Source organism: Nuphar pumila, chromosome 5 (genome assembly GCF_984573655.1).
Source record: "Nuphar pumila chromosome 5, dmNupPumi1.hap1.1, whole genome shotgun sequence".
Lineage (NCBI taxonomy): Eukaryota > Viridiplantae > Streptophyta > Magnoliopsida > Nymphaeales > Nymphaeaceae > Nuphar > Nuphar pumila.
Genome location: NC_143253.1, coordinates 64,650,135 through 64,722,223, shown reverse-complemented (window position 1 = coordinate 64,722,223; position 72,089 = coordinate 64,650,135). Strand labels below are relative to the sequence as shown.

General features: G+C 37.1%; 2 protein-coding genes and 1 long non-coding RNA gene across 4 annotated transcripts; 2 read left to right on the top strand and 1 right to left on the bottom strand.

Annotated features, from left to right (window-relative positions):
* The first annotated feature begins 29,130 nt into the window (after nt 1-29,130).
* LOC149837723 (protein SPIRAL1-like 2) lies at nt 29,131-35,970 on the top strand. The gene is made up of 3 exons (XM_090006192.1): nt 29,131-29,191; nt 34,524-34,816; nt 35,659-35,970. The coding sequence occupies exons 2-3, from the start codon at nt 34,556-34,558 to the stop codon at nt 35,737-35,739; spliced, it is 342 nt and encodes a 113-aa protein (XP_089862318.1). The 5' UTR covers nt 29,131-29,191; nt 34,524-34,555; the 3' UTR covers nt 35,740-35,970.
* A 1,453-nt stretch (nt 35,971-37,423) lies between these two features.
* On the top strand, nt 37,424-38,354 carry LOC149837722 (uncharacterized). Its single transcript, XR_016432124.1, has 2 exons — nt 37,424-37,763; nt 37,994-38,354. It is a non-coding gene; the product is annotated as an uncharacterized LOC149837722 (long non-coding RNA).
* A 6,172-nt stretch (nt 38,355-44,526) lies between these two features.
* LOC149837721 (uncharacterized) lies at nt 44,527-52,367 on the bottom strand. 2 transcript variants are annotated; one of them, XM_090007474.1, is made up of 4 exons: nt 51,766-52,367; nt 46,345-46,501; nt 45,938-46,056; nt 44,855-44,913 (listed from the first exon to the last, which is right to left on the bottom strand). In XM_090007474.1, exons 1-3 carry the CDS (start codon nt 51,931-51,933, stop codon nt 45,983-45,985), a joined length of 399 nt encoding a protein of 132 aa, XP_089863600.1. In that variant the 5' UTR covers nt 51,934-52,367; the 3' UTR covers nt 44,855-44,913; nt 45,938-45,982. The 2 variants fall into 2 exon arrangements, with proteins under 2 accessions (XP_089863599.1, XP_089863600.1); XM_090007473.1 differs by lacking the exon at nt 45,938-46,056 and having other exon boundaries at nt 44,527-44,913; nt 51,766-52,350.
* Nucleotides 52,368-72,089: the final 19,722 nt, after the last annotated feature.

Genomic DNA, 72,089 nt, shown 5'->3' with positions numbered 1-72,089 from the left:
GGATAGAGTTCAATAGAGCCTCTGTCACTCAAGGGGTTTGAGGTTGTGGTTATCATTAAATATCTAAGGATTGAACCCAACTACTTCAAGTAGAGGATGCATCCGAATTAGCCTGTTAGGGTTCTCCCGGTATGAGAATACCGCCCTAACATGGATGGGGTCATCAGACCTCTAAGGTATCTAAAATATATAAAATAATCAACCCCCAGAACGTCGTGTTGATGCTTGGACAAAGAGTTCTCTCGTGTACCAAGTGGTGAAATGTTAATATCGAAACAACGCATTCTAGGTTCAACGATGTATTGAATGTATGAGTGGATGGACGTTGTTGTGTCAAGTCCTGCATAATCTTATGAAAGGTGTCATGGTCGGTATACTACTAGACCGATTGGGCAAAGACCCATATTGTATCTGCATGACTAAGCGAAGCTCGAGAAGCTTGCCCTTAGATTCGTTAAATCTGGATGTGGCAAGTATGAAAACTTGAGCTTGACATCCCTTCGAGACCCTGAAGAGGTCATTGCTAAGTCTTGGAGACTTGAGCAGGTTATTTCAATCACAGCTCTGAAGTGGATTATGCTAAGTCATGCAGACTTGAGCGACAGATTCAAATCACAACCTCAAAGTTGCTCACGCTAAGTCATGAAGACTTGAGCGAAGTGTTTGACTCATAGCTCTGAGGAGGCTCTCGCGATATACGCTAAGTCATAGAGGCTTGAGCGTCGTTATTGCAAACTGTGACCCTCAGTGGTCTCTGCATGAGTGAATACTTGTTAGAATGCTTAGATGATTGCTTGCTTACTAGACCATCAGTGGTTCTGACCCCGTTTAATGGGGATTTCAGGTGTTGGATCTGTGTTGCGATATGCGGAGCAAGGCGGCATCGAGTTTCAGGGTTTCTCTAGATAATGTTGTATTGCTTTCTTTTATTGAATCAATACTGCTTTTCTAAGCAATGATGTTTGTAATAAACAAGTGGTTTTGATAAATGAAACACCTTGGTGGTCAAGGGATACTTGGCCACATACCTATGATGTGTCTGGGGCTTTCTAAAACTGATGACTCATTATCGTTTATTTCTACTGCTAAAAGTTTTTCTAAGTTTCGTTGTAAAGAAAAAAAATCATGAAAATTTTAACTTAGCTTTGTTTTGAAAATTCGGGGCGTTACAAAACATGGCGGTCGAGAACAATAATAATATCACAATATATTATGTTATTGATTCTTAAAACCTATGTTACATGGATACTTCAATTTATTTTCTTGAACACTTTTGTATATTATTCATAATGAAAAATTACAAAACATGGTAGGGGTGGTTGTGAAGACCTTGAAATGAAGGCATCAAATCAGACTCTGCTAGCTCCCCAATGTATATGTAGCTTTTAAAGGTGGGACATGTAAGTTAGGGTGTTGGTGGCCTCACCCAGGGTTTGCCTCTCTGGGGGGCAGGTCCATTAAGTGGCCCAATTCTCTGCAAGGGTTCCTCGTTATTTAGAAAAAAGGTGTCCCATATATTTTTTATCATGTCCTTGTGATACAAAATTGTCAAAATCTGAAAGCAAAATGAGTGATTATATAAGGGTGCCTTTGAATCCATCATATCTCAGGTTCGAGGGACTCGAATCCATGGATCTTAGTTTTAAGGATCTCAAATTCATGGATTTCATGCCCTCTCCCCTGCCTTTGGTTCTCAAATATGTCAATTTTAGGCTAATTCTAACAATATTGAGGGTTGTGGTCCTCTATTTCGGGGAGGATGGTGCCTCATGCTAGGTCTAATCTCAATTGGTCTGTCCAAATATTTCTGGGTGAGATCCATGGTTCAATGCAAATGAGGGGGATGGTTCTACCTCTTGTTTTTTTGGGTTCCATTAGGATCATATAAAAAAATTCATACTTTTTAAGTATTTTTTGCTAGATCTTAACTGTTGGATGTGTTTATCATTGTTAACATAGATTTGATTAAGTTTTTCATGCTAAAGTCTATATTTTAAAGAGGTAAAAAAATCAGTGGTTGATAATATAGTAAAAATTTGATGATAAAATATTTATATTTTTACATCAAATCAATTAGAAAAAAAGCTTGTTTCTTAGTAAATAAGTAATAATAAACACATCTTATCGTTTAGATCAAGTAAAAAATACTATTTTTTATTTATAACCTGAAGAAACTGCATCTGACACAAAGACTTGGTCAAATTGACTCAGCCTGCCATACTTATGATCATTGTGCTAGCAGCGTAAAACTTCGAAGTTAGGACCCCTGCCCCCACGTGCCTATGCTACACATTGGCTTGCACCGAGGGGAAACACCCATGAGAATCAAACCTTGATTGCCCATCTAGTAGTCAAGCCCTTCACCCCACAATGCTGTTGAGAAACTCTGTTTTGATGTCACATAATATGATACACTGTCGTATTTGATTTTATATGATATGATAATATGTCCTCTTGAAAAATGTTATATTATGACTGAATATGTTTTGCCATAAATCTAACGAGTATTTGATGCAAGGATATCTCACCCAAAAAGGATGGAGACTCCCTGTTCAAGTACAACTAGTGCAATCATACTCCTTGAAGAAAAAGCTTGATGAGCCATGCATTCCTAAAGTTCAATTGAAGAGATCGGCTACCTCAAGATGAAGATTTTTTTCTTCTTTAGAGTCGTATGTAACAGAACCTTCAGGAACATGCATATTGCATATTACATACTCATTCATAAAAAATATATCATAAAAGTATATGATAGTTTCAAAAAGCTCCTTTTTGAAAACTAATAATTGTACCTTCTTACAACCCTTTATGAAAAAGATATTTTGACATGTAATAATTGTACCTTACACTATATACAAGACAACATGAAAAGAAATGTAGGAAAAAGACAAAACATGAAATCGGCTACATAGAGAAAAACAAATATAATATGTTTTTAAGACTCTAGTTACCTTCTTTAAAGAAATGCTTTTAAATATGGAAAAAAGACAAAAACATGAAATCGGCTACATAAAGAAAACAAATATAATATGTTTTGAAAAGACTCTAGTTACCTTCTTTAAAGAAATAATTTTAAAATATGGGTAAAAGACAAAACATGAAAATCGGCTACACAAAGAAAACAAATATAAATTATTTTGATAAAGACTCTAGTTACCTCTTTACAAACCCATAGAATGTCGACTTACTTGAAGTCATCATTCTCTTAGTACAAGCATTAAATACCTCCTGTAAGAAATCCTTGTTAATATCCTTCTCAAAGAATGTCGACTTTCTTGTAGTCCTCATTCTCTCTGAAGACTTTGAAAAACACAACATAAAGAAAACACTTGACATGACTATGTACAAATAAATATCTCAAAGCACTCATTGTACTTACACTCATTTAAAGTAAAGAAGTACTTATGTACCTCAAATCATTAATTAGAATAAAGACAAAACTACAATCCAACGTTCAATGTACTATTGTAAGAAATAGACTTTTTACATAAAATATGTATTACCTAAAATATTACAACGACTAAGTGTACCCTATATTTTACTTTTATGGAAAAAGGCATTCTCGAATTTCTCTAAAAGATGTTTTTGAAATGACATAACATTTCACATTTCAAAAAGGCTACGATTTCAAAATGTAACGACTACTTTTTTAAAAGCTATATAAACACACTCAAATAAACTATTCAACAAATGGAATGGAATAGATGTGTGAGCTTAAAACGAGAAAAATTCTATTCATTATTTGAAAAAAGAGCCTTGAAAAAGAAAGAGAAAAAGAAAAGAAAGAAAAGAGAAAAAGTCAAGTCCAGCTCTTTGACAAAGAGTATCTTTTGAGTGACAAACAGAACATTCTGAGAATCCTTCATTCGTGCATTCATATCATTCTGAAGGTTCTATAGGAAGTATTGTAACTCTGTTATTCACTGTATTCCTTCTTTGTTGAAAGAAGTAGACCTCTGAGAAAGAGGGTGTTGTCCTTCTCTGTTGAGAGAAGAAGACCTCTGTGAAAGAGGGTGTGCCCCTTCTCTGTTGAGAGAAGAAGACCTCTGAGGAAGAGGGTGTTGTACTATTTATCCAGTGACTCGGATGTTATAGTGGAAAGCTCAAGTGGTTTGCTTGGGGACTGGATGTAGGTCTGGGTATTGACCGAACCAATATAAATTCTGTGTTTTATGTGTTGTGCTTTATTGCCTGATTATTTTATTTTATCGATCTTTATCATATTTCACTATTCACCCCCCCTCTAGTGGAATTTCATTTGGTATCAGAGCAGGTTTGCTGGTTTCGACATAACAAGTCTTACAGCACAAATGGCATCTACCTCTTATGCTCGTGATATTGAAGGTCAACACGCATCTCGTCCTCCTTTCTTCAATGGCTCCAACTATGGATACTGGAAGTGCAGAATGGCTATATTTCTCAAATCCATAGATTTTGCTGTATGGAAAATTGTTGAGCATCCATACACATCTCCATCCGCAGACTATAACTTATGGTTTGATGAAGAAAAGAAAATGGCAAACCTAAATGCAAAGGCTATGAATGTCTTGTATTGTGCCATTGATCAGAACGAATTCAATAGAATATCTATATGTGAATCTGCATATGACATTTGGCATTCTTTGGAGGTTATTCATGAAGGAACCAACAAAGTAAAAGAAGCCAAAATCTCATCTCTTGTTAGAAAATATGAGTTGTTCAAAATGAACAAAGATGAACCCATCACAGAGATGTTTACCAGATTCACCAACATCACCAACGATCTGAAATCTCTGGGTGTAACATATTCCTAGACAGAAAAGGTGAAGAAAATCTTGAGATCTCTCACAACTGATTGGGAGAAAAAGACTACAACTATTGAAGAAACTCAAGATTTATCTAAGCTTACTTTGGACGACTTAATAGGCAATCTTATGGCCTATGAAGTCCACATGAAAGAAAGAAGGGAAGAAGAGCAACCAATAAAGAAAACTCTAGCTTTCCCAGCTCTATCTGAGAATGAAGACTTAGATAAAAAATCTGAAATTGCACTACTTATCAGAAAATTCCAGCGCTTCATAAGAAGGAACCGGCTTCCAAACAGGCACAAGGAAAGAAAAGATCCTAAGGAAGATCCCATGTGCTATCAGTGTAATAAACCAGGTCACTTAAGGCGTGACTGTCCCCTTCTCAAAAGAAAATCCAAGACCGAGGAACCAAAGAAGAGGTTCTTCAAGAAAAAGGCGATGCATGCTCAATGGGATGATTCAGAACCATCCACCAGTGAAGAGTCAAGTGATGATGAAGCCGAAACTGCAAACATGTGCTTCATGGCAAACGAAAGCTCTGTAAGTGAAATTTCTGATTTTTCCTTTGAAGAACTTCTAGATGCTTTTCAAGAACTATTTGAAGAATCTAGAAAATTGAGTTTCAAAAATAAAGCTTTAAAATCTGAAAATCTAGAGCTTTCCCAGAAAAATGAAAAACTCAGCAGTGAAAATTCTGAGTTGAAAAAGAAAAACTTAATGCTTATGTCTGAAATCTCTTCTACTAGCTCCAAAACTAAAAATCTGCAAGTAGAAATTTCAGAACTAAAAAGTAAAACTGAGAACCTCATGAAAACGGTTTTCAAGTTTACTAAAGGAAAAGAGAACTTGGATAAACTCCTATCTTCTCAAAAAGTCTCTTTCTACAAGAATGGCATTGGCTACTCTCATTTCAACAAGCCTTCTTGTATGAATCAAAAGACCACGTTTGTGAAAGGTTCGTCTGAACCAAATAAGGAGTATTATAATTCTTTTAACTCCTCTAAGGTTATAGACAAACTCAAGTCCAAATGGATATGGGTTCCAAGGTCTAACAAAAAAAGACCCGATTGGGTACCAAAAAGAAACTTTACTTGATGATTTGCAGGCTCCAAATAAGAAGAACAGATGGATTCTAGACAGTGGATGTTCAAAACACATGACAGGACATCCAGACCTTTTTGTTGTTCTTCATCATAAAGAAGGAGGAACCGTCACCTTTGGAGATAACAACAAAGGTTTGATAATTAGCTTTGGTAATATTGGAAACATAGATAGACCTCTTATCAAAGACGTTCTCCTTGTTAAAGGCTTAAAACATAACTTACTAAGTATCAGTCAAATGTGTGACACAGGTTATAATGTTAGCTTTAATCATGATGCATGCCTCATAGCAGACACCAACGAAAACATCATCTTAAAAGGTATAAGAAAGAATAACATATATGAACTATACCTAGAAAACATCACAGAACATTGCCTTATAGCTAATAATGACTCTCAACATTTATGGCATATGAGAATGGGTCATGTAAATTCTAAATACATGTCTAAATTAGCTAAAGATAAGTTAGTACGTGGGTTACCCAAAATATCTTTTAAAAAGTATTATTTTTGTGATGCATGTCAATTAGGAAAGCTGTCAAAATCATCTTTCAAATCAAAAAATATCATTTCAAGTAAAAGACCTTTAGAACTTCTCCACCTGGATCTTTTTGGTCCTTCTAGAGTAGCTAGTCATAATCACAATAAATACGTTTTTGTTATTATAGATGACTACTCAAGATTTACTTGGGTAATATTTTTGAAAAACAAAAGTGACACGTTTTGTCAATTTGAAATCTTATGTAAAAAATTACAAAATGAAAAATCTTGTTCTATTGTTAAAATCCGTAGTGACCATGGAGGAGAATTTGAAAATGAACTTTTTGAAAATTTTTGTAACTTGCATGGTATTTCTCATAACTTTGCCTTTCCTAGAGCTGCACCTCAAAATGGTGTAGTAGAAAGAAAGAATAGAACCCTTCAGGAATCTGCTAGAACTATGCTCCAACACAATAATCTTGCTAAATCTTTTTGGGCAGAAGCTGTTAATACTGCATGCTACATAACAAATAGAGTTCTCATTAGACCCTTATTAAATAAAACTCCATATGAACTATTCTATGACAGAACTCCAAGAATAGACTATTTCAAAGTCTTTGGTTGTAAATGCTTTATCCTAAACACAAAAGATAGCCTAGATAAATTTGATGCTAAATCTATTGAAGGCATATTTTTAGGATATTCAAGTCATAGTAAATCATACAGAGTTTTCAATAAGCATTCTAAGTCTATTGAAGAATCTATGCATGTTAGTTTCTGTGAATCTATTGATCAATCTGTTCATAAGCAAACTAACGATGATGATGTTGAAAGTACAGATTTATTTTTAGATAACACAGCTAAGTCTAATGAAGATGATCATCAAAGAACATTTGTCGATATCAAAGATCATCCTCAAAAGCAGATTTTGGGAGAACTGACAAAGGGGGTTCAGACTAGAGCTCAGTTAGAACGAATTGCAAATATGGCATTCATTTCTCAACTTGAACCAAAGAAGATTGATGAAGCTATCATCGATGAGTTTTGGATGCTAGCCATGACTGAAGAACTGAATCAATTTCAAAGGAATGAAGTTTGGGATCTTGTACCTAGACCAAAGAATCATCCGATCATTGGGACAAGATGGATCTTCAGAAACAAGCTAGATGAAACAGGTAATGTTATAAGAAACAAGGCCAGACTAGTAGCTCAAGGATACAACCAGGAGGAAGGTATTGACTTTGATGAAACATTTGCTCCTGTTGCTAGACTTGAATCTATTAGAATGTTTTTAGCATATGCAAGCTATATGGATTTCAAATTATATCAAATGGATGTTAAAAGTGCTTTTCTAAATGGATTTATAAATGAAGAAGTTTATGTAAAACAACCTCCAGGATTTGAAAATGAACAATATCTAGATCATGTTTTCAAACTCAAACGTGCTTTGTATGGTTTAAAACAAGCACCTCGTGTTTGGTATGATAGACTTAAAACCTTTCTGTTAAAAACTGGTTTTTCTGTAGGCAAAGCAGACTCTACATTATTTGTTAAAATAGTGAATAATCATACCCTAATTGTTCAAATATATGTAGACGATATCATCTTTGGATCTTCTAACAGCACTCTTTGTGAAGAATTTTCTAAGTCCATGGAGAAAGAATTTGAAATGAGTATGATGGGAGAACTCACCTACTTTCTTGGGCTGCATATTAAGCAAACCAAGGATGGAGTTTTCATCAATCAATCTAAGTATGCTCGTGAACTTCTGAAGAGGTTTAACATGAACTCAACTGCTTCAAAATCTACTCCTATGAGCACTACTACTGTTTTGGACAAAGATGAAGATGGTAAGTCTGTTGATACAAAGGTATACCGAGGTATGATAGGATCACTTCTATATTTAACTGCTAGCCGTCCAGATATTATGTTCAGTGTTTGCTTGTGTGCTAGATTTCAGTCAAATCCAAAAGAATCACATCTTAAAGCTGTAAAAAGAATAATGAGATATTTAAAAGACACAGTTGATTTTAGATTATTCTATTCAAAATCCTCTACATTTGATCTAATCTCATACAGCGATGCTGACTTTGCTGAAAGTAAATCTGATAGAAAAAGCACAAGTGGAACATGTCATATACTAGGGCACTCATTTGTATCATGGTTCAGTAAGAAACAAAATTGTGTATCCTTATCAACTACTGAAGCCGAATATATTGCTGCTAGCCTAGCCTGTACACAAGTTATCTGGATGAAACAAACCTTAAAAGATTTTGGTTTAAATTTTGAAAATACAACTATTTTCTGTGACAATATTAGTGCTATAAACTTATCTAAGAATCCCATTTTACACTCACGAACTAAGCACATTCAAATAAGACATCACTTCTTAAGAGAACAAGTCTTAAACAACATTATTAAACTCGAATTTATACCCACTAATCAACAGTTAGCAGACATATTCACTAAACCATTAAAACATGAAGACTTCACACGTATTAGAAGAGAACTAGGAATATGCAAACTAAGTGACTTATAAATTAATCACACTTATTAAGATTATTGCTTTTGATAAAATCTTATTTTAAAAGGCTTTTTCTTATCGATTTTTTTGTGTTTGTTTTACTATTCAAAGTCAAACTATGTTTTCATATTTTTGTATACTTTCAATACTCATGGAAACACATTCATCATGACACATTCTTTATGTCTTTCAACTTGTCATCTTTCAAGTACACTCTCATAATGACTTCTTGTCCTATCTCCTTTTACGCATATCCATAAGAACCATTTACTTTAAGTAAAAAACTATCATGACTTGGATCACATCACTCATTTAATTACACCTTTTATATCTTTTGTCGTTTTGTGACAACCTCTCATACGATAAGCTAGCCGACCTCCAAACATGATTCCTCATAATTTTGATTATTATTCTTAATTAATTATATTCATGTGATTATTATTCTTAATTATGAACCATTTATATTAAGTAAAAAGCTATCATCAATATACTTCTCTAAAATCTTAAAACCTCTTATAAAAATTCAAAGTGATTATTATTTTTGTATCACCTTTTAAGTGGTTATATTTCACGTAAACTTTTACTATATCATCGGTTATTTCATAGCTTAAGTATAATCTATTATCATCCTGACACATCCTTTATGAAATTTTTAACTCTTTTTTTTCGACAACTTGTCCTCTATTATTTTTTAATACTACTTGTACCACCTTTTTATTACCTCTTTCTCTCTTTTTCTCATATGAAGTGACTTTCCATCCGTGACCATGACTCTCTCATATATTTTATATCTCTCTTAAATCGAGATTCATAAATGTCTTGTCTTCAAGCAAAACTTTATCTATTGGTTAATCTAACTCTACTTTATGTCATATCTAAATCAAGTGATTGTTGTCCTTTATAACCTTTCTCATTTTTCTACATATCCGTATCATCTTTTTATATCTATTCACTCTCCTTTCACGCTTATCAATATATATACTTCTTAAATACACATTATTATTGCCTCTCACTCATACCCCATGGGTTGTCCTATTCCAAACTCTCCTTTCACGAATTAGGAATACTTCCACATAAAATAAAATCATGTAGAAAAAGTTGCTTGTTTTATTAGGCCATTATTTTCTTCACTCTATAACTATTCTTTTAAACTTTTTGAATTATTCGCTCTCTCAAGTTCAAAACATGACACCCCATACTCTATTAATGACTTGTCTCACTAGTCGATAAACTCACTCATAGTAAAATTCATATATATATATATACAAATTTGTTCAAATCTATGTCCTTCTTAACTTACATACCAATATGATACACTATCTTTCACCATTGATTTGATTTGTCATTCACAAACCCCTTAACTTACAACTCATGAATTTCCTTATTCAAACTACAATCCAAAAATCCTTCACTTCCATTGTCATTCAAATTATTGTCACAATTATTTTATCTTTTCTATTTAATCGATTGGTTCATTCCTCACCAATACCACTCATAGCTCACTATCTTCAAACTCATCCCTCTCAACATCCTTTTTCAATGGCTTCTTCCTCCAACTCTGCAATCACTGCCGCAGATCTAAGGTATCCCGAGCTTTTTCATGACTACAACCTACTTTGCTCTCGACCCATTCATGAAGGAAAATTAGTTCACTATGAAGACTTCATGCTATTTGACCTAGACAACTATCTCCCCGAACTCAAACATCTACTAGGATCTTCATCCCACGCTGCCTATTATCCTAAACTAGTTCGACTATTCTATACAAACTTTTCTACTGATCATGAACAAACCACTATCACCACCAAAGTACGCGGACAGCTGATGTTCTTTCATGCTTCCTCACTAGGTAGAATTCTAAACCTACCTTCAACCGGCATAGACCTCAACACCATAGTACCAATCGAACGATCAGTACTTAGAAAAATTCTTCTCTGCACCAACTGCTACCCACTTCCCTGGCACATGAGGAATCTCCAACCTCATGCTCAATTACTTGCCCAGATTCTTCTCCACAACATCTATCCCAAGCTTCCCCGCAAGGGATTAGTTCCACAAAAAATCTCTCTTCTTATCTACGCAATTTTTTCTTCTACTCCAATAAACTGGTCCTCTATTCTTTTTGACCTTTTTATTCGTTATCAAAAATTCAAGCCTCTTCTTTTCGGGTGTTTCATAACTCCCATTCTCAAATACTTCAAAGTACCCCTTCACAACGAAGTTATCCTCCATCCCTCTCAGGTCCTCGATGCTACCACCTTCAATCTAAGGTCCCTGCACATGCCCGGCTCTGATGAAAAAGATCCAACATCCACCTTCAATTACTTCCCTGCTCTGATGGATGTCCAGCGCTCTCAGGATCGTATTCTTTGCCGTCAAGCCTCGTTGCAGCAAACTCTACGAACCCTCCAGTCAGATCAAGTCAACCGAACACATCAACATCCTCCACCTTCGGGATAAACTTATTTTTTTTTGTCTGTAATAACTTTTAATTACTTTTGATCTGTAATAACTTTTAATTACTTTTGGTCTGTAATAACTCTCTTACTTTGATCCCTTCCTTTTTGTCTATGACAAAGGGAGAGAAAACCTATCTCCATTATTGGAGAAATACTCTCTTTAAACATTTTCCAATATTTTATCATATTATTATTTCTATGCATAATGTCTTTTTGACAGAGGGAGCATATTTTGTCATCATCAAAAAGGGGAAGAATGTTGAGAAACTCTGTTTTGATGTCACATAATATGATACACTATCATATTTGATTTTATATGATATGATAATATGTCCTCTTGAAAAATGTTATATTATGACTGAATATGTTTTGCCATAAATCTAACGAGTATTTGATGCAAGGATATCTCACCCAAAAAGGATGGAGACTCCCTGTTCAAGTACAACTAGTGCAATCATACTCCTTGAAGAAAAAGCTTGATGAGCCATGCATTCCTAAAGTTCAACTGAAGAGATTGGTTACCTCAAGATGAAGATTTTTTTCTTCTTTAGAGTCATATGTAACAGAACCTTCATGAACATGCATATTGCATATTGCATATTACATACTCATTCATAAAAATTATATCATAAAAGTATACGATAGTTTCAAAAAGCTCTTTTTTGAAAACTAATAATTGTACCTTCTTACAACCCTTTATGAAAAAGATATTTTGACATGTAATAATTGTACCTTACACTATATACAAGACAACATGAAAAGAAATGTAGGAAAAAGACAAAACATGAAATCGGCTACATAGAGAAAAACAAATATAATATGTTTTTAAGACTCTAGTTACCTTCTTTAAAGAAATGTTTTTAAATATGGAAAAAAGACAAAAACATGAAATCGGCTACATAAAGAAAACAAATATAATATGTTTTGAAAAGACTCTAGTTACCTTCTTTAAAGAAATAATTTTAAAATATGGGTAAAAGACAAAACATGAAAATCGGCTACACAAAGAAAACAAATATAAATTATTTTGATAAAGACTCTAGTTACCTTTTTACAAACCCATAGAATGTCGACTTACTTGAAGTCATCATTCTCTTAGTACAAGCATTAAATACCTCCTGTAAGAAATCCTTGTTAATATCCTTCTCAAAGAATGTCGACTTTCTTGTAGTCCTCATTCTCTCTGAAGACTTTGAAAAACACAACATAAAGAAAACACTTGACATGACTATGTACAAATAAATATCTCAAAGCACTCATTGTACTTACACTCATTTAAAGTAAAGAAGTACTTATGTACCTCAAATCATTAATTAGAATAAAGACAAAACTACAATCCAACGTTCAATGTACTATTGTAAGAAATAGACTTTTTACATAAAATATGTATTACCTAAAATATTACAACGACTAAGTGTACCCTATATTTTACTTTTATGGAAAAAGGCATTCTCGAATTTCTCTAAAAGATGTTTTTGAAATGACATAACATTTCACATTTCAAAAAGGCTACGATTTCAAAATGTAACGACTACTTTTTTAAAAGCTATATAAACACACTCAAATAAACTATTCAACAAATGGAATGGAATAGATGTGTGAGCTTAAAACGAGAAAAATTCTATTCATTATTTGAAAAAAGAGCCTTGAAAAAGAAAGAGAAAAAGAAAAGAAAGAAAAGAGAAAAAGTCAAGTCCAGCTCTTTGACAAAGAGTATCTTCTGAGTGACAAACAGAACATTCTGAGAATCCTTCATTCGTGCATTCATATCATTCTGAAGGTTCTATAGGAAGTATTATAACTCTGTTATTTACTGTATTCCTTCTTTGTTGAAAGAAGTAGACCTCTGAGAAAGAGGGTGTTGTCCTTCTCTGTTGAGAGAAGAAGACCTCTGTGAAAGAGGGTGTGCCCCTTCTCTGTTGAGAGAAGAAGACCTCTGAGGAAGAGGGTGTTGTACTATTTATCCAGTGACTCGGATGTTATAGTGGAAAGCTCAAGTGGTTTGCCTGAGGACTGGATGTAGGTCTGGGTATTGACCGAACCAATATAAATTCTGTGTTTTATGTGTTGTGCTTTATTGCCTGATTATTTTATTTTATCGGATCTTTATCATATTTCACTATTCACCCCCCCTCTAGTGGAATTTCAAATGTCAACCCCCTTGTATGGATGATGCAACCACAAAAAATGTATTGCTTTGGGATTTGTGATGGGTTACATAAAACAAGGCTAATTATCTCTTGAAACAATTTTCTTAAAAAATGTTATTGTTTTTTTCTTCTTTATTAAAAACGCCAAGTTTCTTTTTTCTTCAAAGAAAAACATCTTTAATATGAATTTTGCCATGCCCAACCTAAACCTGATTGGTTAAGCTTTATTAATTGAGGTGGGATTTGAGGAATTTATTGTTGGTTGAAACCAACATTTATGAATGAAAAAAAAATGGAGAGGGCGATTGAAGAATTCTTGAGGTAATTAAATCATTTATCATTTTGTATTTGCATCCAAAAGTGAAAGTGAAAATTTAAGTTAATTAAATCCACAAAGGCACCCCCAAGGGGGTTGGCATAGTGTGTGCGTGGAGGGGGGGAGGAGCTTGGCTGTTAGACGGGTAGTCAAGGTTCGATTCTCGTGGGTGTTGCCCTTCTACACAAGCCAACGCGTAGCATAGGCCCCGAAGGCAGGGGTCCTAGCTTTGGAGTTTTATGTTGTCGGCATGATGACCATAGGTATGGCAGGTTGAGCGACCAGGTCTTCGTGCCGAGTGCGGTTTCTTCAAGTTATAAATCCCCCCAAAAAAAAGTCCACAAAGGATAGGATGTTCCAAGTTCAAAACCCATAGCGGTGTCCCTTGCCACAAGATCAAAATTGGGTGTACTCCCCATTGAGCAGGGGGCTTAAGGGTTTTACCAATCAAAAGCCTGCCAATGTGCGACTGATGATGGCTTTTACTTTTCCAATCCCATACCAAACACAGATTTGACAACCTAACAAAGCAATGAGATAAATGACCAAACCAAAGTTTGAAATTTATTTTTATGAAAACATTGAATTCATATCTTTATTTCTTGAAAAACTAAGATCCATTATTATGATTTTGAGGTTGTGCCAACAATACATGAAACTAACATTGAGATTTGAGACGCAAACCCCTTGTTTATGGTCTATACCAACAACACAAAGCTACCTTTTAATCAGAGGCAGAGCCAAAAATCTAAATTAAGGTGGGCACAAATGTGTGTATGTGTACACTCGTGGGTGTGCATATATAAGAGAGAGAACATTCATGTCAGGGTGACCAGTATGTGACTCAGCCATTGCTTTTAATGCTAGATGTTACACTAAACTTTTATATCTCATAATCTTATGAGCTTACACGACATGAATCAAGTGAGCACCCTTCGTTCATGCTTGGCTTGTTTTTTGTTTAGAAATTGCTTGTGGCTCAGCTTGCAGCTACATGAACCTAACACGAACGAGTTTATGGCAAGTCAAACCATGAGTGACATGGCTTGTTTCCCAACCCTAGCTGCTCAGATCTTAAATTAAACTATGTATGGTAACTGATAGTTGGGATGAGAGTTCATGTATTTGGTAAAACTTGGTCAAACTACCTTGGTGGTGGTTGTCTATTTTGGGAGAATGATGTTAAGAACATAACTTATGCATTTGGGAAAGGGTGAATAGGGCTGGAAACTATTCAAAATTCCGTTCATAAAATATACTGGACAGTGGGTTCAGTTTGGATTTGGAACAGCCAAAACTTGGCAAAATCTACGTCCCATAACCAAACTGTTTGCAATCCTAGGCGAAACCATCTCCCCTTTTGCATTTGACCTAAAAACTGACTTTGATAACTAGCACCTCCTAAAGGTGGCAGCTATCTGATCCAATAATTGGCTGCTGCCTCTTTTTGAAACGCATAAACTTCAGGTTCCCAAACAGAGCCTTAAATCCATGGATTTGATAATCAGAAACTCTTAGCACCTTTAGGGCATGTTTGAAAGCTAGAAAGATATAATAAAAGTGATCCAAGATGAAAAATCCATACGGATTTTCTGACCCTTCCAAACGAGAGAAACTCTCACTCAGAGAGAGTTTTCCTAAAAAGTACACCCTTTTATAGAAAACATTCATCCATGGAAAAGAGGGGCAGAGGAATGTTTCCTACCAAGAGAAAATTTATTTTTACACTCCCCCACCACCCATCTCACCACCACCACATCGGTCGGTCATGGGAAGCCAGTGACCACCCACCGGTGGCGCATCTTGTTCACGATAATGCTCTCACTATTGAGGATAAGGAAGATGACCAGCGACTCCACTAAGGCCATGACGCCCATCTCTCCCCCCTCATCGTCAGCGTTCCATGCCAGCACGAATAAGACAACGGCAGTGACTAGCAAGATCTGCATCAGTGTGTTCTCAAACTGGTCCAAGATCAGGCACCATACTAAAGGCTTGTCGTGGCATGCAAGCTCGTTTGGGTCATACATCGCCCGGCAGCGGCCCACCTCCTCTTAGGAAAGCCTCTGCTCGGTTCACCTTGTAGTCCACTTCACCCTTGGTCTCGTCCTTCGCCCATGCCAGAAAGAGGTTGCTGCCGCAAAATTCCACCACCACCTTTCCTCCTCTCTTATTTTTTCAAGTTTTCCCAACATTGTTTTTGACATTCTACACAAACAAGCAAAACAAATTCTTTTAGATAACTTCTCATATCAAAACTTTTTTTTCTATCAGAAATTTTATGGCTTCCAAATGTGCTCTTAGGGTTGTGTTTGGAAGCATGTCACCAGAGGAGGTGGTATGGCATTAGAGACAAATATCTGAAGCACATATGCCCAAGAGGATTTGGAAAGTGTTTGCGAGAAGGATTGGAGGGAGGTGTGAAGATTGGCTATGAATTTGCCAACTCTGAATCCTTGAGAGGAGGTATTTATGATTCCCTCAATAAAAAGGATCCTGGTGTCTCTCTAAATTCTCAAATTTCACCATCTTTTAGCTCAGTAATTCTTTTATTCATTATGTTTCCTCCCATCCATAGTGAACATGTATTAAGTTTCCTTCATCTTTCTTACCCAAAGTCTGAAGGTTATCGTCCTCTCATTCTGAAACTAAAGAAAAGGGATGATATTATTGTTTGGAAAAATCGTGTGGGCCTACATATGACATGTCATACATTATAGGCTATCTCATGTTCAAGTCCTCTTTATGTGATATAATTTGGTTGGGCCTTGTGATATCTTATATGATATGGTATTCTTATGTGAAGAGTCTTCTTATGCTCTTATCTGTCATTTTCTGATTCTATGATGGGCTAAATTGGAAAGAGACTCATATGGTGGTTACAATTAAGTTATGGTCCCCAAACCTTATATAGTGGTCTTCTTTTCAGACTCCCCATCAACAACAAGAGATATTAGGCTCTCTCATAAGGTTTAGAGAAAGAAAAATGGCCATGTATACAGGTTTTGTAAGATCATACTTGTCAACGATCTATCGGAGCGCCAATGGATTCAGGTACGCTTTTGCATTATGATTCAGTTTTATTTTTTATTTCAATGATTTAGCATGAACATAAACATCAATCCTTTTAGTTTTTGGGTGGATTTAAAAATCCAACAATTGGTATCAAAGCGACATATTCTCGATGAATCGTTGAAAATTTGATTTTATTGCATAAATTTTTTACATATATATTTGGCAGTGCCGATCCAATGTGATTGGTGGCTGGGCATTTTAGTGGCACCTAGTTGAATGGAAAGGGTTGTTCGACTCTTTTCCCTTTGGAACACCAGACTACACAGGAGGGAGGGCCAATCGGCATTCCCCTTTGGTTTTAACTGAACACCAGACTATGGATTACTATCGTTTTGTTCCTCTGGATGTCAGACGAAGGGTGTTAGCATTGTTCAGTGCTCTGATCGCTGGATAGGTTGTCGCTAGTCAGATCTCAGGATGCCAGATAGGAGGTATGTTGCTCGCTCAGGCCATTCGGCAGGATAGAGTTCTCATTGCCTCATTTTTCTGAATGGTGGACGGCAGGAGTGCAGACGCTTTTTTTTTTACCAGGCGTTTCTGGGTTTTAGGGGCCATCTAGTACCATTCTTTATCATCGTCGGCCTCTTTCGAGGGTCGACGGTTATAGGCATTCAGTTTCACCTTCCGTCGGTGGCTGACGGGATCCAGATTAGCCATCAACAGGTGGGAACCGCCGATCTTTCCCAGATCCGGCCTCTGTAATTTTCGTAGGGCCAGCTTGTGCTTCGTGTTGACCCAAGGGTGATTTGGGAGTCAACTGATTCATCATCCCAGGTCGATTCGGCAATTCGATGTGGGACGATTCGATGACTTGGGTCTGGAGGGTTGATTCAGCCTTGAATCAAACCACCTTACCCGGGATGTTTTGAAGTGTGAACCGTTTCGTCAGCCAGGCCGATTTGGGCATCTTGTCTAGGTCGGCTCGACCTTCAGCCTTCAGAGACCTAATCGGTTTAATCACCATCTGATCAAGTTTAGATCGATTCAGCCCCCACCAGACGATTCTATCAGGCAGGGCGATCTGGATGATGGTCTCGGGTCGAGTCGGGCTTTTGTTTTAGGGTCGGTGTGACCATATGGTCCAGGTCGATTGGTTCTTTGTGCATAGGGCCAGTTTGATCCTGCATTTTACCAGAATGGGCCTCTATGCATAGGATCGGTTCGACTATCCGATTTTGGTCGGTTCCACCACGGTGCACATGGCTGGTTTGACCCTTTGCTATGCAGAGTGCTGGCCTCACCAGCGACCCGAGCCGATTCGGTGCCTAGTTAGGGGTCGAATCGGCTAAGGTTGCATTCGGAAGGTGACAGGGTCTGATGACCCGGTTCAACCCATTTGGTTGTGGGGCTGAACCGAGTTAGATGCGATACTCTGCGAGTTTAGCCTGGTGTAGACTCGACCCACTTCACAGGTCAGCACCCGGCTATGGATTTCAGGGTCTGGTTTGATTTGAGTAAGACCAATTTTTTGGACCCGTGCACTAGCCATAATATATATATATATGAGGATCTTATTAAAGCTATTTGGCATACTTTGTGGGTCATTTTGGTTAACCGTTTTCAGATATTTTTTAGGGGGGCGTGTATTATGTTTTCTTTATGTTCATATGCATAGATTAACATATTTGAACTATGGTATTCTTTTCAGAATTTACGGTCTGATATTTTAAATTGAATTAATTGAATCAATATGTTTCCAAAGTAACCTTTATTATGTAGATTAACTCATTTTAGAATATTATGATGTTTATATATTTGTGGTTCATGCGAATAGTGATCAGTCCAAAGGAAGATTACTATTTGGTTGAACCCAAATATATATTTTTCAGTAATAAATGTGGGATAATTGTACAATTTTTTATGTAAATAACGAATCAGTTCAAAGAAAGGCGCGTTGTTTGACAGGATTAATTGTCCATTTTTTATTACTGTTTTGAAAGTACCACTTACAAGTTGACATTTTTGTCCAAAAACTAAATATCAATGTTGTGCTGGATATCTTGTGATGGGGTTCACTATAATTTAAATATGTTATTTTATGTTAATGCATCTGAAATTGTGTATGTTAATTATGAGCTTATTTGTTCTTGATTCAGTTAATGCTTTTGCTTTTACGATATCTGCATACATTAAATTCATCCCTTTTTTGAATGGTTCTAATTTCAAAAACTGGAAAGAGAACATTATGATCGTTCTTGGATGCATGGATTTGGATCTTGCACTACGAGAAGATCAACCACCTGTTCTTACGGATAGGAGTTTCACTGAGGATAAAAGAAACTCCGAGCGGTGTGATAGATTTAATTGCATGAGTCCCATGATCATGAAATGCGTAATTTCTGAATCCTTCAGAGGCACTATGTCCAAAGAGTTTAATGCCAAAGGGTTTCTTGAAGAAATTGAAAAATATTTTGCTAAAAACAAAATGGCTGAGACAAGCACTCTCCTTTCAAGTCTTGTCTCAATGAAATATAAAGGAAAAGAGAATCTTAAGAATTACATTATGAAAATGTCTCATCTTGCTTCGAAACTAAAAGCACTAAAGTTATAGCAATCTGAGGACTTGCTCGTGCACTTATTTTTTATATCTCTTCCTATATATTACAGTTAATTTAAGGTCAGTTATAACTGTAAGAAGGATAAATAGACTCCTAATGAGCTCATTTCATATTGTGTGCAAGAAGAGAAAATGATGAAGTAAGAGAAGACTGAAAGTGCTCACTTGGCAGTAGCCTCTAAGGATAAGTTTAGGAAAAAGAAAATGACTAAGAAAGCTACAGTTGACACTTAATCGCAGAAAAAAATAGAAAAGACATCAGAACCCAAAGTCTAATTATTTTTTTTGCAAAGGGGAGGGTCAAGTGAAGAAGGATTATACCAAGTATCATATCTGGTGTGATAAGAAAGGTATGCTCCTTACTTTGGTTTGTTCTCAGGTTAATTTAACTTATATGCCCGAACACACTTGGTGGATGGATTCTGGTTCTACCACTCACATAAGAGTGTCTATGTAGGGTTGCCTAAGTTACCGACCATCAATTGATACTGAAAGATTTATCTATGTGGGTGATGGCAAACCAGTCCAAGTTGAGGCAATAGAGACATTTAGGTTACTTTTAAATACTGAAAATTATTTAGATTTAAAAGAATTATTTATTGTGTCATCTTTTAGGCAAAATTTGGTTTCTATTTCCATTTTAGACAAATATGGTTATTCTTATTTATTTAAAAATAATGAATTTAAATTGTTTCTTAATTCAAATCTTATTGGGATTGGTTTTTTATCTACGATAGATAACCTTTATTTGCTTAATATCGTTGCCTCATATAATGAAACCTTGCATTTAAGTTCTTGTGGTACAAAACAAAAATTAACAAATGAGAATTTTGCTTTATTATGGCACAAGTGCTTAGATTATATTTCTAAACAAAGAATTAAAAGCTTGTGTTGAGTGATATTCTTGATTCCCTTGATTTCACCGACTTTCAGGTTTGTGTTGAGTGCATAAAAGAGAAACGAACAAACATAAGAAAATTGGGTGTCAAAAGAAGAACAGACGTCTTAGAACTAATTCATACAAATATTTGTGGGTCATTTCCTATAGCTTCTTGGAATGGTCAACAATATTTTATTACGTTCATAGATGACTATTCTTGTTATGGGTACCTATATTTAATTCATGAAAAGTCTTGGTCCCTTGATGTGTTTAAATCTTTTAAGGCTGAAGTTGAAAACCAACTTGGCAAAAGAATTAAGGTTGTCATATTTGACCATGGTGGTGAGTACTATGGTAGATACGATGAGTCAGGTGAACAACGTCTAGGGTTTTTTGCTAAATTCTTAGAGAAATGTGGGATCGTCCCTAAGTATACCATGCAAGGCACTTCTAGCATGAATGGCATTGTTGAGAGACGAAACAGGACCCTTAAGGATATAATGAGTATAATTTCTCATTCTACCTTACCAGAGTTTCTTTGTAGAGAGGCATTAAAGACTGCAGCTTATGTATTGAATAGGGTACCATCTAAAGGAGTAACCGAGACCCCATATAAATTATGGACATGCAAAAAGTCTAGTATGAAGCATTTTCATATTTGGGGATATGTAGTTGAGGCTAGGCCGCAGGCCACATGAAAAGAAACTAGATTCTAAAATGGTTAGCTGCTATTTTGTTGGGTATTCTGAAAGGTCTATGGGCTATAAGTTTTATGACCCTATGAATAAGTTCTTTTTTAAAACAAAAATTGCTTGTTTCTTTAAGGGTGTTGAATTTAAGAGAAGTGATAAGGTAAAAGATATTGCTTTTGAAGAAGAGTCTCTATCTCTTCCTACAGTTGTGGTTGACAATGATCAGATTTTTATTCTTGACATTGTTCCCACAAATTTAGATCAAGGCAATATTTTAGATCTCCTTATCCAAAATTAAGCTTTTACTCCTAGAGTACAAACCCAACAATCTCAAGAAATACTTCAAGAATAAGTATCATTAAGGAAATCCACTAGATAGAGGAGAAGGATAATTCTAGATGATTATATTATCTTTCTAAAAGAACATGACGGTGATACTAGCCTAAAAAAAGATTATTTAATCTACTTCTATCAAGTCATACAAAGTTCTAACTCTCAAAAGTGAATTAATGCAATACATGAGGACATTAAATCCATGAGAGATAATGATATTTGAGATCTTGTCCCATTACTTGAAGGTATGAAACTCATTGGTTGCAAATGGATATTTAAAACCAGAAGGGATTCAAAGGTTAATGTGGAAAGATATAAGGTTTGTCTTGTTGTAAAAGGGTTTACTCAAAGGAAAAACATTGACTACATAGAGACTTTCTTTTCAGTTTCTATGAAAGACTCTTTTAGGATTATGATGGCACTTGTGGCTCATTATGATTTGGAGCTGCATTAGATGGATGTAAAAACTGAATTCCTTAATGGTGGCATTGATGAGACAATATATATGGTCCAACCAAAATATTTTGTTTCAGGCGATGTCAAGAAAATGGTTTGCAAATTAAAGAAATTCATCTATAGACTTAATTAGCAGGCTTTCCAGATCTCATAAGGTTATAATGTATGATTATAAGGTTACATATGTGGCACAAGTGGGAGATTGTTGAGAAAATTCATGGCAGCCTATATATGATATGTCACATATTATAGGTTGTCTTAAGTTCATGCCCTCTTTATGTGATCTAATTCAATTGAGTTTTGTGGTATCTCATATGGTATTCTTACGTGAAGAGACCTCTTATGCTCTTATCTGTCATTTTTTTATTCTATGATGGGCTGAATTAAAAAGAGACTCATATGGCGGTTACAATTAGGTTATGGTTCTCAAACCTTATATAGTGGTCCCTCTCTTCAGACTCTTCATACACAACAAGAGATATCAGTCCTTCTCATAAGGTTTAGAGAAAGAAAAATGGTCATACAGGTTCTAGAAGATCATACCTGTCAGCGATCTAATGGAATGCCAATGGATTCAGGTATATTTTTGCATTATGATTCGGTTTTGTTTTTTATTTCAATGATTTAGCATGAACATAAACATCAATCCTTTTAGTTTTTTGATAAATTTAAAAGTCCAACAATTATAACCTGTTAAAAAACTTGGTTTTGCTGCTCTTTGTGAACAACCTATTCATGTGTTGCTCTTTGTGAACTTTTTTTTATGTTGTTCTGGTGTCTGTAACTCTGCAAGTGATTACTTATGCTGAATGAATCTTTCTTTCAAAAATAAAAAACTCTCCAAGTGATTACTTTATTGCTTTTTTCATGGTTTATTTTCATGGTCATTAGGCTCAGTCAGGGCAGTATGTGAGTTCAGATAGTCATGTCTTTTGTATGTGTTTGGTTCTTGTGAGGTGGCAAATGAGTCCAGGAAGTGATGTCCTTGGATCTTGTGAGTTGGTGAACCATTTAGTTTGATTATTGTGAACTACATTTTTTATTCAAGTAAATCATTAGATGAATGTTCAACTAGTCGTTTTTTTTTTTTTGAAAGAAGGATGTTTAACTAGTTGAATTGTCATCACGTGTTTTCATAGTGGACATGTATGTGAGATATGCACCATGGTACATTTCTCACTTATTCTTTTTGTTTTTAATTGCATTTTTGTTTTCCCATTGCTGGTGGTTTTATTATTTATTATGAAGCCATTAAAGGGAAGAACCGAAGGAGATATTGCCTTACACAATGACATGGCTTCCAAACCGTTTCATGGACTGTAGAGTTTTCCAAACATGTCAAAAGGAGTTGAAAGCCTGAATCCTCAAAGGAGTTATACTTCCAAATAGTAGAGAGAGTTCACGGCTCGTTTGAAATCTATTTCCCTCAAAGTTCACTATTTGTACTTCTGACTCTTTACAAGTCCCTCTAACACCGGTTCTCAAACAGAGCCTAAATCATTATCAAACAAAAGTAATAGATAATTGATTGCATGAAAAATGATCGTACTACCCATAAAAATAATGCTATTTCACATAATGGCTACAAGATATCGTAATATTCTTTGAATACATAATCACTCGATTTTCGCTGAGTATGAAGGCATTTTTTATGATTTTACCCATTTGCTAAAATATGAAACAATGAAACTCACCATTTCAGTCAAACTGAGATTCACATATACAATTTTAGCAAAACTCACAATTTCAGTAAAACTCATCGCTATCAAAACTTGATATGAGATTTGCCTATATATCAAAATAATGAAACTCAGTTTAGTTACCACAGAATTAACAAATCTTAGTTGTGAAACTTTTTTTTTACTACTTTTCATTCACTCCACCCTATCATCTCTGTCGTCATCACCACTTCTCTACCATCACCATTAGGGATGCACAAGAGTTGCTTTTGAGTCAAGCTTGGCATGTACAAGCTCGGCTCACCCATAAAATTACATGTACAGGTTTGGCTCGCTTATGCCGAGTATCAAGCCGAGCCAAGCTAGGCTCACTAAGCTCATTCTGAGCACAATGGAACGAGCTAGCCTGGGCTCGATTCGTTAAACTCGTTATGAGCATAACAGACCGAGTTGGCCCAGACTCGGTTTGTGACTCAACACACACACACACACAGAGGAGCAATTCTAATTATAGATTCCTAAGGTTAGGTTTCTTCAATGGTTTCATCTCAATGACAACAGAGGAACGAAGCCTAATCTCAATGATGCACCACTGCCTCCAGCTTTAGCTTCCTCTTGAGCGGTTGGCTAGGGTTTGAAAGTGGCCTTCTCATGGTCATCATGGATTTACTTGTCACCGACGATGATGAAGACAATGAGTCCATCTACACAATAGGATGGATTGGGGGGATATTCTCAGATGCCGACTTAGTCTGCCGATAGCTGTCAACCGACCAGAGCTTCAGAAGGAGGGATTCTGACAAAGAAATCTTCCTCGTAATCAGAGAGAGATCAGAGAGACACGGTGGGAGAGACAGGAGAGAGGGAGACATTAGAGAGACATGGTGAGGGAGAGACAATGGGAGAGATTAGAGAGACAAGAGAGAGAGAGAGAGAGAGAGCTCAAAGATACGATGAGAATAGAAGAGAAGGACGACGCTCAAGTCATGGCGGGGGGGCTCGAGTCGAGACAATGCTTGAGGTGGGGTGGGGGGCTCGAGGTAGGACTGCGCTTGAGGCAGGATAAGGGCCTCTGGTCAAGACAACGCTCAAGGAAGGGCAAAGGTTTCGAGTCAGGATGACACTCAAGGTAGGACGGAGAGCTTGAGGCAAGTTGAGTCGGGGGCTCGAGTAGGTTTTAATATATATTTTTATATTATATAAAGTATAAATATGAGTCGAGCTTTATCGATATTGGATGGCTAATCAAGCTTGGCTTGTTTGCTCAGTCGACCCTCAGAGCATAGTTCAAGCTCGGTTCATTTACGAAATGAGTCGAGCCTGAGCCGCTCGGTTCATTGTGCATCCCTAATCACCACCACTACCACCATCCATTACCATGGACATCACCACCAATTACCACCACCACTACCAAAGTTGAAAAATTCATCAAGTCACTATCAACTAGGCCTAAACCGGCTAACTCGCCCTAAATTGATCAAACTTGGCTTAACCCGATCGAGTTGAGACATTTAATGAATCTAGTTTTTACAAGTTATTTTTAAAAGGATACCAACAAGAAGTAAAGGTCATAAATTTGTTTATTTAGTTCTTCTTTCTTATCATTAATGCTTAGGTTTTTCCTATGCCATGCAACTTTGAAAGAGGGCAAGGATGGCTTTGTGACCGGCGCTTTGCCAACACCAAGTTTTTGTTGCATGGGATATTAATTGAGAGTTAAACCATTGATGTTGGGCTTCAAAGTTTTGGCCTTCCATTGCAGCTCTCTCTCTCTTTCTTGACAGACTGAACTCTAATTATCTAATATGATGACTGCTTTTATTTTTTGTATATTCTCTCCATTTATTAGATATTTTAGAATTTAGATGCATTTTATTCATTATTCTATTGCAATTGAGTTTTATTGGTAAAAGTCAAATTTTGCTAAAACTTATAGGCAGAACTCAATTTTGTTGGCAGTTGAGTTTGGCTAAAATTGTGTAGGTGAATCTTAGTTTAATTGGCAATGAATTTCACTAAAATATTGAATTTTGCTAAAATTGTATAGAAGAATCTTAGCTTTGCTAGTGACGAGTTTCGCTAAAATAGTATAAGTGAATCTCAGTTTTGTTGAAATAGTGAATTTTGTTGTTTCATGTTTTAGCTGAAGGGTAAAATCATAAAAATGCTTCATATTTAGTAAAATTCATGCAGGTGGAAATTCGAAGAATATTATGATATATTATGGTTGTCCCGAACTGAGCCATCAGAATGGAGAATGTGCAGTGTGAAGCTCTACTGAGTGGAAAATACATCAAGTGTAGGAACATGTGGTATGCATTGGCTTGATCAGTGATGTGTGGTGGTCGATAGGCAACAATGGAGATTTGGTTAAGGACCTCTCGACTTAGATGAGTTCTCACGTGTAGTGTTTGGATGCACGAAAGTGTGTGTGGGTTAGGGCTAATTCTCCTAGATATCACCTTAGGTGGTTCCAACCGAGTATGGTGACTCGGGGCTAGGCGAGTGAATGCCTAGGGGTCGGTGAATGAGTCTTAGTGGTGCTCTTCGATATGACATGCAAATATCAACTGGTCTTCGGACTAGGGGTCGAAAGGCCTTGTCCCTTTAGTGGCGAAGTTATGTTGGGGCATGCTCATGGGGTCGTGATACGTTCTATGGCACACGAGGCTAAGGCATTTGTGTGTTGTTTGGAGGTGCTAGCTAGTATAGGACAGCTATGCACGTGAGTGGCATGGACCAGGTAGAATACATATTTGGAGATTCACTTGATCAGCTTCTGCTAGGCAGCCATGCAATGGGTGTTGCACAAGTCCAATGAAATAATTCAACACATGAAAAAGTATTGGTATGTGGTCTTTGGTCGTTAGGCTGGTTAGACTAGGCAGTCTAGCATGTCGCAGGTTTGCAAAAAATGTTAAGTTCGTGACAAATTGACATCATAGTAGAAAGATTCATAGAGATTCTGTTGTTTGGTGAGTGCGACATTGAAGAGGATAGTAGATTCCTACCAATTGTGTGTCAGGCTCGCAAGTGAAATATGGCATTTACCTTATGCATGCAAAGAATGTATGTTGGATTCGGTTGGATAGATTTGCACCTTTGAGATGAGAAACTCAATTTAACTTCTATCTTCTCTCTCGATATTGTGGGTTAGAAGAGTACCCATTTTGAGTAGAATGCTTGTTGTTTCAATCCATTGAGTTTGATAGTTCATTTGTGGATTGTGTATGCAAAAAAAGTCGTTGTTTGTAGCTCATCGGTTTGGTTCATGTGGAAACGTGTTTGCTAGCTTCGGATGAGAGTTATAGTGTGCTAGCTCTGGATATGAGTTAGCCCTTATGTAGATAAGTAATCAAGATAATGCTTTGAAAGACCGCTTTGAGGTGATATGCAAGTAGGTATCCTTCGTTTGAGGACTAGTTTGGACCATTGAAAAATTGCAAGTTTGTGCTTTAATAGAGTTAATATCCCTATAACACGTGTTGGTGATCGATCTTCTCTATGAGGACCATAAAGGGCTTAGAATTTTTCTTGATGGGTTCGGACGGTGCCCTAGCCATGAACGTGAAGACGGCAAGTTTGTCGTGCAGGCGAAAATGAGCCACTTGTGTATAAGACTACATTGGGGTCCCACGAGCGAAGAATACTAGACGTTGATAGAGCGCAAGATTATTGTCTAAGTGATTTAAAGCGCGTTGAGGAATGAGACTTGACATACTAAAGGTTACGACGATGACAAATGAAAACCAAAACAAGTTGAGTATGGTGAAGAAAAGATAACCAAAGATAACTGCAAAGAAAAACTGACATATTAGTAAAAGTTGTGTTCTTACCTGCATTGACATTATCAAGGACATTAATGGTTTGGATGAGGAAGAATGTTCTGGACCGAGCCATCAGAATGGGCATGTGCAGTGCAGAGCTCTACTGAGTGAAAAATGCATTGAGTGTAGGAACGTATGATATGTGTTGGCTTGATCGGTGATGTGCGGTGGTAGCATGACATACGATAGGCAACGGTATCATCGTTGGTGTGATGTTATGTGGCGGCACAGACGTGGAGCATTATTTGGATAAGCAGTACCAGCGGATTAGAGGATGTTGCCTTTGGAGATTTGATTAAGGACCTCTCGACTTAGATGAGTTTCTACGTATAGTGTTTGGATGCACAGAGGTGCATATGGGTTAGGGTTAATTCCTCCAAGTATCGTTTTAAGTGATTCCAACTGAGTATTGTGACTCAAGGCTAGGCGAGTGAATGCCTAGAGGCCAGCGAATGAGTCTGGGTGATACTCTTCGCTATAACATGCAATCATTAATTGGTCTTCAAACTGTGATTGAAAGGCCTTGTCTTTTTAGTGGCGAGGTTATGCTGGGGCATGCCCATGGGATCGCGACACGCTCTATGTCACACGAGGCTAAGGCGTTTGTGTGCTATTTGAAGGTGTTAGTTGTTATTTGACAGTTATGCACATAAGTGGTATGGATCAGGTAAAATATGCATTTAGAGATGTGCTTGATTAGCTTCTAACAGGCAGTTGTGCACAAAATGGTGTGCAGGGCCAATAAAAATTTGGCACATAAAAAAATATTGATGTGTGGCTTTTGACCATTAAACTGGCAAGACCAAGCAATATGATGAGTTTGAAAAAATTTTACCTGTGGCATCGACTATCTTAAGAAATAAGAGTGTTCTTAGGGATAATAAATTGTATAGATATAAGGTGTGTGAAATATCATCCCCATAAGGTTGCACCAAAACTTGGAGATGTAAATGGGTTGGAATAGGGATGGCAGTAGACCGGGGAAAGCGGGGCCCCACCCTGCCTTGCCCTGTTTGGACCGGGGATGAAGGGTATGAAACGGGGATGGAGGCGGGGACGGTTAAAATCTATCCCTGTTCAGGGATGTAGGCGTGGATGGGCATACCCTTTTCCCCGCCCCACCACGATCCCCGCCACTTTTCCCTGCCCCGCCTCGTCCCCGTTTGAACCGGGGATGGAGGACATGAAACGGGGATGAAGGCGGGGGTGGAGGTTAAAATCCATCCCCCCCCCCTCCCTAGGTTGGAATTTTAAATTTGTTTTGTGATTCCATTCCAATCCCTCTTGCAATTAGTTGTTCGGAATATGGACTGTTTGCATCCGTACCCAAACCTGCCTAAATCACAAGCAATCAGATTTGGCGGAAGCTGAAAGCCCTTCAGGAGCCAGCCCTGTCAGTCAGATCAGTCAGATATCCAACAAAAAATCATATCTCAAACCCGAATTGACATGTTACCCGGGTTGGGTGTATTTGGATCAACATTGTTAATCCCATACTGAGTTTTACCCATTATTGAGTTACCGTTACCCCTTCAGGAGTAAAATCGACGGGTTTAGGAAAAATTAACGTTTCCGGGATTTCTAGAAGTGTGGACATTTTCGTCATTTCCTTATTAAGAAGGGAAGTTTCCGTAAATTCGCTCGCCGCCCCTTTTCAGCTGTTTTGTCATTTTGTTCTCGTCTGTTCCCTCCGATTCCTTGATATAAATATCCGTGTCACCGCTGGTCCTCCCCTACTCTATTTCTCACTCCCTCCCTTCTTCATCCTCATCCTCGAGGGAAGACGTTCTCTCTTCCCACCCCCCCCCCCCCCACCTCTCTCTCTCTCTCTCTCTCTCTCTCTCTGTCTCTTCCTTCACGCTGCCCTATCCTGAGGTCCAGCTCTCTCTCTCTCATCAGTTCTTAGATTTCGCTATTTTGGATCCTCTTTTCGGATGTATGAAATTCTGATCTTTCGGGTAGTGATCGGTAGAATTTGCGTTAAATTTGTCGCATGCTGTTATTCGAAAGTTTTTAGCCCCAATATCTTGAAGAAGAAGAGGTCAGGGTTTGGATCTGCGGTTTCGTTCATGGATGCGTTTTGTTTATTATGCATTGCCAAGGGCTTGAGGTTGTTGTGTTGCTTATGGATCGTTTTGAGGCTTCCTGTGTGGATCGGGATGCGGGATTCTGATTTTTTTAGTTTTTTTTCTTTATTTTGCCATGTTTTGTTGATGTTTTTGCATTGATTGTGATGCTGTTGCCGTTGATGATGATGATCCATTTTGAATAGTTTGGATTTTGGTTTATTTCGAAGATATCTGGATATGGGTTTCTCAAGGAGCTTTTTTTTTTCTTATTTAGAAGGAGGTAGGCCATTTGCTTGAAAATGTGAAATGATTGATATTTCTTGTACTTTTTTCTGCTAATTGTGTTATTGATTGATTTTATTGGGGAAAAAGTTGAACGAGGAATGATTGTTTTGAAACTCCGACGTCATCAGGTCCATGTATTGGCTATCATTTTGGAAGATCTTCAGATCTTTCTGCTACTGCTTGAAACAGTGTCCTCTTCGTTTGATTGGGAGAAGCACTAATTTAATTCTACATTTGTGAGCCTGTATAATAGGTTGTAGTTTATGGTGATGGATCGATCTCATCCAATATAAAGGTACTTGATGCATCGAAATCTGATCTTGAAAATTTTCATATGAAGGGAACCATCCGGTGCTCCATATCTTGGGCTCTTATAAGAGACCTCTGTTTCTTAGCCTTAGCTTGCAGTTAAATTCTTGCTACCTTCAGTCAGTTGGCATATTGTTTCTGGAATCCATACATCGGACATTTTCAGGTTTATGTGGGAATTTCGTGAGAAGGTAAAAAAAACTTGAGTCAAGATGTTATGAAAAAAAAGGCAAAAAATCTTGTGCAGAACGTGGGTAGCTTATATCTGTAAACCATATAGATATAGAAAAAGACTTTCGGGTCTCTCTCTCTCTCTCTCTCTCTCTCTCTCTCTCTCTCTCTCTCTCTCTCTCTCTATATATATATATATATATATATATATATATATATATATATATATAGGGTTAATATTTGGTGCTATTGAAGGCACGGAACTATGAGTACAAATTACCTTCTTTTGTAACTTCTAGTTTTTTTTAGATCTGACCGTATAGATGTGTTCTACAAGATTTGTTTAGTAGAAAATGATTTTTGAATCTTTTGTAACTTCTAGTTTTTTTTAGATCTGACCGTATAGATGTGTTCTACAAGATTTGTTTAGTAGAAAATGATTTTTGAATCGTGTAATTATGGCATGTAAACAGGTTTTTTAAGAGCTTCAAAAATCAACAACCTAAAATACACTAAAATTTCACAGCTCAAAATATCATATTTTTATATCGAAATAGCATGATCCAAGATTTGATCCTTAGCAAACAAACTATGTTGAACACATTATGTGGTCAGATTGAGTAGATAAAGCATGAACCTATGATTTCCACCTCAATAGTTTTGTGCCTTCAATAACACCAAATATTAACCCATATATATACTTACTGTGTGTGTATTTTACTTTTCTTTTGTTCCCCCATGTTGGAGGACAGCTGGAAAGTATTAAAGTTTTTTGATGTGCTGGTTTTTATTGTTTCTGGCGTGTTTCTTTAGTAGCAGTTCTGTGAGCTTTTATGATGTTACAGAAAATATTCAGCAGAAAATAAAGAGAGACGATAGAGGAATAGGGGCTGTAACATAGCATGTTTCCCAATGAGCGAGTGCGTGCCCTATAGCTGTTCTTTATATATTAAAACTGAAAATATTGCATGCCAATAATGACCCTGTTAATATACAAAGGGATCTTTTATACAAAGGGGCAAATAATGAAAGAAAATATTACAAACAATCGGGTATGGATCCCAAACCCAACCCATATCTCATGTCACGTCCCAATAAGTTCTTCCTTGTAAAAGTTTCCTCTAGCATACTTTTTCATGTGATTGTTTTTTTTTTTTTGCACGAGGTAGATGTGGTCATAGGTTGTGATCCAAAGTGGAGAACTCCCTTCAATCTAAATTGGACAACAAGGATAGCAGATAAAAATGGGTATTACTTTAGAAATAAATACCACTCAAACACAAATTTCAAGTGTTTGTAGAATAAAGTTTAAACTAAACTTCCACTTGATTGGGTTATGATGCTGTTATGTGTACATGAACTCCATTCTCCTAGTCAATCCTCCATAGCAGATCTGGCTCAGCGTCTTGCAATAAAAGGTTACAAAGCAAATTTGCATACAAATAAAAATTTAGCAGTTTTCTAATCAACCTGTTTATCAGTGCCATTTGTATTTGATGTCCTTGTTATCCAATTTAGATTGAAAGGAGTTGTCCACTTTGGATCACAACCTATGACCGCAACTACCCCTGCAGCTTGTTCTTTTTTTTTTCTTATAATGCCCATTTTGTACTTGATATCCTTGTTATCATCTCTCTCTCTCTCTCTCTCTCTCTCTCTCTCTCTCTCTCTCTCTCTCTCTCTCTCTCTCTCTCTCTCTCTCTCTCTCTCTCATGAGACTGCATTTTGGGGTTTAATAAAGAAAACAAAAAATTTCTCCACAATTTGAGTGTTTTTTGTGTTTCACTAGAAGTTACAAGCTTAATACTTTGTTCTGACATTTCTTTTGCATCATATGCGGTAGCTTTTAGTGTACAACTTTATATCATCACTTGGTAGTTGAATTTGATTCAAGCTTCTGATTACTTGAGTCTGGGACCCTGGGTCGTTTATGTGAACAGTACCTATTCTTCTGTTTCTGTTTCTGCTATTTTCTTGGGGTTTAATATCCATTTGTAGGATAAAAATATAATCTGATTCATTGAGGTGACATTTTTTCAGTCTTTCCAAGGATTATAGCAAGTGTTTGTAGATCGATATTCGATACATTCAGTCTGTAAGTAAATTGGATCGTCTTAGGTTGAAAAAGTAAATTGCTATATTTGTGGTTTCCTTTTAGAATGTGGCTGTTCATTAAAAACATGATGCAGCCTTGATGTTGGCAGTTGGTTGAGTTTGTGATTATGTGTTGATGTTCATAGAAGTAACCCTCTTCTTCTGGGAGTAGTAACCATTCATTAATTTCAACTTTATATTTAAAGCAGTGTGGGAGTTCAGATATTAGTAGATCATATATTTCGTGATTAACAAGCACTTTAAATATCAAGGCTCTATGGAAGCTTGTTCATGAGGTAGGAATGTAGAGTTGGTTGGAGTTCAATGGCACTACTCTGGCAGTGATTTTTTTTCTCTTTGTAGTATCACACACAAATATATCACTGAAAGGATACTAGTTTTTTTACAGTCTACCATCTGCCAAAAAGCACTTGGATATTTGGCTAAATTCATTTGCTTGGGTAACAGAAACAAAGGTGAAGATTTTTCAACCAATCAAATCATTTGACAAACTTGGACTTGATTCATTGAAACCTTTGTTTTGACCAACTCTTTTTGTCCAATATGAGGGTTTTTTGTTTTTTCAATTTACTGATACATACTGTCCCAAAGGTATATCCATGTTTGGAGTGTTCTACCCCCTACTTCCTATCAAATGCCTTCACAGAGAAATAATCTGATGGGCTCTTCCTATTGAGGGTGGGATGCGTGCGTGCATTCAAGTGTGTGTGTGTGTGTGTGTGTGTGTGCATAACGTGCACATATGGAGAGAGATGATCACCATTTCATGATTGGGTGATTAGAAGCTGCTTGGTCAAATTCCTATGGATGGAAACCTAAAGACCAGGCCTTTTTTGCATGCATGTGCATTATCATAAGCAAATGGAGAATTGTTTATTTAAGTCATGTAATGTCGCAAATGGTATTTATAGGAATAGTCAATTAGAAAATGATGATGCTTAGCAATGACCCCTTGCCATTTCCAGATTTTATGGTCACTGGCTGCAGATCTTTACTGTTCTGTACTATTTCTACATTTCATTTTCTCTTGTATTGATGATTTGGCTGTATCAGCATCAGTTATTTAGGTGGTAGATCTACAGCCACTGGATGATGTATCATCATTTTTGCATAAATAGTTGGGTTATGCCTGCATGTAGTTCTCATTGCATTGTTGTCAAGGAGAAGTGGAGCATTGACACTCTCTGTCAATCTGCCACTGCTCAAAAAGGCATTACTATTACCGAAGCTTTCACAAGAGGGACCTGGTTCCAGACAAAGATTTGGTTGGAATATCCAATTTTCTAAGCAAGCTCTTAGGCCCCATTGATGTGTGAGGGCACGAAATCTAGTACCATAATTGCTAATGTCTTCTGTCTGGAATGTTGACTGAGTGTTCTATTGTTGGTTGGTACTTTAGTTTATCTTTGATTGCAAGTTAAGACATTAGTATTTATATTCTATTTATAGAACTGGTTACTCTATTGCAAATTAAGGCCATAGTTTTTGCTATCTTCAGTAATGGGTACATAGTTGACTGTTTGATTGGTGGTACTTTGCTTTCATTGGTTTTTCTTTTTCTGCATCTCAAGTATCATGTGAGAAGGGCAATTCCATCTGCAGAATATTGGTGTTCAGAAAGCAAGTCTAGATAAGGAACTTGGGATTGGGTAGGATTTTATTCAGTCTGCTCGTGTAAGGCTCTAACTGGTAGACGTGGCATCTTGTTGTATTCTTCACTGGGATTGATTGTTGTGTCTTTTCGGCACTGACTTCAGCAACAGTCATTTCATCCAAACCCTATGTTGTGGTCACTAATAGACATTTTTCACTGCATTGCTATTGTTGCTTTCGTTACTTGTTTTCATTTAAATTATGTAGATTTGAGTTAATGATAACATACTTTATTTTGTGCTTGGATTATATGTCAGAAGCCTGCTGATTCTAAATTGGTTGTCTTTGTTCATGTTTTAAACATAGTAACTGTTTATGGTAAGTGTCATGGTGTGAACTTTTATTACACTGTCCAATTTATTCCTAGTGTGGTCATGTATCAGTTGGGTCATAGGTCATAGTTCTCACCTCTGGTGAATATTAAACTGTTTAAGGATTCTGATTCATTCTCGATTAATCATGGTCCAGACAAACTTGTATGTTGTCTGTCAGATGATATTGCTTTTCTGTTTGTGAGATAACAATGTTGCACTTGTAGCATTATCCTTTGTAATTAGGTTCCCTAAATCAATTTTTGGCTGACAGTATTGGGAGAATCTTTGCAGATCCAAGGCGTGCTCATAGAAAGTTGGAGAAGATGGGCCGAGGAGTCAGCAGTGGGGGCGGACAGAGTTCGCTCGGCTACCTGTTTGGAAGTGGTGAATCCCCCAAGCCTGCCACCAACCATACTCAACCTGTGCAAAATCGTAGCTCAGATGCAAGCAATGGACCCACCCCAAAACCAACTGCTTCTGTTCCGCAATTGGACACTAAGAATCAGATTGCAGCTGGAATCCATTCAAATCATTCCAGCAACTATTACCGAGCAGACGGCCAGAACTCGGGAAACTTCATAACAGTATGTTGCACTGCCCCAAGAATCCCTGATATTTTATAGGAAGAGTGAAATTTCTTTTAAAGTTTCTTGATCCCATCTAAGTATTCAATTGCCATGGCTTCTGTTTTATATCCATGTTAGGAGTCGAGCTTTCAGAGAAGTTCTCTATTTTTCGGATCACAGACTTTCTTGTGTCAATAATCACTCTCAAATGCTATTTCATTCATTCTATCAACGCAGCGAGCCTGCGAGTAATGTCCAATTTTGTTCTTGAACATGTTCGCCAAATCCAGTTGAAGATTTGAATGCCCTTTGGTGCACCGCCTACCTGAATTTCAAACACTTCATACCAAGGTTGTTAAATGCGATGAGGCGAAGCGAGGCGTTGAGCCTGCGCTTCGCCTCTGAGGCGTACGCCTCAGGTACTGAGGCGTACGCCTCTCACAACTGGTATGAAAGTGAAGCGGTGGGAGGGGAGGCAGGGAGCGGTGGTGGAGCAGCTGGCCGGCACCTGGCGGTGGATCCACCGGCACTTGGGGTTAGCACAGCCGACAAATCGGGCGGAGGAGGAAGACTTGGGGATGAAGGAAGGCTTCAGTAGGTGGATCCACCGGCAATTTGCGCATCACAGCACGCCTCAGTACCTTGAGCGTGCGCCTCGCCTCTGAGGCGTACGCTTCAGGTACTGAGGCGTACGCCTCTCACAACACTGCTTCATACAGCTTTTTTGACTCATGAATAATTTCAGTGGAGCCCGTTGTGGTCAATCACACTATCTTTAATCTCCCCTCTTTAAGTTTTGCTTTCATCTCTTTGATTGTTGTTTGATCATGAGACTCTAATTTGCAATTTGATCAATCCAGGACCGGCCTTCAACAAAGGTGCACTCGGCTCCAGGTGGTGGGTCCTCTCTCGGGTATCTTTTCGGTGGCAGCAGCAAATAAGGACATGCCTGGGTTAACATCATGTTGGAGTGGTTACTTTTTCAGTAAAACGGGTTTGAAGTTGGTTTTACTCTTGTGGGTCTGCTTAATCATGTAATATAGAAGCAACAATGAACTGCACTTGTGTTTGGGTTTGTTGTTAGAGAGCTCCCTGATAGTGTTCTTGTAAGAGTTGTTTCCATCTGATGCAAATTTGATGCAGATATTGAAACGTCTTGCCTTTTTATTAGTATATTATCACAATGTTTGGAAAATCTTCATGCTTGAGCCCTAATCTCTGAAAACATCCTCCAGCTGCTGGATAACTGTTTGACTGTGATGCTTCTGCCTCTGATGGAGTTTTTTTTCTCCCGGATAAAGATTAGATCTTGCAGTTTTCTGAGAATTCAAGATCCTGGTTTTTTAGCATAAAAAGTGATCTCCAAATATTTAAAACCCTATATTCAGTCTTCTTGAGGTCCCTCATTTGAATGAGCTTGGAGATGTATTTCCATTTCTGAGTGATTCAAACATCACCTAAGATATTTTAGTTGGTGGAAGTACTACAAGCTACAGATCCAGGGGTTTGGTGCAGTATCTGAAGGGGCCTTGGCCACTAGATGGCGGGTCAGGGTACCATTCCCATGAGCATCAGCCCCTTGCATTAATGAGGGTAAGGGGTGCCCCATGGGTTTACACTGTGGGGACAGCAGCCAAAGTACTGATTCAGAGGGTAGTTTCTGAAAAAGTTGTATCATATACCCGACCCGGGTCCATATGGGTTCTAGTGTACATTGTATTCTGGGTCTGGATATTATACCAGACCCGGATCCATTTTGTATACCAAAACATATAAATATAAGTCTTTAGGTCACGATTTCATTGATTGAAATTGTGACAGCCGCAGCCCCTCTTCTTCTATTCTCTCTTTCTCTCAATACAGGTTCTACAGAGGATTCTAACATGGTATCAGAGCCGAAATCCATCTAGGGGTTGAAGAGGCTTCCAAAAGGTGTGTCCGACCAGAGGTTTGAGGATTACTTCATCTCTTGTCTTTTTCAGTTTTGTTCCTTCTTCATCTCTCGTTTATTCATTTCTTTTCTAGTTCTTTTCTGGTGGATTCACGTCTCACGTGAATCCTTTGTTCACGTAAATCTCGTGTGTCAAAAAAAGGGGGGGGAACTCGTTTCACGTGAATCTTCTGTTTCACGTGAATCGCTAAGTTGACCCACCTTCTTCGTCTAGTATATTCAGATCTGGTGCACCAGATCTGTACCCTCTGCGCATCCCTTCTTCTTTCTCACTTGGACTGAAATATTCAAATCTGACTGTGAAGTTGCGTCAGATCTGAAATATTAAGTTTTTTGTTGTTGTCCAAATTTGTTGTGTGACAGCAGTTTTTCAATGTGATTCTTATTTCTTCAAGTGTCTCTCCTTGCAGTCTATTTCTTCTCGTTGTTATAGGTGGTATTCACATTGTGTTTTGTCTAAAAATATAGTTAGTGAGTGGCAGTGATATAGTGCAACAAACTCTGAATGGATTGGGATCCAACTATAATATGATCGTCACTTCACTATTATGTCTACCTGTCCTTCCTACTTTTGATGAGTTGTGAGCTAAATTAATTCAGTATGAAATGACTCCGAAGAAACTCATGCTCATATAAATTCTCAAGAAGTTTTTGCCACAGGGGTGACTTATGGTCAAGGATGAGGGCAAGGGGGACAAGGGCGAAATGGACACGGAGGATGTGGATTGCTTTCTACCACAAATATGTTGACTCATGCTCAGAGACAAAGATCTATTCTCACTTTCTTTCTTTGCAACAAAATGGGGCATATCAAGGCAAATTGTTGGCACAATCCTGAAAATAAAGGAAAGACTCCACAGACAGAACCAAAAAGAAAGTTCAATAATATCAGAGACAGTGGAGAGATTAGAGATTTGTTGATATTCACCTTGTCAGAATTAAAATTAAAGCAAAATGATCAAGGCACCTGGTTCGTTGACTCAGGGGCAGCTACTCATGTGACTGGCGATGCAGGTAAACTTTCTAAACCTATTCTTTATTTTGGCAAAAGTAAAATTGTCACTGGAGATGGATCCTACCATTCTGTTTTCCATGTTGGAAAATCTGTAATTCCCATGTCACGTTCTACTCTTGAACTTTTTGATGTCCTTCATACTCCTAATACCAAGAAAAATATTGTCTTTCTTTCTAAACTTGTTGATGATAATCATGCTTCAGTCGAATTCACTCTCTTCTTTGTGCAGGTCAAGGACCTTCGCACGAGGGAAACATTCGGACGAGGCAATATGTATGTCTTTGAAGAAGCTCCATGTCATTTTGTCTGCCCTACTCGTCTGGATTCGAAGTCTTCATTAGAGTCGTGTTCCTTCTCTTCAGCAAATGTTTTTAGTATTTCTAAATGTAATAAGCCTTTCTTATGGCACAGTCGATTAGGACATTGTGGGAGTTATTTTATTGAGAAACTTGTTTCTAATAATCTCATTCCAAAAAGAAGTCTCAATGTGGATGAGAAAAGTCAGAAGTGTTCTACTTGTCTTTTATGCAAAAGTCATGTATTGCCTTTTCACTCTATTAATAAGAGAGTTTCGAAGCCTTTTGAGGTAATATGTTCTGATGTATGGGGACCTGCCCCAGTTGCCTCTGGATCTGGAAGCAGATACTACCTAATCTTTGTTGATAACTACTCTCGATACACTTGGATATATTTCATAAAAAACAAGTCGGAAGTTTTTCTTTTGTTTCAAAATTTTCTTTCCTTAGTAAAAAATCAATTCTCTGAGTCCATTGAATTCTTTCAATGTGGTGGAGGTGGGGAGTTCTCATCTAGTGACTTTATTTCTTTTCTTCAAAATAATAGAATAGGAAGAAGGGTGTCTTTTTCACACACTCCTCAACAAAATGGGATTGCTGAGCGAAAACACAAGCATACCATTGAAAGTGCCATGAGTATGCTCCATGACAGCAATCCTTCCATCAATCTGTGGACAGAAGCTTTTCATTCTGCCGTATATGTGATAAATAGATTGGCTATGGTTGTTCTGAAAAATAAGTCTCCTTATTACTATCTTTTTTGCGCTCATCCTAGTTATCATGATTTGCGTGCCTTCGGATGTGTTTGTTATGTGCACATTGATTGGTTTCTGAAAAACAAGTTTTAGGACAAGGCTCAGAAGTGTAGATTTGTGGGATATGCAGACGACTACAAAGGATATAGGTGTTATGATCCCGCCAACAGACGTATCAGAATCTCAAGAAATGTTATCTTTGATGAACAAAATTTTGATCACAAAGCTGGAACAACGGATATGTCCCCTACCACCACCGAAGTTTATTACCCTTGGCTGAATTCAGAACTTTTTGCTAGTTCCAATAAAGTCTGTTCTCCAAGTTGTGGGTGGCAAAAAGAAGAAATGCCCGAGACTATTGGCACATCGGGATCACAGAATGGAGAAAAAATACCGTCTGTACCAGGCAGATACAAGGGCATTTGCTATACTAGACAGAGAACGACAGCGCCAGACCTTTCAAATCACACCTCAACAGCTGCACCTACTTCCTCTCATACTCTTGAGGTCAGAAGATCCAATTGCATGCGATATCCTATTGATAGGTGGGTCAGCTATAACAATTTCTCCTTGGATTTTCAGTTCTTTTTAACTGCCCTGAATAAGGAAGATGAACCTATTATGTACTATCAGGCAGCCACTCCTACCAAATGGGTAGAAGCCATGAATGATGAAATGCAAACCTTACATGAATGTGAAACCTGGGAAATCGTTCTCAGACCACCTGACAAAAATGTTGTCAAATGCAAATGGGTCTACAAAATAAAGTATAAACCAGATGAAATCATTAAATGATACAATGCAAGACTGGTGGCAAAAGGGTTCACTCAAGAAGCAGGGCAAGACTATGATGAGACCTTCAGCCCTGTGGTGCGAATGAGAATGATTTGAATTATTCTTTTCTTGGCTATTGAACATAGATGGAAGCTGAGTCAGCTTGATGTAAAAAATGCATTCTTGCATGGGGATTTGAAGGAAAAAGTCTACATGGAACAACCCCCTAGATATCAAGAGCAAAATTGTAAAACACATGTGTGCAGGCTAAAAAGAGCTATCTATGGCCTAAAACAAGCCTCTCGTTCTTGGTTTGACAGCTTCTCCCTTGAGATTCAAAAGTATGGATTTTCACGCTCTTTACTGGATCACTCATTATTCATTTTTAGAAGTAAGAATGTGATCACTCTATTATTAATTTATGTTGATGATATTGTTATCACAGGAAACTATGACGATCACATCAAAGAAGTGAAAAACCTATTAGGTCATAGGTTCAAAATGAAAGATCTCGGGGCCTTGCGCTATTTTCTTGGTATAGAAGTTGATAGCCAGGCTCATGGCTTGACTCTCACTCAACACAAGTATATGATAGATGTTTTCAGCAAGGCAGGTATGAAAGACTGCAAACCTTTAGCAACTTCAAGTGTGCTCCACCAAAAATTAAGTACTCATGATGGAGACCTGTGTGAGGACCCCACCAGGTACCGCAGTTTAATAGGGATGTTGCAGTATCTCACTTTTACTCGACCTGATATTGTTTATTCAGTCAATCAAGTGTCTCAATTTATGCATGCACCACATACTGGACATATGGAGGCGGTTAAGAGGATATATTCTTCAAACTGGGCAAGGATGTGCGTGAACTTACTGTATATTGTGATGCAAACTGGGCAGGAGATCCTAATGACTCTATGTCAGGATATGTCTTTATTGGAAGAAACTTAGTCTCTTAGAGTAGTCGAAAACAAAAGGTCGTTGCTAGATCAAGCACTGAAGCTGAGTATAAATTCATGGTTGCCGCTACTGCCGAAGTCACATGGGCCAGGCATTTACTAACTGAAGTGGAAGAAACGATCTCTCTGTCTACCTTGCTGTGTGACAATCAAAGTGCTTTCAATATGTCATTCAATCCAGTACATCACAATCGCGCTAAGCATATTAAGATCGAGCCTGAATTTGTTAATACTAAAAGATAAGTTGCAAACATTTTTTACAAAGGGCTTGACAAAAGATCACTTTTGGATGCTTAAAGGCAAGTTGTTCATGGTTCAAAACCATGATCAACTTGAGGGGAGGTGAAAAAGTTGTATCATATACCCGACCCGGGTCCATATGGGTTCTAGTGTACATTGTATTCTGGGTCAGGATATTATACCAAACCCGGATCCATTTTGTATACCAAAACATATAAATGTGTCTTTAGGTCACAATTTCATTGATTGAAATCGTGACAGCCGCAGCCCCTCTTCTTCTATTTTTCTCTCTTTCTCTCAATACAAGTTCTATAGAGGATTCTAACAGTTTCCCCATTCTTCATGAAAAAAAAATACTACAAGCCACAGTGTCCAACACTAGGCTTGACATGAGATGAAATTACCATGTTTGCATACTCTAGCATTTCCAGTGTTTGGTTCTTGGAGCTCATGGGCTTTGGTCCGCATTCCACGTGATGCCCTAAGCATTACCTGAAATCTGAATGTTTGCTTGCTTCAAGCTTACAACTTTTGGTGCTGGGCAGAAATGCCATCATTTTCATGCTTTGTGCCCTGACCATCAAGACCTTAATGCTGTTTTCAGATTCAAGAATTGGTTGGAATTGGAATCCAGATACTATCAAATTTCTCATTTTTGTTGATTTTGATAAAATGATTTGTAAATCTTGAACCCAATTCACCACAATTCTACAAACTCGAACGCAACCTTAATGGCTGGAAGACGAAAATGAGGTGGTCCTCATTGATTTATATTTAGGTCCAAAATTAGTCGTATATTAGTCTGGGATAATAAGCAATGTTCGCTTTTTTATGGAACAAGATTGAATAAAGAGTAGCTTACTTTAGAAAAAATTGTGTAAGTTTCTTGAAACTAAAGAATAGGATTACAATCAAAGGTTTAATTTTTCAAAAAAATAAAAGAAGCATAATTTGCAATATCAATGCAGCATGTTCTTTCCAAGTCTTTTGTTTGATGTGAAACGTTGGAGTTTTCGTTTATCAAAAAAATTGAGAACACACGCACAAGTGGCTCATCTGGTAGGGGCGACTCGTGAATGTCACCAAGTTGACAGGTCACAACTTTGAAACCCACGGGTGGCATCCCTTGCTGAAGGTAGAAGCTGGGTGTACTCCCCCCGGTGTGCGGGGGGGGGGGGGACCTCAAGGGTTTTACCAACCAGAGGCCAGCCAATGTGTGGCCGGTGATGGGAGGGTTTTCCCTTGGATTATAAAAAAAAAATGGGAACAAGATAAATTCTGGAAAAGCACGTGTCATCACCATCGAAACTTTACTAATAATCAGCTGCTTGGAAACATAAATATGCACTAGAGAATTCGTTGAATTGAAGGCTTGCTTGTGTGCTATGGCTTCTCCACCTGCCATGAGGCAAACCCACCTTAAGGAGATGTTTAAATGGGCCTACTTATCCAGAAAAGTAGGTCAAGTTGGGAATTCTGTTCTTTTTCAATATCCCAACTTATCCCACTTTTGTGGATAAGCTGGCATTTCCAAAGACTCCCAAGAACCAAAAGAAATTATTCAGCTTTGAGGCTGTTTCAGATAAACGACGAAGTTTGTCAAGAAACAGAGGCTTTTGATGATTGTGGAGCCATGGCACCTTCATAGAGGGAATCTCAGCTTCAAATTCCACCCTTTGCAAGGGCATTCCTGGTGACAGGAATGGGAACGGCTCTGTTTTCCAGAATTTGATTTACCTAGAACCCTCTCACCAATGCTTTTTAGGCTCGTGTTTGGGAGCCTTAAATTGGTGTGTTGCGGTTTCCCCTACACCCTGCTGTTTGGGAGCAGTCCATTGCAGTTTTCCCAATACCCTCTATTGTTTGTAAGCAGTGTGTTGCAGTTTCCCCAACACCCTTTGTTGTTTGGTAGCAGTGACCTTGCCAAAACACTGCACTGGAGATGGAGAGGGCGACCCCAAAACCACATTTCCACACCATCTATAAGAGTGTTTTTGACAGCTCACATCCCCCATGCCACATTTTGACAACAAAACGAACCCCCAAACAAAGCTATTTAATGATAGTCATACTCAAGATCTTGGAGACTTCTCCATTCCTTTTCATTAGATAAATCGTGACTTCATGCGCAAGATTCAAAAGAAAGAAATTGCAGAGGCTTTGAAGAAAATGAAATCAAGAAGGGCAGTTGGCCCAGATGGTATACCTATCGAGGCTTGGAAATGCTTGGGAGAGAAAGGTTTAGAATGGTTGACAAATCTTTTTAACTTGATTTGGCGAACAAATAAGATGCCTAATGAGTGGAGGAAGAGTACTTTGGTGCCTTTATATAAGAATAAGGGTGATATACAAGATTGCACAAACTATCGTGGTATAAAACTCATGAGTCATACTATGAAACTTTGGGAGAGGGTGATTGAGTCTAGGTTGAGGAAGGTTGTCATGATATCGGAGAATCAATTTGGTTTTATGCCTGGAAGATCAACTATGGAAGCTATACATCTTCTTAGACAACTTATTGAAAGATATAGAGAGAGGAACAAAGATTTGCATATGGTTTTTATTGATTTAGAAAAGGCATACGATAGAGTACCTAGGGACGTTCTCTGGTGGACAATGATGAAGAAAGGTGTTTCTCTCAAGTACATTAGTATAATTAAAGATATGTATGAAGGAGTAGTAACCAATGTCCGCACTTGTGGAGGGGTGACAACCAATTTCCCGATAACGGTTGGGTTACATCAAGGATCTGCTTTAAGCCCTTTCCTATTTGCAATAGTGATGGATGAGCTTACGAGATCAATTCAAGAAAATGTACCGTGGTGTATGTTGTTTGCTGATGATATTGTTTTGATTGATGAGTCTAGAGCTGGGGTTAATGCTAAGTTAGAATTATGGAGACAGACATTGGAAGCTAGAGGTTTTAAGTTGAGTAAGAGTAAGACTGAATATATGGAATGTCGGTTTAGTAAGCAACGAAGTAGTGATGGGAGTGTAGTGAAGCTTGGTGAGCAAGATATACCGGTGAATGATTATTTCAAATATTTGGGATCCATCATTCAAAAGTATGGAGAAATTGATGGAGATGTAAATCATAGGATAAAGGTTGGGTGGATGAAATGGAAAAGTGCTACTGGAGTGCTGTGCGATCGTAGAATGCCATTACGGTTGAAGGGAAAGTTTTATAGGACGACTATTAGACCCGCTTTACTATATGGTACGGAATGTTGGGCTGCCAAGAGACATCATATTCAAAAAATGAGTGTAGCTGAGATGCGGATGCTTAGATGGATGTGTGGAAATACAATAAAAGATAAGATTCGGAACGAAGAGATACGTAAGAAGGTAGGTGTTGCACCCATTGAAAATAAGATGCGAGAGAATCGTTTACGGTGGTTTGGACATATTCGGCGAAGGCCTAATGATGCTCCAGTTAGAAGGTTGGAGAAATGGGAAAATATATTAGTTAAAAGAGGTCGGGGTAGGCCTAGGAAGACTTGGATGGAGATGATAGGAAAGGATATGAATGCTTTGAACCTCACCGAGGACATGGTGTTGGATAGAAATGATTGGAGGAAAAGGATTCATGTGGAAGACCCAAAATGAATTTCTTTTTTGGTTCATATCGCTGACCCCAATTGTTTTGGGATGAAGGCGTAGTTGTTGTTGTTGTTGTTGTTGTTGTACTGTCAACTAAATTCATTGATTTCTACATAAGACCAACTTGCTTTTAAGCAGTTAAAATGTTGCAATATTTGGTCCACGCTTTATCTAAAAAAATTTTGCTAGTTATACTTAAAACAGAGAAGCAAGATGAACAACAAAGGTATCTATACTGAATAACAGGTATCTTTTCTTTTTCTTACCATACATGTTACAGAAAGATGCATGGCCATTACATTGAGAAATTGCACTGGATTGAGACCTGAAACCCACCAATAAGATGGTGCAACTCTACCAATCCAGTTATCACATTTGATACCATCAAAAGCATTCAATCAGCATCAGAAACGGATACCTTCCCACTAAGTGTTTGAATTATAGCTTCCAAAACTTTGATTTCCTCATCTTTCCTTGCAATCACCTCTTGCTTGGACATCAGCTCTTCCATGTGAAGTTTAAAGACCTCTGAAACAAAGAAAAGGGTCCAAAACATTGAGAAAGTCTCTTGTCTATCAAAATCAACCATACAATGAATAAAAAACACATTAACTTCCCGTTGCTGTTATTTGAATAACTTTGATTGATTTTCACAACAGAAAAAGAGGATAAAAGAAGAGGTATTCCAACAATATGATGCCGAGGGATCAGCCAGGGAAGAAATAACAAGAAGCAAGGAGATAATAATGGTAATTTGTGATATTGAAATCAGCAAGTTCCCCATACAATGTTGAGTCAGCTTCCTGGGCAATCATGTACAGCATAATGTGGGCATAAAAGAATGATAATCCCAAGCAGGCATGTCAAAACAGTGGACATCACTTTTTCAGTGTGCAAGATTAGATGCTGAAACTGAAATCTACCATCTAAAAGCCTCACAAAGGGCTAACAAAAGCAAAGTTGTGACATTCATCTGAAAAAACTCTTGGGGATATGACCACAATTTCATTGCACCATAGCAGATCTTCATCCAAATGGTTTACCTAAAACCTCAAGATGTTCAAGATAAGTCAGTTTTATTGAGAAACCAAATCACCCCAGTTGTTCAGTTGAATGATATACGAAACAAAAGTCACATACGATAACCTTGATAGCTTTTTAGCAGCAGCAGCTGCTAGATACAGAGTAAGAAGCATTTTGCAGATCATAATTGTTTGTAAATAGCAATCACCATATATCTCCAACTACTTGAGATATAGATGCTATAGTTCAAACTTTCTTGAGTGGCAGTGCCCACGCCTGCCACATTCTGTACTGCTGCACTTTGAATTCATGTTTCTATTTTATCCCCTCATTGATAGTTCAAAAAGAAATTGCACAAAGGATTAAGCATTCGCAAAATGAAAAAATGATTATCCTGGCTAATGTTAACCAAAGATACTGATGCTTTTCTAATACACCTCGATATATGGACTGACAAGGAGTGAAGATGCTAAAAAGAAAAGAGAAAACTGTATTTATTTTCAATCATCATACTGATAATTTGCCTTACCAAAATGCTATTCTTCAAGGTAAGGCTGCTTTGCCACCAGTGCTCTTAACAAATCATTAATTTGTTATATAATCCTAGTTCAACATTTGTACCCCATGTATAAAGATCGAAGCAAGACTCTGTGGTAAAAATGAAGCAAATAAAGAGCATCCGAGGTTATGTATCAATGTTAGTAGCAAATATTGAGAGAAACATATGAATGTAAGTTGGACAGGGGCAGCAAAAGAATGCAATTGATATGTCGGTCCTACAATACCAAACAAAAGTCATAAATTTCATTCAAATCCGCTTGGCAAAATGACTGCCCATATAGATACAGAACTGCTGCAGACAGAATTGGCAATAATCTGAGCTTGTAAGAACTATGTTTGTAGTATAAATGAATTAATTTAAGTGTAAATGCATACTTCTTGTATTTTCAAGCTCTTTTGCAAGTTCTTGGGCATGCAACTCAGCATCTCTCTGTGCTGCTTCAGCTTGCCGCTTCTCTGAACGAGCCCGAGCAGCTGACATGATTGCTGCATCAAGTTCTCGCTCCAAAGTCTCTACTCTCTGTTCAAGTGCCTGCATATAACAAAAAACACGTTATAGCAAAATACGTGCTTAAGACCAAAATTTGGTGCAATAAATCATTGAGTGAACCTAGTCTGGCCCGACATCAAAACCTACACGTGTTAAAAAGGAAAGGCAATAACTCCAAAGAAAAAAATCTCTCCAAATGAACCTCAAGGTGGTATTCAAATATGCACAAGCTGAGTAGAGTTGGCATTGATGGTCACACTGCATAAGAGCAAAAAATGCATGAAAAAACAATTGCCTAAAAAGAAAATTAGGGCATTTTTCATGCAGCAGCATTGCCGCTGCTGACAGCCACCCATCTCAACATTTCTCAAGATGGAGACAAAGCTCATCACGAGAAATGCCAAGATGGGTGGCTGCCAGCGCCGCTGCATAAAATGTGAACACAGAAAATAACCCTGTAGAGGAATATAATTGTCGTAACTCAGTGCAAAAAGAAAAAGGTAAGTTATAACTTGTAAAACGCTAAGACTAGGTAAAAAAGATGAAAAGAATGTAGCGATCATTGAAGGCAGCCTCAAATACCATCTCATCATTTACGTACGTGATACCATCAAGCTTGCCATGATATCACCAACTCAAGCTTATAAAAGTTCAAATGTGATGAATAACGATTCCTTGCCTCAAAATATTGAGAGCAATCAAGTTGTTGGGTATGAGTTATCATGTTGCATCTCAAGAATCCATTTGAACATTTACAAAAATGATGAAGTATTGGAAAGTTTACAGAGCAGTATTACAAAGTTTACAGTTACTAAGATTCTTTAACATAACCACCACCGCCGCAGCCGCCACCGTTATTGCTAACAGCATTTCTCAACAATGAAAAGGTTAGAACTAAAACAATGCAACATATCACAAAATGTAGAGTTTTGGCAACATAGCTGAGCAAAAGCACAAGAACTCTCAGAACTTGCTTCTCAGTAGGGATGGCAGTGGACCGGGGTGGAGGCGGGGGACAAGCTCTCCACCCCTGCCCCCATCTCAAAATTCTAACCTCCATCCCCGCACGGGTTTTGATTTTAACCTCCATCCCCGCCTCTATCCATGTTTCATGTCCTCCATCCCCTGTCCAAATAGAGTGAGGCGGGGCATGCCATCCCTAAAGGTATTTTAGTTATTTTACTAACGGGTATCGATTATTGTTTAGTTATACACTGCCGGTCCCAAGCCCGGATAAAGGAGGAGGGTTGCGGTAGGCCAGTGACAGCCAACATAAAAACTTAGTCACACCCTATGAATATGAACTAATATGAGAATTTCGTTGGGGCGTTCCCTGCTGAGCGACGCGTTGTACTCTATAAGCCTGGAGGCAGTGATAAATGGTCAAGGGTTGCTAGGTCGTCGCCCAGAAACACGCATCACACCGGCGCCCGAGTGTAGTGTCAAATAGACAAGGGTTCCCTCACTTTGTTGGACGGGTGGGGGTAAAGAAGATAGTTCAAGACCATAAAATTATGGTTAGCCACTTGGAACATAGTGTCTTTAACTGGTAAGTTGGTAGAGTTAGTAGATGTTGTGTGTAGGAGAAAGATAGACATTTTATGTCTACAAGAGACCAAATGGGTAGGTGAGAAAGCAAAAGTGATAGAACCTTGGGGATATAAGATTTGGTATACAGGAATAAATAAGAATATGAATGGAGTAGGGATTGTTATTAGTCGTGAGTTTATAGATAATGTAGTTGAGGTCCGTAGGAAGGGTGATAGGATTTTACTTATTAAATTAGTATTAGGTACGAATATTATTAATATTATTAGTGTTTATGCACCTCAAGTAGGTTTAGATGATTCCATTAAGCGTCAATTTTGGGAAGATTTAGATGGAATAGTACAAGAGATATCTTACGGAGAAAAGCTTTTCATCGGCGGTGACCTTAATGGACATGTAGGCATTAGTAGGGATGGATTTGAGAGTATCCATGGAGGTTATGGTATAGGAAAAAGAAACGAAAGTAGAGAAAGGGTTTTAGATTTTGGTTCGTCCTATGATATGATCTTAGCAAACACTTGGTTTAGGAAGAGGGAGTCTCACCTAGTAACATTTAAAAGTGGGGTTAATACGAGTCAGATAGATTTTTTCCTACTTAGAAAGAGAGATAGGGGTTGTTGCATCGATTGTAAGGTTATACCGGGAGAAAGTGTAGCTACACAACATAGAGTCTTAATTTTAGAACTTAGAATTAGAAAATGTCATAAAAAGGATAGATCCTAGAATAAAGTGGAGGGCACTGAAAGGAGCTAAACAATGAATGTTTGTAGAGCAGGTAGTTAAGGAAGCTGATTGGTGTCTCAAGGAGGATTCAGAAACAATGTGGAATAAGATAGAGGGTGGCATGAGAAAGGTGGTTAAGGAGGTATTGGGTGAGTCTAAAGGCGGTGCACCGCTAGGTAAGGATACATCATGGTGGAACGAGGATGTCAAATTAGCTATTATGGTTAAAAGAGAGCGTTATAGAAATCTAAGTAAGAGTCGTGATAATGAGAATTTGGAGAAGTATATGATAGCAAAAAAGGAAGCTAAAAAAGTAGTTTGAAACGCGAGGTATAAGGTATATAAGGAGGTTTATAACAAGTTGGATACCAAAGAGGGCGAGAAGGATATTTATAGGCTTGCAAAGATGAGAGATAGGAAATCGAGGGATCTGGGTATGGTTAGATGTATCAAAGATGAAACGTAAAGGGTTTTAGTCAAAGATGAGGAGATTAAGGAGAGATAGAAAGATTATTTTGATAAGCTATTTAATGAAAGTCATGCCCAGGATCTTGGAGACTTCTTCATTCCTTTTCATGAGCTGAATCGTGACTTCATGCGCAAGATTCAAAAGAAAGAAATTGCAAAGGCTTTGAAGAAAATGAAATCAAGAAGGGCAATTGGCCCAGATGGTATACCTATCGAGGCTTGGAAATGGTTAGGTGAGAAAGGTTTAGAATGGTTGACAAATCTTTTTAACAAGATTTGGCGGACAAATAAGATGCCTAATGAGTGCAGGAAGAGTACTTTGGTGCCTCTATATAAGAATAAGGGTGATATACAAGATTGCACAAACTATCGTGGTATAAAACTCATGAGTCATACTATGAAACTTTGGGAGAGGGTGATTGAGTATAGGTTGAGGAACGTTGTCATGATATCGGAAAATCAATTTGGTTTTATGCCTAGAAGATCAACTATGGAAGTTATACATCTTCTTAGACAACTTATTGAGAGATATAGAGAGAGGAACAAAGATTTGCATATGGTTTTTATTGATTTGGAGAAGGCATACGATAGAGTACCTAGGGATGTTCTCTGGTGGACAATGATGAAGAAAGGTGTTTCTCTCAAGTACATTAGTATAATTAAAGATATGTACGAAGGAGTAGTAACCAATGTCCGCACTTGTGGAAGGGTGACAACCAATTTTCCTATAACGGTTGGGTTACATCAAGGGTCTGCATTAAGCCCTTTCCTATTTGCTATAGTAATGGATGAGCTTACGAGATCAATTCAAGAAAATGTGTCGTGGTGTATGTTGTTTACTGATGATATTGTTTTGATTGGTGAGTCTAGAGCTGGGGTTAATGCTAAGTTAGAATTATGGAGACAGACATTGGAAGCAAGAGGTTTTAAGTTGAGTAAGAGTAAGACAGAATACATGGAATGTCGGTTTAGTAAGCAACGAAGTAGTGATGGGAGTGTAGTGAAGCTTGGTGAGCAAGAAACCGGTGGATGACTGTTTCAAATATTTGGGATCTATCATTCAAAAGTATGGAGAAATTGATGGAGATGAAAATCATAGGATAAAGGTTGGGTGGATGAAATGGAAAAGTGCAACTGGAGTGTTGTGCGATCGTAGAATGCTATTGCGGTTGAAGGAAAAGTTTTATAGGATGACAATTAGGCCCGCTTTACTATATGGTACAGAATGTTGGGCTGCCAAGAGACATCATATTCAAAAAATGAGTGTAGCTGAGATGCGTATGCTTAGATGGATGTGTGGAAATACAATAAAAGATAAGATTCGAAACGAGGAGATACGTAAGAAGGTAGGTGTTGCATCCATTGAAAATAAGATGAGAGAGAATCGTTTACGGTGGTTTGGACATATTCGGTGAAGGCCTAATGATGCTCCAGTTAGAAGGATGGAGAAATGGGAAAATATATTAGTTAAAAGAGGTCGGGGGTAGGCCTAAGAAGACTTGGATGGAGATGGTAGGAAAGGATATGAATGCTTTGAACCTCACCGAGGACATGGCATTGGATAGAAATGATTGGAGGAGAAGGATTCATGTGGAAGACCTAGAATGATTTTCTTTTTTGGTTCATATCGCCGACCCCAATTGTTTTGGGATGAAGGCGTAGTTGTTGTTGTACTAACAGGTATCGAGGACGAGGTGGGGCGAGGCCGAAAAAAGAGATAAGTTTATCCCCACATGGGTTTTGATTTTAACCTTCATCCCGGGGAAGCAGATTAGGTCATGCTGAACATGAGAGTTTTTGCTCATGCCAACATCGTGGCTGTTTGTTTGCATTTTGGATGAATGCCACGTGGTTTTGTTGACTTTTGAGCTTTTTAAAATGCAAATAGGATGGCCACGATGTCAGCATGAGCAAAAACGCTCATGTTCAGCATGACCTGATCTGCTTCCTCATCCCTGCCTCCATCCCCCTTTCATGTCCTCCATCCCCTGTCCAAATGGGGCAAGGCAGGGTGGGGACCCGTTTTCCCCCGTCCACTGCCATCCCTACTTCTGGGTCAGAAGCAATTGGGAAAAGAATTGAAACAAAAGCAACGTTGCTAGCTAAGTCAATTATCGTAACCAATGACATCGCCGATAACAAGTGACAATCATCAAGAAGCAGAAGTGCATACATTGTCCTTTTCCCAAACCCAAAGAAGGAAAATAAAGACAAGTTCAATTCCAGACTCCATGGATCACAATCGCTAAGTATTACAGACACCTTAAAAGAAAAGAAAAAAACATCTTTTTCCTTAAAAGTCTCCTGTGGCGTATGGATCCTTGAGATGAAAGTTCGCCAATTCTCAACATTTCACCATTATTGGAAGAAGCAATCACCAAAAAACAACATAAAAAAACTTAACTCACATCAAATCAATATCGTCTAAACATCAAATTTTTGTTCATCCAATAATCCCATGTCAAAATGCACACGCTCTGTGTACCAAAATCAAGAAAAGCATGTGTATTACAATCAATTCCTCCAAAGAAATTTGAAAAATATAGTGTAGAGGTTTTTGGGCTCACCTTGATCGTTCGAGCCTGATCGGAACACAGCGTCGCCTGATTGAAGGATTCGTCGTCGACGAAAACAGCCTTCTTGACTAGAATCTTCTGAAGGGATTCAAGGGTCGTTCCCATTTCCGTCAGGTTCATGGTGGCCGCCTTCCATCTCTCTAACCCACTGGCCTCCATTTGGGATTCCCCAAATCCTTCTTCTTCTTGATTAAGATACCCCAAATCTTGTTCGTCTTCTTCTCTTAGAATTAGGAACTCCCAACTTCTTCTTCTTCTTCTTCTTCTTCTTCTTCTTCTTCTTCTTCTTCTTCTTCTTCTTCTTCTTCGAACTAGAATACACCAAATTCTCTTCTTGTTAATTAAGATTACCCAAGTTATTCTTCTTCTCTTTGAATTGAGAATCCCCACATGATTCTTCTTGGTCTTCGATTAGAATTCACCAAATTCTCTTCTTCTTCTTTGAATCAGCAACGCCAAATCCTTTATTATTTTCTTCGAATCATGATTTCCCAAAATCTTCCTTTTCTTTCCCAAACAAGCATTTCCGGAACTTCCCGTCTTTCTCTGTTCTTCTATGCGTGAGTTCGTTCTTATTTAGGACGAGAACTCGTCTCACAAACGGTCTCGGCGATTGGGTTTTCATGTTACCTTCATGAACTCCAAAGTTTAGAAACATTGAAGTTTACAAAGTCGGTCAAGATTCTGTTTGGATGTCACGCCAATGTACGACAGTTTCCTTGCTTCTCAAAGTTCCCTCTTTGGTACGGTAAAAAGTCGGACGAAGATCAAAATTGTCGCCTATGAACGGTCAAGATTCTGTTTGCATGTCATTGAAGGGGGTGCCGCTGAAACAGAATCGGACCCCTCCCATGAGAACCGTTTTTTAGAAAAACCCACCTCCAACATCTATTTTGGCATACCCATCAAGGGTTTTTCACGAAAACAGCAGTTTTCGCTGTTTGTGTTGTCACAGTGGGCTTCACGCCCGTCGATGCGTTTCCGCGGAAAACAGACATTTTCCGTGACACACAAACGTGTCCTAAACTTTCATGGATCTTTTGGGCATGTTTGAAATCCTAACATCTGATTTCAGAACTTGGATCTTGAACTATGATAAAGAAAACTGGAAATTCAATAAAATAAATGGAGATAAATGTTGCAAGGAAAAAAAATCAACAAGAAAAAAGAAAAATGGAAGAGTTGAGCGCAAGTTTGGAAGCAAGAAACTATCTCATAGGAAAAGAAAAGTTTGTCTATGAAAAGTTTTGATATCATAACTTTTTCAAATGAAAATTTTTCACTTGTTGTAGCATGAGAACAACAGAGTGAAAAAATGTCAGAAAAGTGTGTGTGTGTGAGAGAGAGGTGGGTCGATCACACCCAAGAGAAAGAGCCCTGTGCAGATCGATGAGAGAACACAAGACCATCTTGATGGATGAGCCAATGTTCTTAACCACCCTTCCTCTTGATCCTCGGCTCCATCCTTCATCTTCTTCTTTCACTGGTCAAGTTGCTCTTTGGCTCACATGGACCTGGATCTGAGTTGGGTATGTTTTTCATGGGTCTACATTTCGATGTATAGTTGCAGTTTGATCTAAAGATATAAGCCCTAGTCTTGTAGGATACATATAAGATTTTGATATTTTGCTACTGCATCTAACAAATATTCGAATTTAATGGCTATCTTAATCCATTTACACGTAAAAAAACATATCTAGTAAGAGATTTTACCCATCTGAATTTGAATTTATTAAGCCAACATCCAAATATGGTATTGGTCACATCCCATTCGAATCTGAACCGTTTACATCCTTACCAATTTCAATAACCGGATATGGATCTTAACCGGTTCATTAATGTGGTCTCATATTCCTTTGTACTAGAGAAGGATTTGATTTGATAGATACAAGATTTTGTCCTCCATGCAAACAAGCAGTTGCTCTGAGGACTTTTATTTTTTTGGATTTATAACACGAAGAAACTACACTCGGAGTTTCAGTGGCCCAAAATTTCAAACCTGTAACTTTTTAAGAAATTTTTGAAAGATCTATAATCAGTCATTTTTCAGAGTTTAAAATGACAATTCAACGAAAAATGTTGCTTGAAATAACAAGTCAATGGACTTTAAGTGCATTACAGACGAACCTTGCTTTACATAAATAGATTTGTATCTCCATATAAACATTGAAACCACATACATTTAAAACAAGGTTTTTGATAATTTAAAGTTTATATAAAAGAAAATTTTTCAAAGGAAACCCTTATGCAAAATTTAAAAAAAAAATGTTCAGAAACGAAACGTCAGAGAAATAGTAGGAACTTGATATCATCACGTCATTGTGTCATCATCTGTCGTACCGACCTAATCAGAAAGAAAAATGTTTTTATTCTAATATTATAATTATAATTTACATCTATAATTGAATAATAAATTGAAGAAAGAAAAAAAAGGTAAACTCTTGAACTTTTCTGCAAAATTAGCAAACTTGTTAGTAAAAATATATCAGTTTTTCTGGATTTATCCAACAATATGTAAAAATTGAGGGATTTATCCGGATATAAGATTTTTCTCTATGCTTATGTAAAATAAAATAAAGAATGATGCATGAATAAATAAATAATAAAAGTAAACAAATTAAAATTTTAAAATTGAGGGAAAACAACCAAAATACCCTTAAATTTGATATTATTTACAAAACGAGGTTAAAAACAGGGTTTTTCAGAAAAGATTTTTGAAATATGCTTAATCCGAGGACCAAACGGATTTAAAACAATTCCAAATCGAGTGAAGAGCACCCTGATATCATTATGAAAATGATCAAATCCTAAAAATATAAAACTTTTCATGAAAAAGATGAAATAATAGAAAAAATTTGATTTTTGTCCGTATTTCGGTTGAATCAGGACTATGCGGGCATCCTATTTTTATAAAATAACTAAGTAACCTATCAAATGACTTCTAAAAATCATGAAAATTGACATGGACACTTATAACAATCCTAAAAATAATATGCAATTGAAAAATAAATTTTTATGACTATGCAAGAAATAAATATTAAATAAAAGATGAAAAATAGGCTCAATAATATGCTTTCTTGTACCTGTCACGGTGTCAGATCAAAACAAGATATCAAACAGTGATGAAAATTTATAAAATTTTAAAAAGATAAACTAGACATCTCAATAAAAATAACTCTTTTTATGGATAAAAATACAATCCTCGGTTGGGGAGATATGATTCTGTCAAGTTGAGCTTGGTTCTGGCCAATGTATAACGATTCAAGAAAAGTAAGTTTTGAGTTTGGGTTAATTAAAAATATAAAACAGACTTCAAAAATCACAAAAATCACACTGAAAAAACTAGACATAGAGACAAACATGCTCCTTTTTACGAATTAGAGAGATCATCTCTGGTTACGGAGAAATCACTCTGGCAAGTCGACCCCGAGGTTAAACAATGCCTAACGATTCCAGAGAAACAAGTTTTGATTTTAGATTAAATAAAATTAATAAACATTCATAAAAAAATTTAAAAAATTTACAGAATAAACTAGACACATGGATGAGCACGCCTCATTTTACGGGTCTGAAATACAATCTCTCGTTAGGAAGATACGACCCCGGAAAGATGCTCATGATTCTGCACAGTGTTTTAACGGTGTAGGAATTAAGTTTCGCTTCTTGAATTTATAAATAGGATTACAAAACTCAAAAAAAACTATTTTTTTTATTGGAAACCGTAGATAGATGCATGATTCTATTATAAAAAAATCAGATTTAAACAATAAATATAAATACGTGAAACAACATCATCAACAGGCATCCAAAAATCAAGACTGTAAAACTAAAACCCTAGTCCAAAAAGCAATCTAATTAAGCATGATAAAACTAATAAAACATGTAACTAAGGCTATGAATCATGATTAAGCGTATGAAATAATGCAAATACGCATGAGCATGACGAAAGAAAAATAAAAACACAGGAAAACATGATTAAAAGCTTAATTTAGCCATTAAAAGAGGGATTCAATCCATAGAGGGGTCGAATCTTGTTTTTTTTAGGCATTAATGAATTAAACATGATCTAAACATTATTAATAGAGAAAAAATATGTAAAGAACATCAAATACTCAGTAGATCACCTTCTTGAATCATGAACATGGTTCTTGAATGAAAAAGAATGAAGAAGATCCAACAAGAAAGGGCGGCAATAGTGTATTTAATGGAAAATAAATAATAAATAAAAAATATAAAAAAGAGAATGAAGAAACTTACCTTGAGCTTTAATGGAGGCTGCTAGATTTGAGAGAAGGAGAGAGTTGGAGAGAGAAGGCAATGAGAGAGCATGGGCTGGACGCCCAGCCCATGTGAGTATTTATAAGATTTTTTAGGTTTTGGTTTAGAGAATTTGGATTAGCATTAAAGAGTTTTAAAAAAATTGAAACTACGGGGGGCGATTTTTCTAAAGAGTCCTAATGAGATTCATTTTGAATTTTCAAACTTCAAATTAATTAAAACACTAACTACACCTAAATGGACTTAAATACCCTCAAATGTGGTGCCACCTATGTGGGCCTCATTTGGTTTTTCAAAAATGATTTTAAAAATGTGAAATAAAAGGGTTAAAAACAAGATTTTCAAGAAGCTTTAAAAGACACCTATATCTATGATTTTTTTTGTATTTTTGAAATAAATAAAACATGAAAATGAACTAAAATTGAATAAAGGTTGGAAATTAGGGTTTGGTGCCCCTTGTAGGGTGGGCCCCACTTGAAGAAAATTAAGACAATTGAAAATCGATTTAGGAATCAAATTTAAAACGAATCCAGATCATTTTTATAAGGAAAATGCTTGGAAATAAGGGGATATAAAGCCCTGAGGGTTGGCCGAATGGCGAAAATTGGTTTTAAAACCCAGGTTTTTTTAATTGATTTCGAAATAAAGGTTTTAAAATCGAGTCTGGATTTGGTATTTTGAAAACAAGATTGCTGGATCTCGAAAATGATATGTAATGATATGAAATACCATAAAATGATATGAAATGACATGCAATGACAGGCGATGACATGCGAAATGTAAACTCTGGATGAAGGATTTAAAATCTCAGACCCCTGGCAAAGATAAGGAATTGAAATTTCTCGTCTGAGGATAGAAATTGGGTGTTGGATAACATATCGATATTGGATTTGATCCAAATATGAATTGGATCTCGGATATAACTAAAATTTCAAAAAAAGAATTGATCCGAGCCCAGATTGGCAATTATACTAGTTTAGAAAATGATAGAATTGTTGTTTTAAATAAAATGACTTGAGAAATGATTTTGCCCTTGCAGGGCAAAGAGTGATACTAGAAAAATAAGGTTTGAACTGGTTTAAACTGAATCAAACTAGATTCTAGGGTTTCTAAACTCAGATGAACTAAAAAAACACTGACTCAACTAAGCTCCTAGACTGGATGATCGAGAAATGACATCATTCTCAGAGAAATGGTAGGAAATGAACACTAGAGTGAAGTGGTTCATGAAAATGTATTGGGTTTGAGCTTAAATAAAGGTCAGTCATATTGAGATGAACTAAATTTGGAGCGCATACACTAGCTAGACTGATTGGGATTAGCTCAATTTCAGCTGAAATGAGCTTATTTGAGTTGAAATGGGCTAAAGTGAACTCCAACAGTATGGGAAATGAATTTTAACTGAAATTGGACCACTTGAACTCCTAATGAGCTCAAGTTTGACACATGAAAATAGAATTGACAGAAAATTACTGACTCAGGAATAATTGACTGAGATTTTATCTAGATATGAGCTCATTTCGCTGGAAACAAACCAGATTCAACTCAAATAAACATAAATGAACAGTGTTTGTTCCTTATGAGCTCAGGGGAGCTAGAGATGACTGATATTCTAACTCTTCTGAACTTAAAATGAGCTTGACTAAGTCTAACTGACGAGGGTCTAAGGTGACCTAGGGGTAGCATGGTAATTTTACTGACAAAAAGGGGGTGAAATGATGCCTAAACTTGAATGGACTTAGGGTTAGACTCCTACACTGATCTACAGGGTTGGCTGACATCTGTGAGAGGAGTGTCCAGAATGGACTTAGAAAAAATGGGGTGTTTACAGATGCCTCTCTTTACTACTAAGCCGGTTGAAAGTCGAGTTTAGTGGCAAAGAAAAACACATCAAATTTGGGCTATAAAAATGCCCCAATTTGAAAGATCTAATTGGGTATGAAAGAATTTGTTCCGGTGATAATGGTAGATATGAAATAGAGAATGGAGAAGAAGATTCACCCCATCAGAATGAAGCTTAGGCTTGACCCTTAACCTGAATGAAAAAATACCTTGCAAAGTGAGGCTCAGGTATAACCCTTAACCTGAACGAGAATGAATATACCTCATGAAATGAGGCTCAGGTGTAACCCTTAACCTGAACGGGTATGAATATACCTCATGAAATGAGGCTCAGGTGTAATCCTTATCCAGAACGAGCATGGATATACCTCATAAAATGAGGCTCAGGTGTAACCCTTAACCTGAACGGGTATGGATAATACCTCATGAAATGAGGCTCAGGTGTAACCCTTAACCTGAACGGGTATGGATAATACCTCATGCAATGAGGCTCGGGTGTAACCCTTAACCCGAACGGGTATGGATAAAATAGAATCCTCGAATGAAGAAACCATGATGGAACCTTCGGATTTCGCATAATAAATCCGAGAGGGGTTTGCAAAAAAAAGAAAATGGGGTTCTCTAAAGCTTTGAAAAGGGATTGATCTTGGGCGACTCATTGCTGAGACTAAATAGCTTTTATGGTGACCTTTTGCTGAAAATATAGATGTTGGCTCGACCTTGAACCAAAAATAATTTGTCTATGGCGGGACAGTGGGGAACACAAGGAAGTGTACAAATCTAAGAGCCCAGGCGCTCAGATTAAAAAGAAGAGAAGGATCTTGAAAACTTCTGTTATCAAGTCCTAATGAGGGATAAAAACAATGTCAGTATATATCAAAATAGACATCAAGTTCTCGCTTCATGTCAGTATAGCTAAAAAATATTGCCAATAAGGTAAAAGTTATAGTTGATTCAAAATGATTGAAAAATGTGCATGTCTGTGCAGAAAATATTCCCTCTTTACCTCTAACTGGGTTAACTCTGTAGAATCAAGAATCAAGTTCAAATTATTGTTGTTGGGCTTCTTTAAGGAAGTTATTCCTTTCTTTAATATGAAAAGAAAGGAATTTGCTCTCAGTATCATAAAAGCGATCTATGAAAGGATATTGATAAAAGAATTTCACATGAATAAAGATAATTCTTGGCAGATTTGGCAGTTTGATATCTGGGGTTTACCCATGATGATCTTTTTGCATTCTTTTGAGATATAAAATTGAGCTCTCTTGGGATTTGGCGAGAATTTCATTACATCAGCCTTCAACTTAGCTATGTTCTGATTTTCTCTAAAAGGACACGTCACATACTCCTTCAACTTGGAGATGATCTGAGTCTTCATTGGTCTCAAGAATTTTATTGATAATATTGTCTCTTTAATTAAAATCTCTTGATGATAACATAAATCAAATATCTTTTAGGGATTGACGGGAGGTTCATTGCATCAGCCTTCAACTTGGCAATGATTTAAACTTTTTCTGGAAGGATACATCACATACTTCTTTAACTTGGAGATGATCTGAGTCTCCTTTGGCCCCGGGGGTCTAACTCATCTATTAGTCTTCAACTTGATGATGATTGAGAGATCCTTTTTGCAAATAATTAATTGAAGCTTGAATGATTGGAGAGATTGAGGGGATTCTTTTTATCGCTCAGGATATTTTCACTGCCTTATTACCAGAAGAATAGTCGTTAAAAATGTGTCGTAGTTATGATCAATACCAATTCACTTATTGCTTTTCAATATCATTGGATTTTCCTTTACCGATCATATCGAGGATTTTTCTTTATCCTTTCGATTGACCAACAGAAAAGCTTGAATTTTGAATCTTTTTTCACAAAAGTCATTGCCCTCTTGAAAAGAATACTGAAGATAATTTAAGGTGAAATTTGTGTGCAATAAAAATTTGAGATCAACAACTGTTTTTTATGATAAATTGGTAAAATATTCTTGAAATTCTTGGTGAAAGAAATCACTTGACATTTGATTGACATATATGTGACTAGATTCTCCTCTCTTTTCTTCAAAGGAGAGACTAGGGCTTGACCCTTACCTGAATGGGTAATAAAAGATATTTCTCTCTTCCTTGAAGAGGAGGTGTTTGAAAAATGAAACTTTCAAAGAGAAATTGATCTTTTGTCAAAGCTCCCTAACTTAGGCTTCTTTTATAGAAAAATGACCGATTGGATAAGGTTGATAAATTGTCATAGACGAGCGAGTTCATCACACTCTCCCTATAAAAACAAGGTCCTCAATGGTGGGAGTGGCCTAAAAAAAGACATTAGGAGGCCATAAGAAAAATGAGCTTCTGTCGAAACTCTCCATGTAAGAAAGGGTTCATTGTGTAATGATAAAGATTGTTTTGCAAATTATCCGCGAAGAAACGAATCCCTTCAAACTCTCCTTGTAAAAAAAGGTTTTTGCGAATGATGGTGAATTGCATGTGAAAGGAACGAGCTCCCTCGAACTCTCCCTGTAAGAAAGGGTCCTTTGAAAGAAAAATTGATAATTGAGATAGTGAGCCAATTGGAAATGAGTATGACGCGAAGGTCGAATATTGAAAGATCATGATTGGCAAATGTGACCTGTAGGCCAAAAAATGATTGACTTTAATAATATTGGTAACTCGAAGGTTTGTTTGATGAAATTGGGTGACCCGAAGGTCTGACTGATAAATGGATGACCTAGAGGTCTGATTGATAAAATTGGTTGACCCGAGGGTCTGGTTGGTGAAAATGGGCATTGACAAAAAGATCAACTAGCAAGTTGGATCTAAAAAATGGGCATTGACGAATCTTGAAAAGACCAGCGCAAGGCTCAATCTGACAGAAAGACCACCCCGAAGGTCGAGTTTTGATAAAGATCAACCAGGAGGTTGAATTGAAAAATTGGCTTGAAAGTTGAGTTTTGATAAAGGATTCAACCCTAAAATCAAGTTTGAAAAGATTGATTTCAAAACAAGATTTGGAAAAAATTGAATCCTAAAGTTGATTTTAAAAAGCCTAATTTAAAAACTGAATTTTTGAAAAGGAGACCAACCCGAAAGTTGATTTTTCGAAAAAGGGTTCAATTTGAAAACTAGATTTTTTAAAAAAGAGACCAACTCAAAAGTCGATTTTTTGAAAAAGGGTTCAGTTTGAAAACTGGATTTTTGAAAAGACTCAGTCTGAAATAGTCTTGAAAAACAAAGGATCCTAAGAATCGAATTTTGAAATAGAATTGCTTTTAATAAAAAAGATTGGTCTGGGAATTGAATTTTGAAAAGGAAATTACCTCGAAGGTTGAAATTTGAAAAAGGACCAGTTGAAACGATTTTGGAAATAGACTCAACCCGAAGGTTGATTTTGACATGATCGACAAAAATGATTTTGCTAAATGACTCGATGCAAAGGTCAAATTTGAAAAAGACTGGTGTTTTGAAAGCGCTTGATGATTGTGATGAGAGATTTTCAATCTTCACCCTCACGATGACTTGGACAACTGCCGGGGTCTCAGGATTATCCCTTATCCTAAATAAGTAATGAATTTGATGCAAATGAATGCAAATAGATGGTGAGAGATTTCATTTAATCCTGCCTGCATACAGGACATTTTGAGGTAATGATAAATTTTCAAAAAAAAAACCAGTGTAACTAGGGAGTAAGATATTGGACAAAAGGATAAATAATTGATATTTGAATAACACTCTCAAAATATAACAGTGGAATGATTGGCAATGAACTTCTTGGTTATTTCAGGAGGCACTCTGAAAGAGGTCGCTCCTCACAAAAGACATAATGTAAAAGGACAAAGAGTAACAATATATAAAGAAGATGGCACCAACTATGAAGAAAGTTGATGTCTTATTGATGCATTAAAAGAGAAACAACAAATCGAGGAAAGAATTAGGACTACATCGTCCCTTCCAAACAACAGAAGCAAAATAAAAGAGATGAGGGAGCATTGGCATCATCATTTTTCTTCACGTCCAGAAAAGGTGTCAGCAAGATAGTTGGTTGATCCTCCTCCTTGTCTCCTACAAGAAGTCCTTTGTCGATGCAATCCTGCATAATATTCTTGAAGACAAAATAATGCTCTAAGTCATGCCCTATTGCTCGGTGGTACTCGCAGAATCAATTCTTCCATTTTCTCATGGTGACAGAAAGATCAGCAGCCTTCGAAAGTCTTACTATGTCCTTTGTCAGCATGTACTCGAGAACACACTCGAGTGTTTGATCCAGTGGGGTAAGTTTGTGATCATGGCTCTAACTGTTGCGCTGTATCTTTTGTTGAGTGCTTGATTTCTGTTGAGGCTTGGTCAGGACAATCAACTGGTCCTCTTTTTCGTCCTCAACAAAGAGATTCTTATCAATGTAGTCTTGGATGATGTTCTTCAGGACGAAGCAGTACTCAGTGTCATGTCTTATCGTTCGATGAAATTTGCAAAATTGACCTTTGAATCTTTCCATGACCGTGGGAGGATCAGAGACTCTTGGAAGCTTGGCCAATCTTTTAGTCAATATGTATGTGAGAACTTTTTTACGCAGCTGATCCAGGAGAGTGAACTCGTGGTTATAGCCCCAACTATCACACTTTATCTTTTCTTTCTGTAGGAATTTTTGGTGAGAGCTCGACTGAAATGGCTTGTTGTCTTGCTTGAAGAAGTTTTTCCTTTTGCTTTCAACGTTGCTTCTATCAGGCTTAGAACCTCCCATGTCGCTGTCGTTGTTGCTATGAGGTGTTCATGGAGAAGGTGACATGTGCCTTCTTCTCGACAAAAACCTTTCTAAAACTGGCTTCAGCTTGCTCAGACATCATTTTAATCATCATTTTCTAAAACAATTGGTATACGGCGGGATCGATGTCATCCATGTCTGTTTGAGCCTGTCCTCTGACAGATCTTGGAGAATCCATCTCTTGCTCGCTACTACTGCTCTAACTGACACGCTGAGATGATGCAGTCTTCTAGCTGGATCTTGTCTGAACCACTTGGGAATACTGATGCTCTCTGCAGAATAAGGCAGATGATTAGATTTTAAGGATGATGATTTGGATGGAAATGAATAGAGAAAAAATATACGGTGAGAATCTGGTCGACAATTTGAAGGATATCCCATTACCAGGGATTGGGTCGTCGCCAGAATTGCGACAATTGCATTGTCATTTTTAATGAAAGAAGCGAGCAACTAAGATATGCCTTGTTACCTAGGCGAGGTCGTCAAGCTATGATAGAATGAAAATTGTTGAAAGGAAATGATTTTATTAATAATAAACTTGACAAAAGAGAGGTGGACAAACAATCTTCCACCATTCAAGATAATCAAGGGGACATTTGACGACCCAAGAAAATAGTAAGGATGACAAAAGGACCCCAACTATATTTAGCGAAGTGGTATATTCTGGACCACTGAACAGATTTTAGATCGAATTCTGTCATAATGCCTGATAATAATCGAGTATCAATATGCTTCTGCCTCTGTGAGAACTGCTTGACACATAACTCTGGTTGGTAATAGATGGAGAAGAAGGGTCCAAGTAACTTGAGTCTCTTGCCATGCGCATAAGTGTATCGAGGGGGTGACTCTCGACGGTTGAGGTAGTCTCATATGATTTCTTCTTCATGGAGGTTCTTGATCAAGAATCTATATCTAGGAATAGGTAGTGGCTCATTGCCGTTATATCTGAAATAACTTGCTCGAGTTGGCACATGACAAAAAAACCAAGACTGCAAGGCGTACATGCACCCATCCACTAAGATCGAATCTTTGAGCGTGGAGTGGGTCAATTTGTGGTACAAGAAGGCAAGTGCAGCCATGGCGATTTGAAAGTGCACTAGGATCGAGGCAACGAGCACTAGAGGGGGGGTGAATAGTGCTTTTAAAACTTTCTGCAGAATATTGAAGGATTTTGCAAATCTCAAAGCAAACACACAAAGAACACGAGATTTTATCCTGGTTCGGTCAAACCCGACCTACATCCAGTCCCCAAGCAAAACCCGCTTGAGATTTTCCACTATCAACCTTGTAAACTACAAGATCACATAGACCATAACCGGTCCCACTTTTCAGTAACAATCCCACTGAAAGCAAACAACTCCTTTACACCAAGGAGTCCTTCTTTTTACAGAAAATAAATAACAACTTACAATACAACCTATGAGCCTTCCTTTTGAATGCAAATGAGATGCAATTGGCTTTTGAGGTTGTTGAAACACTCTACTCACGAATTCACTATCTCTCAAAGTGATTTGAGTGAAAAACTGAAGTGAAAATATCACGTGAGTGAGAAAACAAATACTTGAATGAATAGGAGTGAAAAGCAAGAAGTAATTCAATATAATTCTATTGAATTTGATGTTTTTGAGTGTAGAATGCACTCATATTTATAGTTAAAATATTCCATACGTTGAGAGTATGAAAGGGTGTCAAAACTGTCCATTTTGAATGATCAAAACATTTGAAAAATGAAAAGACACGCCTTTTTTGAAGTTTCAGGAAAACGGCAAAATTAGTCGACTGAAACATCAGTTAGTCGACTAATAGTTAGTTATTAGTAGACTGACAGTTATCGTCGATCGACTGATCTGTTAATCGAGCCGTTTGAAAATCTGAACTTTTGAAACTTAGTCGACTTAAGAAAAGTTAGTCGACTGATAATATCATCAGTAGACTGAAAAACCTTTTAGTCGACTGCTGCTAAAAGCTTCTGAAAAACAAACATTCTGTTCGGTCGACTGATAAAAAGCATTAGTCGACTGCTGCTAAATTTTCAGAAAACCCATGTCCTGTTCAGTCGACTGATAAAACCATTAGTCGACTGCTGCTAATTTTCCAGAAAACAGACATTCTGTCAAGTCGACTGATAAAACCTTCGGTCGACTAATTTGACAAAAATGACTTTTTAGAAAATATGGCGCGAAAGGATTAGTCGACTGATAAGTCTATTGGTCGACTAATAAACATGAAAATTTAAGAAAAGAGTTTTCTAAAAAGATTTTCAAAAGAGTTTCTTTTAGAAAAGTTTTTCTAAAGACTTTTAAGGTGAAATGCAACCTAAATATGCACTCTAAGTAAGGCTCTTACAAGAATCTAAGACTTTTAATGAATTAAACATATGCACACTAGTCTTCAAAGATTCTTCACTGAATTCTTCAATTTCTTCATAGCCTTAGCTGAAATGCAGTTGATTCCACTTGCTCATCATCAAAAGCTTGTACTTGAAGTATCATGTATGGCTTCATTATCGTAACACGATTGAGAGGCAGTTAGTCTGCTGACTTCCCCACCTTTGCAAGAGTTGAACTATCCTGATGTCGATGTAGTTCTGTCCATTCTGGAAGAAGACTAGTCCTACTGTGCACAAGACCATTGCATGTTGAATCCTTTCTCGCGCTGCTCAGAATAAGGAGTCGACTTCTTCAAATGCCTCATACTGTCGGTATAGCTCAAACAAGTCAACATACTGATTTTTATATGCTTCTATCAATGGCCAGGATCTGCATTCTGTCATTCGAGCTAAAATGTCTCAGGATTCAAGTCCCTTGACATTGATCAGAAACTACTACTCTAATGGATCCTCTGACTAACCAGCTGGCTCAAATAGACCCATAATTTTTTAAAATTCGTCCAGTAGTAGAGTCATTTCTCCCCACGAAAACCAAAAGATACAAGTGCGCGAATTTCATTTCTGATTGGTTCCAGCCATGGAACACTTCTTAAAAAATTTTAAAGGTAAGAAGGCATAATAGACCTTAATTAATGGCATTCTTGAAAAACTTTTTAGAGAATTCAAATGAAATAAGCCTATTGGGTGCAGAAAAAGTAGAATTAAGGTATTACAAGTATGCCATCACCTAAAAGGGTTTGACATACATCCTAGCCATTCATTTTTAACTTTTAATCTCAGTCATCCACTTAAAACCCTAGCATATTTAACCTTTGAGAAGAGAGAGAAAGTCATTCTCTCCTCTTCTTTCTCTATCCCTCCTCTCTCTCTCCCAAAATTGTGGGGCGCCCACCATAGCCAACCTTCTTTCTCTCCACCTTGCTAGTGTGTTGGGTTGGGTACCACATGGGACTTCATCCTACACACCCAAGCAAGAGGAGATCCCCTCCATCATTCTGAAAGCCATTGAAGGTGAGATTTTTTTTATTCTCCATTTGTATCTTCTTTCTTCATGAAACCGGATTTCTCAAATGCATGGGTGTGAGTTGCATGTGTATTAAATTTGTGTGTTGTTTCTTATATTAGTTCATAGCACTTTTGTGAGATACGTCACATGCACACACTTATGTTTAAAAAAATATATATGTACTTGTCAAAACGAGTTTCCCAAATCTAGAGTTGTCAAAAACACCTTCAAAGATTCGATTGTATCTCCCTAGATACTAATCGTATTTTGGTGTTTTTAGACATTTTGGAAAGCCCAAACCTATTCCTACAACTTTATAGTTGACAACTTTTTCAGATTCAGAATGCAAAGTTCTCTAAAAGCTTTGTCAAAAATGTCTTTTCTTGCATGCATTAGTTTTCCCGAATCCAGAGTTGTCAGAGACACCTCTGATAAATCGACTGTATCGCTCTGGATACAAGTTCAATTTTGGTGTTCTTAAACATTCTGGAAGGATCAGACTCAGACCTCTAACTTTGTAGTTAGAGGTTCAGCCTGATTCGGTCTGTAGAATCTTATAAAATCTCTGTCAAAAATATGGTTTTTGCATGCATTGATTCTTTCTCGAATCCAGAGTTATTAGAGACACCTCTGATAAACTGACTGTATCACTTTGGATACATGTCCGATTTTGGTGTTCTTAGACATTATGAAAAGTTAAGACGCAAACCTCTAACTTTGTAGTTAAAGTTTTGGCCTGATTTAGTATGCATGATCCTTTAAAATATCTATCAAATATATTGTTTTTGCTTGCATTGGATCTTTCTCGAATCCAGAGTTGTCAGAGACACCTCTGATAAATCGACTGTATTGCTCTGGATACATGTTTGATTTTGGTGTTCTTTGACATTATGGAAAGCTCATACTCAGACCTATAACTTTGTAGTCAAAGGTTAAGCCTGAATCGGTCGTAGAATCTTATAAAATCTTTGTCAAAAATATAATTTTTGCATGCATTGATTCTTTCTCGAATCTAGAGTTGTCAGAGATGCCTCTGATAAACTGACTGTATCGCCTTGGATATAGGTCAAATTTCCATGTTTTTAGATATTTTGGAAGGTTAAGACATAGTCCTACAACTTTGTAGTTGATGACTTATCCTGATTCGGTCTGCAAAGTCTCCCAAATCTACTATTCAAATATTGAATATTTAGATTTTTGTCAATCCATGTTCAGTCCAGAATGCTCAGGACATTATTCTGTATTTTTGAGATTTCTCCTGACCCTCTCCATGAAAATTCGATTGGTTTGATTCTGTGAAAAGATAAGAGATAACTCTACAAATTGTATGTTTAAGGTCAGGGTTGAATCTTTGCCTAAATACCTCAAAAATATTAATCTTTCTGTTGTTAAAGGAAGTCATGAATTTCTTTTAACTTATTTTAAATATGAGTCCTTTTGGGGTCGAGTTGGGTGCGACCTAGCTGAGACACCAAGTCACTGAACTCAAATAGCCTAATTATGCTAGTTTATCATCTAATATGGTTGAATTGAGATTAACCAACATACAATATCATGCTTATGTTGCTTTGATTTATGTACGCTTATATACTACATGAGAACAATGTGACATAAATGTTATAATGCAAATGAGTACTTTCACTTGCACGTCATGTCACCAAACTTAGAGTAATTGCATGAATCATATTAATAATTCAAGTGTCCTAGCCTTTATTGAATATGTGATTGTGTTTCGTGTATGTTTGCATTGATCACACGATTCACCTTTGGTACTTGATTTGTTCTGTAAGTATAAAGAGAGACTCGAGGCCCCTTATAAGGGTGTATTTGTCAGTGAAACTTTGTGGAATGCTAAAAACTCCATGGCGAGTTAGTGTGGGCAATAGACCCACCTCGTGAGTTGAGCTCACTTATGTCAAAAATATGCAGTTATTCGTGTTTTTTTTCTTATGAATATCTCATGCGATATAATTCTAGAGAGGTTTTCCTTTGGTTAGATAATTAATGAAATATTCATTGTTGAATGCTAATGTCAATCATGTTAGTTGATTGATCATGATCGTTCTGCTTATCTTTGATCATAATGCTAGAGTTGTATCTTTCTTGCTCACTTGCTAGATATTTGATGTTACTGTTTAAGTATGTTAATGGTTGACATTGTTGTTTATTTCTTGGCATTATTCTTTATTTATTGTAGTTACACTTATTTAATCACTTCAATTATGTTAATTTTCTCACCACGATGCACATATATGTTCACTTGTATATATACATTGATTGTGATATTTTACTTGTTCTGTCATGATAAATTCACTTGTGCTATTACTCTAGTTAATTATGTTATTAGATGCATATTGTGTTATAAATGTTATGATTTGCGCAAATGGATTATCGTAGTTGATTTCTCACTAGCTCGCAAGAGTACTGACCCCGTTTTATGGGGATACAGGTGGTGACTTCTCGTGGTGCGATGGAGCTAGATATGCGGCAGAGAACTGAACCCACACTTCTAAAATGTCAAAGATCTTAGCAGTTGTCTTTTGTAAAGGGAAATGTTGTATCATTTTGTAAACAATATTAATAAAATGTTTCATCTTGTTGCTAATTCTGTAATCTGCTCAGAGTTTCCACTTGTTTTTCCCTTTCAGTTTTTCTACTTTGCGCAATGTATTTAAAAAAAATTACCCTGAAAGCCTAAAGAATTTTCCAAGCTGAGATTCTGGGGCGTTACAATGTGTGGGTGAGGTCATTTGTTCTTGCGAAGTTTTGACTCTCTTGAGATTCAAGCTTAGTTGTATCCTGAGAACTCAGTCGTAACAAAACCCTTTTTCGCATCTTCAGAATTTTCGGAGTGGGGTGATTGAAGTTCTAAATATAGCGATCTTAAGAATGTGCCTCTAGGCTTGAGATCTCTTTTCTGAAATCCATTTTATCACAAGGTTGGAATAACAATTTTAGAACTTCAATATGGCCTCTGGTTCAATATCCAACTCCATCAATTTGCTTAGCCGTGACCTTGAAAAACTAGATCGATTTGATGGGTCAAACTTCAAGCGGTGGCAATCAAAGATCTCTTTCTTATTGTCTGAGCTGCATATCGACTATGTCCTCAAAAAGGCTTGTCCCACTGTTGTTGCTGGAGAAGTTGAGACAAAAGAACATAAGAAAGAGCGAGAGAAGTGACATACTAACAACTACCGATGCAAAAGGCATATCCTGGACACTTTAGCCGATTCTTTCCTTGACTTATATTCTCCATTGGAGTCGGCTAAAGAGTTGTGGAATGCTCTCGAAATCAAGTACAATGCAGAAGATGCTGGTAACAAAAGGTTTATCGTAGATCAGTATGTTAATTTTTTTATTGTTGATGATAAGCCTATACTTGCTCAAATTCATGAGATGAAAATACTGGTCTATAAGATCAAAGGAGAAGGTATGCATCTTGATGATCACTTCCAAGTTGCTGTCATCATTGGGAAACTATCGGATTCCCGGAAAGAATATAGGAATCACCTAAAACATAAAAATGAGAAAATCACTTTAGATGGTCTTCTTAAGGACATCCGAATTGAGGAGACTCGTCTTCGTGACAAAAAGAATTTGAGTACTAAAGATAGTTATCCTAAAGTGAATTTTGTTAGCAACAAGGGTGGCAAAATCATGAAAACCCAGAAAATTAAAAAGAATTTCGTGAAAAAGAAAAAGCCAATTGATAAAAAAAAATTAGTTGTTATGTTTGTAGCAAGTTTGACCATTTTGCTAAAGAATGCAGAGAAAGGAAGAGGATTGGTCCTAAGCCAAATGAGTCAAAGGAGAGACTTGTTGCTGTAATCTTTGAAACCTTCATGGTGGCTGCAAATAAGGACTGATACCTGGATACTGGAAGCACTGTTCATGTGGCTAACGATAGGAACTTGTTCAAGTCGTATAAAGTAGTGGAGGAGGGATGCAATCTCTTTATGAGAAACTCTTCCTCAACTAAAGTACTGGGAAAAGGGAGTGTGAAAATTAAGTTCACCTCCGAAAAAGTCCTAATACTTGAGAATGTCCACTATCCAAAAGTTCAAAAAAAATTAATCTCTACAGATCTACTGTCACGAAATGGTTTTAAGATTGTTATTGAGTCTGGGATTGTAACTGTGACCAAAGGAAAAATCTTTATATGAAAAGGGTTCGCCACTGGTGGTATATTCAAGATGAGCATAAATGAAGCTACTACTTTTGTTTATATGGTTGACTTCTATTTTTTTTGGCATTCACGATTAGGGCATATAAATTCTCGTTGCATTCATAATATGAATAACTTTGGTGTTCTTCATTGTCATGTTAGAATAGAACATAATCATAAGTGTGAGACGTTCATTCAAACAAAGCTAACTAGACTCTCATTTCCTATTGTTGAAAAGAATTATAAATTGCTTGAATTAGTGCATTCTGATGTGTGTACGATGGATAATGTTTTGAGTCGTGGTGACAATAGGTACTTTATTACCTTTATAGATGATTACTCGAAATTCTATTATGTTTATTTGATGAAACATAAATTTGAAGCATTTTTCAAATTTCTTCTTTATCTTGCTGAAGTACAAAATAGGTTTAAAACAAGGATTATACATTTAAGAACAGATAGAGGAGGTGAATACTTAAGAGAAGAATTTGATAAATTCTGTGGAGATAATTGTATTATCCATCAAACTTCAGCGCCTAGAACTCCTGAACAAAATGTAGTAGCAGAAAGGAAAAACAGAACACTTGTAGAAATGATGAATGTTATGCTTCTTAATACGAGTTTACATTTCAACTTGTGGGACGAGGCTATACTTACTGCTTGCTATATTCTTAACCGAGTTCCTTATTCCAAATATGAAAAATCACCTTATGAATTATGCTTTGGTAAGAAACCTAATCTTAGTTATTTTCGTGTTTGGGGTTGTTTAGCATATGTTAAAATTCTAGAAAATAAAAGAAAGAAGGTTGGACCTTAAACATTTAAATGTGCATTTGTTGGATATGCTGAACATAGTAAAGCATATAGATTTATAGACATTGTTAATGATGTTATTGTTGAATATAGAGATGCATCTTTCATAGAACATAAAAATGCATTTGATTCCATTCTTAATGGCAGTCGTATTATAGTAGATGAACATCTTGTTAATGACATGATTGAATATTCTAATGATTGTGCTGCTGAACCAGAAACTGAAGTTAGGCACAATAAACGCATTAGAAAACCAACCAATTTTGGTTCTGACTTTTATACAATTCTAATTGAGAATGATCCTCTGTCTTTTCAAGAGGTGATGTCTTCTTAAGATGTTGCCTTTTGGAGAGAAGCTATTAATGATGAAATAGAATCAATTATGTATAATAATGTTTGGAAATTAGTGGATTTACCTGTTGGTTGCAAATGAATTTTCAAAAAGAAATTAAAATATGATGGTACAATCGATAAATTTAAAGCTCGTTTGGTTGCAAAATGTTTTAAACAAAAAGAAGGTATTGATTATTTTGATACTTCTGCTCCTGTAACCAGAATATCTACTATTAGAATTCTGATTGCCATGGATGTCATATATAAGTTTCAAATCCATCAAATGGACGTGAAGACAACCTTTTTGAATGGAGAATTAGTTGAAGAGATATATATGGAGCAACCTGAAGGTTTTGTAGTGCTAGGGCAAGAGCGCAAAGTTTGCAAACTTGAGAAATCCTGATATGGATTAAAGCAAGTCCCTAAGTAATGGCATGAAAAATTTGATAGTTCTTTGGTACATAATGGTTTTAAAATTCATGATGCTGACAAATGTGTCTACAGTAAAGTAGATAGTAGCTCAATTATTATTATATGTTTATATATTGATGATATGCTTATTTTGGGTAACAATAGTGAATGCATAAATCAAAGAAAAAGATTTTTATCTTCCTTATTTTGTATGAACGACTTGGGTGTTGCAAATGTTATTTTAGGAATCAAAATTGTAAGAAATAATGATGGCATTGTATTATGCCAATCACATTATATTGAGAAAATTCTTACAAAGTATG

Bases quoted from the DNA above. Each gene is read 5' to 3' on its own strand.
- LOC149837723 (XM_090006192.1), top strand. From the start codon at position 34,556: ATGGGCCGAGGAGTCAGCAGTGGGGGCGGACAGAGTTCGCTCGGCTAC. The intron at 34,817-35,658 runs GTATGTTGCACT...TGATCAATCCAG, and splicing joins ACTCGGGAAACTTCATAACA to GACCGGCCTTCAACAAAGGT.
- LOC149837721 (XM_090007473.1), bottom strand. From the start codon at position 51,933: ATGGAGGCCAGTGGGTTAGAGAGATGGAAGGCGGCCACCATGAACCTG. The intron at 46,502-51,765 runs GTGAGCCCAAAA...TGTTATATGCAG, and splicing joins ATCAGGCTCGAACGATCAAG to GCACTTGAACAGAGAGTAGA. The intron at 44,914-46,344 runs GTATGCATTTAC...TCTTTGTTTCAG, and splicing joins AGAGCTTGAAAATACAAGAA to AGGTCTTTAAACTTCACATG.